Consider the following 55,262-nt stretch of genomic DNA (forward strand, 5'->3'; position numbering starts at 1 on the left):
CTATTATGTTTAACATTCTTTGAATTTCATCAAAATAAACATGGTATTTAATTTCAAGCATATTGATTTATTACTTTTCTAATTTTCTCCAATCTACATCAACTTCGCTTTCATGTGAACTTTTACAAGAGTAAAAAATTGCAAAAAGTATGTTCTTCAAATTGTAAGACACTGGATTATTTGCAGCTCTCTTGATATTCTGTGATGTGCGTGCTTATCATCAGATCTTTCAGAATATAAAATTCTGTGACTTCCGTTTGCATTCTTTCTTATTTGTAAAAGAACCCATGATCAAGGAAACTAGATGCATAGCTGGTATATGTGATTTGTTTGGATGTGCTTATCATGGCAAAGTTTATGGCCTATGGTAATTGCAATCGACGAATCTTTCACTGATGAACATTGGTTGCAGGATTAAATTTGAATAAAAAGTGAAGATTTTATTTGGTGATATGGATAAAATTATTCCATAAGGTTCATGGTTACACACTTGAATGCAGGAAAAACTCATACAAGTATGTTCAAGGGAGTAATTTTCCCTCCTTTAATAACCCTGTGAAGATTTTGTGGTTGTGATATTTAGAATTTATTAGAAAAGTCTACAAATATGCATTATCAGGAGTCATCAAGTGTTAATTATGCCCATGCATGCATGTTTGTAGAGTTCAATACTTGGATATATTTTCTTCTCAAAATTTATATTGATAAAAAATTGTTCTTTTTATTCCTGGAATACTACGCTGCCGTTTGATACTTCTTCATCGGAAATTGCAGTGATGTTCCTGGAATATTTCTGGTTATAAAGTTTTTTTTGTCATGGAAATACAATTGTTATTGGAAGTTGAATAAAGAAGACCATTAATTAATGTTGAAGAAGATCAGTAGTTCTGAAATAAGGATACATCTCATGAGAGTTGAAACGTCTACATTTTCTTGTGATAACTTTTAAAAAGTTAATGATTTTTTGAAAATTTATATTTTATTTAAATATAATATATGTAAATATTATTACCAATATATTTTATTTTTAATTACTTTTTTTTAAGATCCATTTTATATTTAATTACCTATATAAATGAATTCAAATAGTAAATATTTAACACAATATTCAAAATTTACTTAAACTTCATACGAATATTTTTTCTGGTGAAAATACGATTATTATTTTTTACTATATTATCTAAACTTTGCCTAATAAAATTTAATTAAATTAAATATTTAAAAAATATTCAATTTGTTGCCGTCCTATGCCCGTCCTTAAATGAAAAATGAACTTACCGCTAAAAGATGTTGAAAGTTAAAACCAAGAGCCTCTTAACCATTGAATGCATCAATTACTCCCTCGCTTAACGAAATGCTAATAAAATTGGAAATGATAAAACCGCTTCATTTTATTTATTTATTATTTTAAAAAAAAAAAAGTTCGGCTCAATCTCAAACGGACCTTATCGTCAAAACCAACCCATGCATCCTGTTGGGCCCAAACGGAGCCGAGCAAGAATTAATGCAAATCACAAGCACGAGCTCCCTAAAACGTAAACTCTTCCAACTTCCCCCACTGCCAATTTTCTCTTCTCTTCTCCAAATACCAAGCTCTCGTTTCCTCTGTTGCTCCTCCCTTCTCTTCTCTTCACTTCAATTTTCTCACGTCCGCGTTCTCTCTCCGGTTCTCCACAGGTTCTTTAACCATTAACGGTTCCTTTATTATCTTTGTTGTGGATACTATGGATTGCTGTTCTAAATCTTGGTCTTTAGTTTTGATTTGGTTGCTGGGATAATTTAGATCAATTAGCTTTCTTTATGTTTGTAGTGCCTGAGAATTCGAGAGAATTAGTTTTTTTTTTTTATGATTTTAATCATAATTGGCTTATTGGGAGACATTACTAGTGTGAATTTAGCTGTAGTTGTGTCCTGCATCTCATGTGTCTGTACTTGTTCATTTCTTTCATTCTTTATTGGGTGTGTATTTCTTGGGATGCCGATAAATAATAACTTGCTTCTTCGGAGAGGTTCTTGGAGATGTAATTGATGAAACTGCAATGCGTTTTGCCCATTTAGTGCTTTTTTAACAATTAAATGGAATAGTGAAAAAAATATAATCTTGCTTTGTAAAATGTTTAAAAGATTCTATTTCCAATTATTGTACTTTATTTTTTTCTGAATTACAAGGCAGTACGCAGAAATTGCATTGTGCAGGTAGTTATGTTTGCCGTGTTATTTTGAGTTTTGAAGTTTATTGTGAGTTTCTCTGGATAATTGCAGGCCGCAGCAAAAGTGTCAAAAGTGATAAAGGTATATACAACTTAAACTTGCTTGGAAGAGGACGCAAAGGTTAATATTAGTTTAGTGGATGACCTAGAGGTTATTTCTGATGAGAATTGAGGGATGAAAGGAAGTGTCCTGAGTGAGATGCTGAGGTATCTGGGATATGCAACCCTTGTTCAGTAATAAACATAAATTCCAACGAAAAGAATTATAGTTCTGACCGCTGGTTATTTCAGTGAGAGATGACATCATGTAATGCAGAAACAAGATCATGTAAGGATGAGAAGGAAAGAAAGAGCTCAAGTGAGACATGTTTTGCTTTGAGTAAGGTTGGTGTTTTAGATTGTGATTCTATATATAAATCCTGTTTGATGAGAAATTCACCCTTGGATGGAGATATGAGTGTAGATCCTCCTATCAACAATAGTATAGGGCCATATGTCAAAGAGTCGCAATGTAATTTGGAATCAAATTGTTCTCAGACAAAGAAAAAGAGAGGGCCACAAATTAAGCAGAATGGCCCAATAAGTCCAAGTACTAGTTTGGTAAAGAAACATGATGATAATAGTGATGCTGACCTTGTTTTGAGTGAAAAGGAAGATGTTAAAATTAATAAGAGAAAGGGAAATATGAAAACGTGTCACAGAAAAAGATGCAAGTCCTCTGACTCTGAAGAGAATGCAGAACCTATCATGGTGGCTAGACAAACTTCAAGAAATTCAAGTGTGCATTCATTTGAGCTTTCAGAGAATGAGATTGGAATAGTACAACCTGGGGAACATGCTACTTCTGTTAAGGTTGTGGAAAATGTTTTGACAGAGAAGACCTCTTCCAACTGTTCAAATGGTGATTTTGCATGTTTAGGAGTTAAGAATATAACTGAGATAGAGAAGGATGTGGATTTAGATCCTCCTCTGAAGGAGGGAAATCTTCCTCAAGTATCACTCTCTTCACTAGAAGGACCTCATGTTGGAGGTGCTGATAAAAAGCTTCTTATCCTTGATGTTAATGGACTTCTAGCTGATATTGTTCCATATTGTTCTGATGCATACAAGCCTGACATTATAATATCCAGGAAATCAGGTGAAAATTCATAAATAAAATAGTTGTTATGTCTAAATTATTAATGTTTCCGTTTCCTATTTTATTGCTTAGGTCTAAATCCTTCTGCTGTTGCTTTGTCTTTTTCAGTTTTCAAGAGGCCCTTCTGTGATGATTTTTTACTGTTCTGCTTTGACAAATTTAATGTAGGCGTTTGGTCATCTAGAACCAAGTATTGCTCTATCTACAAGTGATTGTTCTTTTAGTTTTTTTTTTTTTTTTTTTCAAGTATATTTCATTTTTACCAAATATTGTTCCCATATTCATTCAAATTAGGATTCCTTTGTGATCCTCATTGCACCCTGACCACTTCTAATGCCAAATGCAGGAAAAATGTGGACATGGTAATTGATTTTCTCATGAGAGATTCTCGACATAAGTTGCTTTTTTGTTGGGTAAGTATTTGTTAGAAGTGAACCATGCTATGATTTTTGGCTGCATCATTTTTTAAGATCTTCATTTTGTCAAGGGAAAGTTTATGATGCATCAACACACTATCAGTGTGGGTTATATGGTATTAAACTGTGTCCAACAAAAAAAAAGGAAAAATTTAAGACATGCTTGTTGGTCACACTTTTTATGTGTGTTGGAAACACATCTGACACTTCAAAGATCTTTTTTTGTTCTAAAAATTTTTTACATAGTAATAAAATCAACAAATATTGTTGAAATTAAAAAAAAAAAAAAAAGATTATATAGAAGAGAATGATATTAGGAGAGTACCACCTAAACCCTTAGAAGATTAAGAATAAGAAATTGCATTGGAGACTAGCTAGAGGTAGATGAGAATTATTGATGATGGATTTAATTTCTAGTATTCTTCTTGTTGAAATATGAGGATCTAGTTATGAATAGTGTTAATTGTCTTCATTAATTTTATTATGAATTAAATTGAAAGTTCTTAAAATTGACATTATTTGTAAATATTTGTGTGGCATGTCGTATTGTCTTGATTTTTTAAAAATTGTTGAATTGTTGTGCTGCGTGTCCGTGCAACATGGTGCACAGTTTGGTTTGGTTCTATTCATATGAAACCTTTTCTTTTTAATTTTTTGGGGAGTGGTGGATGAGTAAACCAAAACTAAAATATAATGGTTTGGTTTCTAATTTAGTTTGGGCCATATAATTGGATAAACGACATATGAGAACCTGAAACCAAATGTTAAATATATGTTCATTCTATAATGTTTATAAAGTATAAAAATTAAAAAATATATATAAATTTGTTATATATTAATTAAAAATGTATTTAGTGGCTTGGTTCCCTTTTTTTACAAATAATAATAATAATAATAATAATAATGATAATAATAATAATAATAATAATAATAATAATAATAATAAAGAAAGGAAGCTAAACTAATTGAATGCTAAACTGAATTGATTCTTATATATTTGGTTAATTTTTCTGTTTAAATTAAATAATAGACATTGCCACTGTTGATGTGTGAAAGATGACTGGAGTTTCTTAATCATTTTGGAGATAGAAGTTGGTTTAACGTTGTACAAAGTTTGTGAACGTTCTCCACAAGGAAATTTGACTCTTTCAAATCCTACCATGAAGGACACCTATAGCATTGGAACATAAATGCTTAATTTGTTTGTTGATTTCTGGTTTTGATCACTGCAACCTATTGTTCTGTTGCATTGTCAATGATGTTATGGTTGACAGGTGGCATCTTTTCTCTTCAATATGAACTTTTTGTCTCAGAATACCTGAACAAATATTTTTCTCTTTTTGGAGCTGGAGTTATATCTGACTTACAGCATCTGAACTCTGAGGACTTAAAATTTTCTGCTTTTGATCATTATAACCTGTGGCATTGTCAATGATGTTATGCTTGACAGGCGAAACTTTTTATCTTCAGTCTAGACTGTCTCAAAATACCCAAACAAATATTTTTCCCTTTTTTGAGCTGGAGTGATGACTTTGAGCATCTGAACTCTGAAGGAATTTAGAGTTAAAAATTGCAACAGCTTAGGTGTTAAAAACTGAAAGATGAGGTTGACCTACAGTGGCTTCAGAAGTGAACTTTGTATATTTGTGTTTTGGTGGAGGTTTATTGTACAGTTGAATCACTTTTAGGTGCTTCAAGATCATAGTATCTCTTAGTTGTTGAATTTCTGTTCTGTAGTCATCTTGTGTAATACCATTTTAATTTATGATGTTTGTTTTCATGCAGCATCAATCCCACTGTACAGATACAGGATTCACCACTGTCGAGAATAACAGCAAACCCCTGCTTCTGAAGGAATTAAAAAAACTATGGGACAAACTTGAGCCTGATCTTCCATGGAATAAGGGGGAATACAACGAATCTAATACATTATTGTTGGATGATTCACCATACAAGGCCTTGCGCAATCCAGTATGCTTGTTCTCTTTCATATGGGTTATATTGGCTTATTTCACTCTTTGGATGCTATTCTGATGCCATTCTTTGAATTATTTTATGTAATCTTTTTAATCTTTAGGCACATACTGCTATATTTCCCCGTTCATACTGTTACAAGGATGCTGGAGATACCTCATTAGGTGAGAAACTCTAAATGTAGATGCAGGTTTCTCTGCTTTGGCAATTTTAACATGCATAGTAAGTCACTTGGACGTGGAGCATTTAAGAAGGGCTGTGAGAGGTTTATTTCACCGATATATTCCATGTAAAATTAGGAATAGAGGATTTCTATTATTTAGGAATATTTATAGAGTTCTCTTTGGTTTAATTTTTATTATTTAGGAATTTTTAGTTGATGTTGGATTCCTAATAAGTATTTGATTAGGGTTTTCTTATTTAAGGAATCATAATAAGACTAGTTATTGCACTATAAATACATGTGTTATCTAGGGTTTTTACTAAAGATTGTTATTATGACTATCATTGAGAATTAGTAAAAAATCAAGAATCAATTTCTCTTTCGTGTCTTAAGAATTTGTTTCTCTTGATTTTAGTTTCTTCTTGTTCTACATCACTAGGTTAACTGTGATAAGTGTTGTTAGAGCCCTCCACTTTAGGTTTCATCTTCCAAGCCATAACTACTTGAACTAACCTGTTATATATATGTTGTTCACTTATTCGAAGGTAACTATTTTGTTATATAATTTTCTTGTAGAATTATTGTAGAATTATTTTACATCAATTAAATTATTATATATAAATATTTTAAAATTCATTTTATTTTTATGATAAATAAAATTAACTGACCATTTCTTACATTATACAACATTAATGATTTTAAATTCTAATAAAATTTTTAAATAATTTATGAAAATTAATTTATCTTATTCAATTTTTTTCTTGTATTATTAAATAAATTATAAAATTTAATAAAATGACTAATTTTGGTATAATTTAATACAATATTATTAATTTATAAAATATTATTAATTTCATGACATATATATATATATATATATATATATATATATATATATATATATTTAACCAATATACCAGTTGAACCCTAGGTTGACTCTGGTATGTTAAACACATGAACAGTCGTCTTCACTTGTTCAATGACAAAGCCGGGTTTAAAACCTCGATTGTGATTCATTTTGGGTCTCTAATCCATATATATATATATATATATATATATATATATATATATATATATATATAACCAATATACCAGTTGAACCCTAGGTTGACTCTGGTATGTTAAACACATGAACAGTCGTCTTCACTTGTTCAATGACAAAGCCGGGTTTAAAACCTCGATTGTGATTCATTTTGGGTCTCTAATCCCCAGCTTTTACCACCACAATCAACCAGATTAATGACATTTTTTCTCCAGAAATCTTAATTATTAAGTCAAAACATATTCACCAATCCACTCCTTGCGGAGAGAAATTATATTGAAAATTAGCATCTTCTAGCCAATGTGTTTTTATTTTGTTTTTGCTTTTAGTTCTGAGTTGGTAGTTTGGGTTTGTGATTAATTCTAATCTGTATGTCATTTATCTAGGAGCTGCCTTCTTTTCTAAATTAGCAATCTGCTGTTTGATTCTGAAGCGGGGGTCATTTTTATATGAGCTGCCTTGTTGTCCAAATTACCATTCTGCTGTTTGATTTCTGTCCAAGTGATCCCGCTTCTGTTTTTTAAAGATCTTCTTAAGTTTCTGATGGTACTACCATTCTGTTTTAAATTACCATTCTGCTCCTTTTGCATCTATGCTCTGAACAGGACCTGGAGGTGACCTTAGGGTATATCTGGAACAATTAGCTGTTGCTCAAAACGTTCAAGAATATGTTGCACAAAATCCATTTGGTCAGCGAGCTATTACAGAATCAAACCCTTCCTGGGGTTTCTACCGGAGGATTTTGACTGCTGACTCGTGCCAATCACAAGATTTTGCTAGTAGTTCATTCACTGGGCAATAATAATCAACTTTGAACGACCTGCAAATTACTTAGCTGTGTCTTTTAGCCCCAGTGACAACTCAAGCTGCTTTTAAGGGCTGCATTGATGCTGCAGAATGCTGGTGCATAGGTTCTCAAGTTGTTTCAGTTGCATGGAAAATCCAGAAACATTGCAGGCTGATTTATGTAAGATTGCTGTTGTAATTTCTTTTTTGATAACCGTGCAGAATAGTGATATAGTTTTCTTCAACGTCAAGGTGATCCACGTTTTTGTTCCTTGTTCCGTAGGCCATTATTTTTTATTTTTCTGCACAAGATTTTTGAATCTTCGCTGGCAATTATTAGGTCTCAGGATGTACTACAAAGCAAACAACTTTAAATTTGTTGACTAGTCACAAAACAAAGACAATAATAAGATAAAGAGTCTGGAAAAAAAAAATTGTTGTGCAAGTTATCTGTCATCTTTTTATTTGTTTTTGCTGGCACTCTGTAATGTGGTTATTAATGAGGTAAACGTCATTTAATCTTTGATTAATTGCTGAATGTACCATTAGATGCAGACTGCACAAAATGATTTATCTGGGATAGATCTGGCCACCAGGCCAGTTCCAGAACTGGGAACTCCCAAGGTTCCGATTCAGATTCTAGTCTTGGTTTCCATTCGATTTGGTCTAAATCTAGTGATCCATATTTTTTTAGATTTTTTTTTTAATTTTTAAATGTAATAAAGGTGGTTCAGCTAGGGACTATTCAGTTCTGTTCCAATTCAATTTCAATCTGGTTCATTTACAGTTTGAGTTAAAATCGGTCCTTAGGTCTAAGATTGCTAATACGTGCTTTATTGGGAGATATTGGATCACCATCCCTTTGACGTATTTACATTCAGAAAGCTACGTGATGTAATTCTATATAAAAGTGAAGTGCCAGTAATCGTGTCGACTCAAATTTGAAGTCATTTTTGAGCAAGTCTGGTTGCCAAGATGTGCTACACGGTTTACAGATGTTGATTCGGATTGTTGTGCTAGGTGGAGGGAAAGTGGATTTTATTATGATTCAGGGTGGATGTGTGCACCAGCTATTGGAGTTCTTACTACATCTCTGGCGCCTATTGCATCCAAGCACACAAGCACTAAATCCAACAGCTAGTTCAACCTGTGGGCTAGCTTTCACTAGCCATACGTACATAAATGTTCTTCCACATTTTATATTTCAACTTTCAATTTTTCTGCTCCAAAATTTGGGAGTGTGTTTACTTGTAGAAAATTGGGGCAGCAAGCCTAGTAGATTTTAGAATGAAGTTGAGACATGGCAGCAAAGAAGAGCAAAAGTGGGTGACAAATTGGCCCATGAAAATCCAAAAATCTTCACCATTTTCTTCTTAATGCAGGTAGGTGGTATTTGACTGCTCTTCATTTTTAGGAAGCCTTTTAGACTATTATGTGTGATGAGGAAGATAACTTTCATGTGCGTCTCCATTGTATTACACGAAATGTATATCACTTTGGCAGGGAGCAGGTATAAATAATTTAAGGTCCCATGTGCCTTCCCTATCTTAAGAGGGGCAATTACGATCATGCTTTGCTGTTTGAAGCACAAGTCTCTTGGGTCCCCACCCCCACCACTCTATTTGGGTCCACTCCATTCACCGCCGAAATGGGGACCCCGCCTTGGAGATGGGCCCAGTGGCCAGCTGGAAAAAGCCCATAAAATCCAAAAGAAACGTGATCGAAGACATGGGTGTTAAATGTTTTTGTGCTGATGTGTTGATTTAAGTCCCTCAACCTACTAATGAGCTTTGGTTGGATATTAAAATTATCTCTAACTATAAAATCTTAAAGTTGGAATTTTGATTAGAATTAAATAAATAAATGCTAACCCAACTCACTAATGAAATTTGGTTGGTGACTGTGTAATTAACTAGTAATTAATATTCCAATAATGTGGCTCTTAACTTGCCACGACTTTGCCTTGCCCTAAATCTTTGATTACCAACACATTTTACCAATTGGACCCTTTTAAAAGGACTACTCTGATTCATACAAGAAATTGGTCCATTTCTACGATTACTACTTTACCCTTTTAAAGAAATATTACAATGTTTATTTTAAATCATTCTAAAAAAGATTGGCTTGCATTTTGATTCTTTTTAAAATTAAATTAAAAATCTTATAATTTTAAAAATATTTCAGTATCATTAATTTAAAAATTAATTGATATTCAATAAGTTTTCTATTATAAAATAAAAGATGGATAATCTTCAATTTTTTTTATTTCTCTATATATCCCATTTTTTAAGATAATATATTTGAAAAAATTAAAAAAAAAAAGAAAGAAAGAAATTAAAATCTTGAACTGTCAGTCTGTCACTTTTCTTGCCCAAGTTCAAATCTGATGAAATATGGAATTCCTCTTATCTTGTGAGTCATATCTCATCCTTAACTGAGCAAAAAGGAGATAAAAAGCAATAAATAGTGAAGAGGGACCCTAATGTAAACCCTAAACCTCCAACATGAAAATCTCATTTGTTTCATGTTTACTCAGTATCTAACATGCCTTTTGGAAACAATGAACTTCTTCTTTCCCTATGTATTCATGACTTGTTTACATTATTGATTGATTGGATATATAAACTTATTGTATGCATTGATCCCACCACCTTGTTGCATATAATTAATTCTTCCCTTTTATGATTAATATTATTGGTGTGTCAATGCACATATCATGATTTTTTGGTGGGGATCATATGCTTTTTTTTTTTTTTATGTGGTAAGGCATAATGTGCTAATCAAGAGGAAGAATGAGTAATGTTGCTTGAAACATTAGCAATTGAAAAAAAGATAGGTTAGTTGATGTTGCCTAATGGAGTTGAGGCACATCCATGTGCATGATATTTCACTTTTATGCATGTGAGGTTGATGCATCTTTTTACTCCATTGACCAAGTCTCCCCTTGTCCCAAATATACATCATTAGCACTTTATTTTTTAAAAAGCTGAATACATAAAATGTATTCTTTAATTTTATTAAAAAAAAAAATTTGTAACATTCTAAATTTTTAAATTTAATTTTTATAAATTTTTTATTATAAATCTTAATTTTTATAAAGTAAAATTAAAGTACTTTTTAAATTCTAATCAACAAATCATTATATCAGTGCAATTAGAGTTTATTCTCTTTTGAGTTTTAAGAATATTTTAATTTTATTTGACGAGAATTAAAATATATATTAAGTTATTTTAAAAATTTAAGGTGTTATAAAATTTTTTTAATAAAGTTCAAGTGTGAAATAGTAAATTTCACCTTTAATAAAATTCATGAATTTCATATAGATTGAAAGATGCATATGAATGCCCTACATATGTATGGTTAAGTTACCTTTTGAAACACATGCATATGCAAGCATACATCTACATATTAAGAGCTTGATATTTATATATATAATTACCAAGAAAATATCATATAGAATATTGATTTGGTAAGACATTGTGCTATTATGCAACCTCACTTGCCAAATGGGATCTGATTAATTCTATGCAGTAAAAAGACTCAAGACTAATATCTTGATTATTAATTTATTGATTTTTTGTTTTATTTTTATACAAATGTAAATCATATTTGATTATAATAATATTAATTTCTTAAAACTTTTATTTTTATTATAATAAATTCACTTTATTGATCACAAATTTAATTTTAAAAGCCCACTAATAATAAAAATATATCTTTTACAAATATAAATCTCTTAATTTTGAAATAAATGATTTTTCTAATAATTAAAGATACGCTTAATTAAACTACTCAGCCACTAATTCATAATATCACCTGACCAAACAAATACCTACAATATAAAATCATCCACATCCTTATACCATCATTGAAATATTTCATTATATTGTTAAAAAAATAGAAATATTTGAAAATACAATAATTATGCCCTTTCTAAATTTAAAGGCCATGATGAGAGATAGGCTTAGAGCCTATTTGGTATTGCTATTGAAACTACTGTTGAAAAAATTACTTTTTTAAATAAACTAATTAGAGAGTGTTAAAAAATAATTAAAAATTAAATTTGATTAATTTTAATCATAAGAATACTAAAATAATAAAATAGTTTTTTTGCAAACTGTTTTTCTCAACAACATTTAAAATGGTGTTTTTATTCAGAAAAAACAGTTTCAGACTCTGAAACTCATTACCAAACAGGGCTTTATAGATACATGGTGCCTAATTTACACCAATTAGCCATCAATTACACAAGTGAAATTTAAGACAAATTTGTGTGGATAAAAAGTATATGGATTTTATAATCTATAATAAAATCTCTCTCCACATTCCACAAACTCTCTCTCTTGTGTCAATTTGAAAACAATAATATGTGATTAAGAGGGTATTTGTCTTAATTTATAAACTAGTCAAATTAATTTATAAATTTTAAAAATAAATTTATTTGTTTGTTTATATTTTTTGAATTTACAAACTAAACATATAAACCAAAAAAAAAAAGTTGAAAGAGATCAATTTTTTATTTTGGTGCTTATAAACTAATTTAATCAAATGTTTTATAATATTATTCTCATTTAATTTTTAAAATTTCACCATAAATTTCATTTAGCATCATTTTCAGCCATTTTAATAATAAATGTCTTTACAAGTTATTTTTTATTGAATACGTCATTTGTTTATTAATTACTTATAAATATTTTAACTAAATATCTAACTCTCTAAAATTTTAAATACTTATAAACTCAAATTAATTAAGTATTAAACTGATTTTTACAAATTAAATTAAACACCCTCTAACACCCAAAGAGGCATACTTATGCTCCAATTATTGTCATGGCTTTCAATGAAAAGCATAGCAAATCAACCTAACCTATTAAACTCTAAAAAAAAAAAAAATCCCCATTTCCCCATTAATAATGACATAATATCATTATAATTAATTATAAACCCATATTTCAATTTTCATTATAATTTAAAGTTGAGACATTATTTGCCGTGTTCATTAATTTATGTTGCCTTGCCAACTCAAAGTCAAGATAAAGGGATGCATACTTAGAGGCTTTGGGCAGTTTGGTTTTGCCTTTTTTCAATCAATAATAGTGGCTTAATTAACAATATATATATATATATATATACATTGGCTTTCTAGTCACTTCTAATAGAACAATACCATTCAGTATAGCCACATGTGCTCTGCAATATTAATATTATTTTATTTGGATGATGCTCTTCTCAATTGAAGAGGCATTATTTATTATCATTTAATGTCTTACAGAGAAGGGAAGAGAATTAACTAGGGATCATGACTTGAAATTTCCCAGTGATCCCTGTTTAAATGCCCCTCATCTATGTATATAAAAATACAATCATCATTCTCAAAAATGATAATTAATTAGTATATATATTTAGTACAGGCAAAATATGCAGTGGCCTCCACTTTTGTTAGTTCTGTTAAAACCTTAACATTAAATTCTATAAGAAAAGCATTATATATTATCATTATAAAATATAAATGCATATATATTATATTTTGAATAGCATAAGAGAACATTTAGGAAAAATTAATTAATTGTTTATGGCTAACTCCTTATATATCCGACTATTTATTCTTGCATAATGAATTTAGGCTTTCACTCATTACTTTATGAGCTACCACCACTCTAAGTATCAAATCTTTCAAGATAGGCCGACTCTGATATCAATTGATATGAACTATTGAACACTATAAATTGCTAAGTAATAAACTCATTTTATATAGGTATTTTATGATAGTTTTGCATCTATTTTGCTTTTTTCGAATTTAGTGATTTTATGATTTTAATTTTTTTTTAGTTAATTTATTAATTTTAGTTTCATTATATTTAATTTTTGGATTTTTGATGTTTTTAATAGATTTTAATATGGGTTAAAGGCAAAAAGGTACATATGGGAGAAATTTATGGTGATTTAAAAGCTTAAAGTGATGAGAAAAATGAAGAAAATTCACTTAAGGAAGCAAACCAGCCAAGATTTTTAAGGACTTTAACATGCCCCATGTTGAAGGGCACGTAAAGATAAGAGTCAGTAAGCAGGAACCAACATAAGGCATGTTAGATTCAACACTGGGTCGTGTAGCCAGAAGTTTGGATTCAAACTCGTCGAAAGTTTCAGGGACTTTAACATGCCCTGTGTAGCTGGTCAGTGCAGAACCTAAAGCTCATCTCTTGAACCAACATGAGGCATGTTGAAAATCATCGAATTCAACATAAGGCATGTTGGAAGACATTGGTAGATTTGCTAACATGGAAAAATTCGCTTATTTCACACATTTTATCTTTATATCTTTAGAGACTACTTATAGGGAAAAATTTTAGGAGGTATATAAGTATCATATTCTTATTTTTACTATAAGGAGAAAGAGAAAAAGAAAGAGAAAAATTTAGAAGAAAGAAGGCAAGGAGGAACGTCATCTGTGGAAAAACACCATCTATAGAGTGACATTTTTTAGCTTTTATTTTCAGAGATTTGGATTTTCTTCTTCTATATTCTTTTATTATTAGTCTTATTTCCATGTTTTCTTGCTTTAGTTCATATTTTATACTTATAAACACAAATATGAGTGAGTAGATACTTAATATTTCAGAGTTGCGTGTAATGATTTAAGTTTTATTTGTGAATTTGGACTGGTTTTAACCAGATTTTAATATATATAAGTTCTTATTCATATCTTGTGTGCTTTATTTACATATCCATTATTGACACCCTTTGGGTTTTATTCTTAATCTTACATTGAAGAATCAATAGGTGAAAATCTATAATAGATAATCAATATATTGAACTTAATCACCTGGTGTTAGAAATAAACTAGTGGGTTAAGAAAAATTTTAAGTTGAATAAAGTGCTTAAAGGGTTTTGGGTAGTTAAATATCGCATGAGAATGAGGTTTAGTTTCCTTTAAAATACTTTTTAGTTTGCTTGAAAAATAAATTAAAGAAAATCAGAATCAACTTCCTTTAAACTTGAAAAAATTATCTCATTTCACACATTTTATCTTTACACTTTCTATCTTTATATCTTTAGAGACTACTTATAGTACAAAATTTTAGGAGGTATATAAGTATCATATTCTCATTTTTACTACAAAGAGAAAGAGAGAGAAAAATTTCGAAGAAATAAGGCAAGGAGGAACGTTATCTGTGGACATCATCTGTAGAGTGACATTTTCTAGCCTCTATCCTCAGATATTTAGATTCTCTTCTTCTGGATTATTTTATTATTAGTCTTATTTCCATGTTTTCTTACTTTTATTTCATATTTTTTACTTATAAACACAAATATGAGTGAGTAGATACTTAAGATTTCAGAGTTGGATGTAATGATTTAAGTTTTATTTATAGATTTGGACTGGTTTTAACCGGATTTTAATATATATAAGTTTTTATTCATATTTTGTGTGCTTTATTTACATATCCATTGTTTGCACCCTTTAGATTTTGTTCTTAATCTTATATTAAAGGACTAAGAGGTGAAAATTTATAATAGATAATCAATATATTGAACTTAATCACCTGGTGTTAGAAATAAATTAGTGAGTTAAGAGAAATTTTAAGTTGATTAAAGTGCTTAAAGGGTTTTGGGTAGTTAAATATCGCATGAGAATAGGTTTAGTTTTATCTAAAATACTATTTAGTTTGCTCGAAAGAGAAATTAAAGAAAATTAGAATTATTTTCCTTTAAACTCGTATTTCTCTTAAACTTGATTTTGCCTATCCAAATTCTAATGAAATTTACTTTATGTACTTGAATTCTGGAATCAACTTAGCTATTAATTAATTTTGTCTTTATTTTCTTGCTGGTAATTTAGTTAATTAGCATTATGTTTAGGAATTAATTTGCTTATTTTATTATTATTTTCTCATATTTCAATTTGAATTGCTACATCTCATCCTTTAAATTTTGATGCACCTTATCGTTAGCTTAAATAATTGAAATTTTTATAGTGTGATACTCAAATATCAAATCTCTCTGAGTTGATATTTTTTTTTTTATTATTTGAATGATCCGTATATTTACAGAGTACGAACCACTAAGATTTCACCATGTAAAGATAAGCCACTTGGGTGTGATACCGTATTAGAAATAAAAAGCCAATATGACATTATTAAATAAAGAGGCAGTTGAACTTATATATTACAATGTGATTTTGTTAGATATTAAAGGTCAATCAAAATCATTGAATTAAAAAAAGAAAAAAGAAAAAAAAAAGCTAGCCCTAGTTCAATTCTACCCATAACTTATTATAATATATAATTTTCCAGTATGCCATACTGAAAAGTTCAAAAGAAGGACCAATTTTTCTTTATTTTTTCAGTTTTTAATCAATCCAAGTCTCCAAACTGGGCAAGTTGGCATTTAATAAAGATAAAAATCACAACTACTTGTCAAAAAACCCACTTTCTTATTTTTTTTTTTCTCTTTATAATAAATATTATAAATTGAACTGTCCACATCAATGGACTACTTAAAAACTGGTTAATGAACATTGGGAAGGTTTTACTACACAAAAATCAAGATTAAAAAATTTTATATTATAATTTAAAGGGTAGAGATTTCACGGTTATAAAGCCTAAAATTAAGGAACAACACTTAAAATTTACCCCAAATTTTTTCTCAAATGGAAATGGTCAAGCACCCAAGCATGTGAAGTGACAGAGGGCAAAGATGAGAATCTGATGGAATTCAGTAGCTGACAAATGTTTGAAAAAGGTTCTTGGACTTTTGTTGGTAATAAACAAGAATTAGCATTCCTTTGTATCGTTTTGCTTCTCAGTTTTTACTTCTAAATCCCATCTCTCTCTATCTGTTTCGTGACTAGACCACATGCTCATGCAGACAGATCCAGACCCACCCACATACTCATCCCACATGGATGTATGGGATATAGCCCAGAGGACATCTGCCCCACCATCTCGGTCTCCCTGTGGCGTCTTAAAAAAATTTTTGTGTGCCAACTCTTTGTGCCTTCATCAAATTTGTTTATACGTGTTCGTCATATGACAAACCTTCCAATCACTTCTGGCTGTCTTTACATTTGTTTTCTGAAGAAATTCCAGAACCATATTCCATAATTACATCTATTCTTGGATCTGGAGAGATTCTCTTACAGTTTATTTTTGGTATTAGTTTCCTAGAGGCAACTAGAGGTAATGTTGCTTATGACTCTGGATACATTCTCTATGTTTTTTTTATTGTATTGAGTGTGTTGGGTATTGGGTCCCCTGCCTTTTCTTTTGGTTCTATTGCAAACGAATGGTCTGTCCTGTGAGAACCACCCATTAAGGTATCTTTCAGCCTTCATGTACAAATTAAAACTGATTTTAGTTTCGTCAGTGTGTGTTCCTTTTCTTTTGTAGTTTTCCTTGATTGTTGCTAAAGTCTGAGACTCTGGAGGAATTCATGGAAATCCTAAAATGGGCATTCATTTTTTAGGAGGAGAACTTTTGAGATTTGGATTTTGATAGCTAAAGGACGGTTCTTGATATTATGGGTAATGGTGGATGCCAAATGCTTATGTTTTGAGCTGGAAATTAAACTGGAATTTGGGAGGATTTTCTTTTTCCCCTTCTGTTTTTGGAAATGCAGTATTGTCTTGGTTCATAGAATTGGTGAAAGTGGAATTTCTCCTTTAAATTTTAGCTGTTTTGTGAGGGGGGAAAAAAAAAGAAACAAACAGGAGATTTTGGAGTTTGACTCAGAGTGAAGCAACTCTGTAAAGAATCTGAAATCACTATTTCTTAATTGGGTTACCAGAGAATTGCTTAGACATCTTAAAGGTTGTGTCACATACACTGGGTCAAATTTGAAAAGCCTTGGATTCTGCTTAATGAGATAAAGCACGATATATTGTAACTAGTCAATTGGATTGGTTGAGGAGAGGAGCAGGAGATGGCAGCAAAACTTTTACATTCATTGGCGGATGATAATCCAGATTTGCAGAAGCAAATAGGATGCATGACTGGGATTTTTCAGCTTTTTGATCGCCACCATGTCATCTCTGGTAGGCGTCGCAACCACAGGCTTCTTCCAGGTGATTTTCATAACTGGGTCTTGCGTAGTTTCCAAGCTATTTAAGTCATTTCAAGAATTAATTGCCCTTTACCACTCTGTTATTATCTACTACTGAATGTCTTATCCTGATGGATTGAACATGCTCAAAACTGAAATTTTTATTCATTCACTAGTTTAAAAAAATATTATCAATGGCCTTTTACGCCATGAAAAATAAAAAGATGCAGCCATCTGCATGATTTATACTTCTGATCAAGAACACTTTTTTGGCATTGTCAGTCTCTCCAATTCTAAATTCTGATGTACAATCTCATATTAATGTGCATCAGATATATATTATGTGACTATATAAAGATGTATGCAAGTATGCGTGTAAAGATCCTCGAGACATGACCAATGCTCCTACAAGTTGTTTTTTTTTTTTTTCCTTTTTTTCTCAACTGTGCTTTGTTGATTTCAGGTAAATCGTTGCAGTTGTCCATTTCATGGTTCTTGCTAAAAGTTCATGAATTTAACATACCTGTATATGTAAACTAGTTCTAGCTTCTTGATGATTTTCTTGATTAGTTATTTCTATCTGATGTGTTGATGTAGGCACCTGTTCAATTTTGTGTAATCACTTCCATCATTTATCCTTCAATTGTTTTCCATTTTTGTAATGACAAGTTTTGAACATGAATCAACCTTGTTCATTGCTATTATTTGTGGCTAAAACATTTATAATTATCAAAATCCTAATGCTTTTGTGATAACGCAGGTGATTCCCACTTGAACAATGGCAGCACTGAAAGGGAATCTTTTAATGTTTATCATTGGGCTACAGCTGCTGTAAGCATTCTTAGTTCTGGGTTTCTCCCCTTTTTCTTTCATGGAAAAGTCTTGGAACTTCATTTAACTAAATTTGCTAAACAATTGGCACAAGGCTTATATGGGCTGACCTTGTCGCATTATAATTTTTTGTCAATCAACAATGCTGACCTGTGTATAATTGACAATCCATTATTAATTAGTCGAGTGTTATGAAATCTGCATATATTCTAAATAGTCTCTTGCTTTCAACTGAAAAGAGTCATTCATAGGTTAAATCCTGATTATGTCCTGCCAGGTTTTTGTATCTAGATTTGTTCGTATGTTGTCTTCTGATTTATTATGGAGTTGCAGTTTTGTGCATAGCTGATCTTGTAAACTTGTGATCTCAGGAAATGAATTTGAACAAGAATTTGAAAGAGAAACAAAGGATTTCCACAGAATCATCCAGACCATCTTTCTCATCCTCTTGTTCATCCTCATCTTCTCTGGACTGTAGCAAAACAGCCCAACCAGAAGCCTCTTCCTTTGACAGACTTATTTTCCCTGAAACTCCTTCAAGGGATTCTGTTCTAACTCAGCCAACTACCTCTTCACATTTAGGGCGGCAGCCCCTTGATCTTCGAGGTTTTGTCAAGGACTCGATGTATAGGGAAGCTAAAGGGCCATCGGTCAAAACTTCAACTAAAGAGGAAGTAGTGGCCCCTGCAGTGAAGCATAAAGACTCCCCAAGGCCAGTACAGCCCTCCAAATCTGTAGATGGATCTTATGGAATTGGGAAAAAAAATTATCCTGTTGATCTTAAGGAATCCCTCAGAGTTCTTGGTAAACTTCGAGAAGCACCTAGGTATTACAACGAAACTAGAGAAAGGCCAAGATCTTTACATGAACCGAAAGATGGGTCGTCATATACAATTTCAAAAGATGCTCCTCGGTTTTCTTACGATGGGAGGGAGATGAATCGTTTGTCTTTTGAGTCACGGGATACCATCAAGTCCAACCTAAAGCTAAAAGAGCTGCCTAGACTTTCCCTGGACAGCAGAGAAATTTCAATGCGAGGTCCCAACTTTGATTCAAAATCAAGTTTCATTTCAAAAGATTTACAAAGTGCTGTAAATTCAAATGAAAAGAACTATAATTTACAGCATTCATTGGGAACCCAGAAGCGACCTTCTAATGTGGTAGCTAAGTTGATGGGATTGGAAGCAATGCCAGACTCTGCATCCACTAGTTCTAGTCAGTCAGATTTAATCAAGAGCATTCCTGTTGACCATAGTGATTCCTTCTCAACATCATTGAAAGTGAATGATCTAAACAGACCAATTTGGATTCCAAAGTCCCCGAGAAACATATCAAAAGAGCCTATGTCACCAAGATGGAAAAATCCTGATTTGATAGTGAAGCCCATTTCAAGGTTGCCAATTGAACCAGCACCATGGAAGCAACTGGAAGGAAGTCGAGCCTCTCAGAAACCTGCAAAAATTTCAGCTAAGACACCAAATTCCTTTCCAACAGTTTACAGTGAGATTGAGAAGAGATTGAAAGATCTTGAATTCAATCAATCTGGAAAGGATCTCAGAGCTCTTAAGCAGATTCTGGAAGCAATGCAGGCCAAGTGGCTATTGGAGACCAGAAAAGAAGAACAAGGAACAAACTTTGGTACCCAAAGGGAATATGAGCCCAACTGTACTAGTCCTAGTCAAAAGCCGAGATCTTTAAGCCAACGCAACCAAAAGAGCAATCGTGTTAGTGATTCAACAAGTAGGGGTTCTGATTCTTTCAGGACTTGTGAATCGCCCATTGTGATCATGAAACCAGCTAAACTGGTTGAAAAATCTGGCATTCCTGCTTCCTCAGTAATTCCTATAGATAGTTTTCCTGGTCTTCATAAAATTCCAAGCAGTGGACATGCAGGTGGTCAAAATAGATCAGCTAATAACCGAACAGCTAAAAATCAATCTCCTGGAATCACTCACCGGGACCATACTTTCAACTCCAGTGATAAGAAAGCCAGTGTGAGGCATATATCAACTCAATCTTTAACAAGACCTCAACAATTGCCAAAAGAAAACACCACAAGTTCAGTAAAAAGCTCAGGTTCTGTAAGCCCAAGATTGCAACAGAAAAAGCTGGAGTTAGAGAAGCGTTCTCGTCCACCAACCCCTCCATCTGATTCAAACAGGCCTAGAAGGCTCTCCAACAGGATGTCAACTGAATCAGGTTCACCTGGTGGGAAAAACAGACTGAAAGCTCACAAATTACCACAGAGTGATGACCAAATGAGTCAGATAAGTAATGAATCGAGTCAACAAGGGGATGACATATCCCTGCAGTCTGACAGCACTGTTATCTTTTACTCAAAGACAGATGTGGAAGTCACGAGCTCTGAACAAGCTACTGAGATCAATGGCAGCCAGAGTCCATCCATGAAGACTGGCAATCACTTGCTTTCTGGCGCCAAGCAGAAAGTAAGTTGTTTTGAACTTTTCTGGTCATTCTAAGTCTGTTGTTCTGCTCATAAAGTTAAAATGTTTTTTTTTTGTGTTTCTTATTTCAGAAACCAACTTCAAGTTTGGAAGAAGGTGGAACATTGACAGAACTTGCTGTTGATACCCCAGAGCATCCTAGTCCCATCTCTGTTCTTGATGCATCATTGTATAGAGATGACACACTGTCTCCAGTAAAGCAGACAACAAATTTGTCTAAAGGTAATCTTCTGCTGTCCGGAAAACTTTCTGTTGTAGGTGGCATAATTGGACTACACAGAATCAAATACTGAAGGATTGCAATGACTGCATCCTAAATATGCTTTGATAACTAATTATTTAACCTACATGACAAGGGCTAAAGGTTATATAGCAATTAGGAAAACCAATTTAACAGGATATCAGCTCCAGAAGCTATAAAACCTGTTCTTGTTTGTCCTTTTGTCTTTTGCCATATCTAGATCACATTTGGATGCTGAATGTTACATTTTTTGCCAATAGCTCTTAAAGGACGTAAACTTTGTCTGCATTGCATGTATTTTTGTTTTCTTGGCATGACTTTTAGAAATGGAAGCAAGTTAACCATGGAATCCTGAATGAGTTGCTATTCAGCTGGTAGCCAAAAAAGGAAATTCCCGACATTGCTAAACAATGAATTTACTGTCACACTAGTTATTAATTAGCCTTATATTGGATATGTTATTTGTCAAGAGAACTACAATTAAAAGGAAAATGAAAGACTAGGGAAAACACTAGTATCATACTTGTCAATATCATGATTGTACTCATTGTATCATCTGCTCTTTTTAACTAAACTTTCATTATGACAATATATACCAGATCTTACTTGAATATTCTCTGATGTAGCAGGTGATGGCGCTGAAGATTCTAAGGACCAACATAGTGAGAATCAGTGGAACGTAGAAAATAACTTGTTATCTAACAGTGTGGGGCCTGGTCTTACGTCAGAGATTAGTCGAAAGAAATTACAAAACATAGAGAATTTGGTACAGAAACTTAGACGAGTAAACTCCACTCATGATGAAGCCAGCACAGATTACATTGCATCACTTTGTGAAAACACAAATCCAGACCACAGATATATCTCTGAGATCTTGTTAGCTTCAGGTCTTCTACTCAGAGATCTTGGCTCTGAAATGACCGCATTTCAGCTCCACTCAGCAGGTCACCCTATTAACCCTGAGTTATTCTTTGTATTGGAACAAACCAAGGCCAGCACTTTGCTTTCGAAAGAAGAATGCAGCCCTGGAAAGAGCTCCCATTCAAAGCCAAACCCTGAAAGGTTTCACCGGAAGCTCATATTTGATGCTGTTAATGAAATGATTGTTAAGAAGTTAGCATTAGTGGTGCCCTCTCCTGAGCCATGGTTGAAATCTGATAAACTGGCAAAGAAAACCCTCTGTGCTCAAAAGCTTCTAAAAGAGTTGTGTTCAGAGATTGAACAACTTCGAACCAAGAAATTAGAATGCTGCTTAGGGGAAGAGGAGGATGGTCTGAAAGGCATTTTGTGGGATGATGTGGTACATCGGTCTGATAGTTGGACAGATTTTCATGGTGAAGTTTCTGGTGTCGTGTTAGATATTGAGAGGTCAATCTTTAAGGATTTAGTTGATGAAATTGTGATCGGCGAGGCAGCTGGTTTTCGCACCAAACGAGGTAGGCGTAGGAAGCTGTTTGCAAAGTAGCTAGCTGTCTGCAAAATATCATCTTCTAGTTCTTCATTTTACCTTTTGTCTTTCTTTCTTATTATATTTTTTATATTAAAGCACAATAGTTCGTGAGTAAGAACTGGTTGGATTGTAAAAAATTAATTTTCTCAGATTTTGACATTATACATATTCATAAGAATGAATATATCATATATGCCAAACTTTTTCCTCAGCATATGCTGTGTGCATGTTTTGGAATTTGGATTTGAAGTTTCTTTGCTGAGAATACGTTCTAAAGAATTTACAAATTCCCCAATCACAGTGATCTAACATTGTTAGAGGAAGCAAATACATTGAATAAGCAATATTTATGTCTTAATATGGAGTCTCATTTTATGATGACTACTCCTAATCAAGTCGCTGAACCTAGATTTGCAAACCAACATAGAGAAGCCTTCCCAATGTATTAATATGCTAAATCAAGTGTCTTACCTTTTTATATGACAACTTTCTTGCTTCATTTTTAATCTAATTTGAATATAAAATCTCCTACTAGGAGTTTAATTCTTGAACATCTAGCATTAAGCAGTAGGCATTTAATTAGAAAATCCACAAGTTAAAGTCCAGTGATTATTAGTTAATTGAAACTGGAAATTGAAAAAGATGAGAAAAGGGTGTGAAGAAAACCTTTGGGCTATGAAATTATCCATATGCTTGTGATCCGAATCAGAAAAAAGAAGAGAGAATAGAACAGAGATTCAAGAAGAAGAGAGCAAAACTAGAACAAAGCACAGAGAAGAAAATCTTTGTTATCAATGGAATTCCAGAATGTAGTATCTACTTATTATAGCTCGTCTCTCAATGGTCTAAATGGACAACAGACTTGGTTTCTATTTATTTTAAAGAAGTTAATCAACCCCACCCAACAACCTTGCCTCCGTAGCATAGTGGTAGTGCGTTCGCTTCGTAAGCGAAAGGTCGCGAGTTCGATCCTCGCCGGGGGCTTATTTCATTCTTTTGGTCCTTTCTTTTAGCTGGGCTTCGTCGGCCGTGTTTTCGCTAACGAAAACGAGATAGAAAGAGGATTAACAATCCACCATTTATTTATTTTTGTCTCAGTATTAAAAGATGATTCTCATCTATCAACTCTCTATTATTGTTTATTATTATTCTTATTATTATGAGTAGGACAAAAATAATAAATGAATTATTAAAATGACAAAAAAAATATTAAATTAATACGAATTAGTAAGGCAAATTAAGAAAAAGTGAAACATATTATGAAATCTTAAAAAGTATCCGTAAGCATTGCAATTAGTAAGGCAAATTTTTTTCAATAATTAAGTTTTGCTTTTTCAAAAAGGGTTCAACCACAAAAAACAATAATCATTGGACCAATCTGAAAAAGAAAATTAAATCAAAAAATGGTCCAACTCCAATAAACTGTCACTTTCTAATTTCAATTGTCTTATTTCGAAGATAAATTAGGTGGGTATTGAATCGATGAGATCTAAGCAAGTTAAATTAGCACACAGACTCAAGGACCACAAATTCTATAAATCTGTCTACAAGCACGCCTATACAAGCATGCAGCCATGGAAGATGACAGCCGGCTTTAATTGCGGTTTCCAAGTGGCCAGGACTTATAATAATAGTTTCTTTTCTTTCTTTTTTTTTTTTCTCTATTTTTGAAAACTTTTGGAGGAGAAAGGAACTATAAGGTTTAAACTATTGATCTCCTGAATCAATTAGCTAATTAGCTCAAATTTTATCCTACAAATTTTACATACGTACGTGGTAGCTGTATATTTATTTCAACCTTTTGTTAGATGCCTGACACCTCTAAAACCCAACTAGCAATGTGTTCTTTAAAATTATCTTGGATCTAGCTACTACTTAGACATGCTGATGAGTGATGACAGGCTACTGCTTCTTCATTTCAGTCTTTTCTTGCTCAAACTTATAGAGAGAGAATTGCATATATTTCAACTGTGTGTAATTACCTATTGCCAGCTTCATTTTGCATGAAAGTGCACTCTGTGCATGAGAGAGAACTAGAGAGAGAGAGAGAGAGAGAGAGAGAGAGAGAGAGAGAGACTTATAAAGTTGAAGAAGAACTGCAAAAAGAACTAAAGAAATCTACAGTAGCCCTTGTTGCTCTGCCATGCACATGCATGGTAGAGCAGTCTATTATCTTATCTTACATCTGTATATACTATAATGGAGATAATCTTCAATAATTAATTTGTTCTCTCCGATTGAAAACACGTGAAATTACCGTCCAATTGAGTTAGGGTTTTGATGTTGTGATTGCTATTTTGACACATGAAAGTGAAAAAGACAAGATAGAGAGCTGACAAAAAGAAAATGAATTTATTATACTCTTGCATAAAAATAACTCAAGAAATATTCGAGAAAATTTTATAAATCAATCTCGAAAATAACATGCTATAGCTAAGTACTTCCTCACATTACTTTAGGCTCATTTCCTATGCAATATTAATAAGAATATACACTTAATTCTAAAAAAAAAAAGAAAATATATATACTTAACTAAAAATATAAATGAACACTTCCATGAGAATAGAAAAAAAAAATACAATAAAAAATTTACTTTTATTATTTATATATTTGTTTCTTTTTATTAAAAATGGTCATATGGTATATACTGAAATTGTTTTCATAATTTTTCATCGATCAATTTCTCTTCTCTATATGAACTTTTTTTTTTATTTTTATTTTTTTAAATTTTTTCATATCCTATCTACTAATGGCATGCATTGAATGAATTAGAAAAATTAGAGGATTTACCTCATTATATATTAGATCAAGCACCATTCTCTGTAAATATATATACAAACGCTCTAAAGCCTTAATTTGCAAATGTTAAATATCACTTAATTAATTTTATTTGTTTCATATACTGATCCAACTCACTCTTACTAAATTTTTCTAGCAATTTATAATTTCTAGCAATTTATAACTAAACTTTTTGTTTGCTCAAATAGGTATAGAAGTCTTATAACCTATTTTTAATTCTAAAACTAGCGAGAATAGAAAATTTTTACTCAGTTATAAATAAAAAAATTTAGCTGAAATTCAGTGATCATAGGTGCAAAATAGGCCTGCTTATCAACCATATTTTCTCAGTCATATACTCCAAATTATAACACTCGTCAATGTGCATTATCAAGCATTCCAAGAACTGAATTAAAACCCAAAAATGCAAATGTATATAAGATTGCCACATTACAAACTTCAGCTTTCACTATCTGCTAATCATATCTGTATGTATAAATAAAACTAGTTAACACGGGAGAAATAACTAGCTTCTTACTTGTATTAGAAGGAAACAACTGAACATGGCGACAGGCGATTAATTGACTCCAAGTTGATATTGCTTCCATGATGATGCATTGGGATGAAATGAGGCAGCATTTTCAATTTTAGAGCAGCAATATATATATATATATATATATATATATATATATATATATATATATATATAATCCAATACTTCTCCCTAGAGGCCCAGACCATGTGCTTGCTGAGTTCTGCTTGAACTTATTAAACTATAGCCATGTGGCGAGGCATTATGAACAGGCTGCCTTACATTGTTACTTTGATGAGAATGAGCAAATCCAGGATTTCCATTCAATGAGAAATTTCTCCATTGGTTAGCTTTTTGCACGAGAATTTGGCAGGATATGCTGTGAACCTGAGCTCAGCAACCGGAAATGGTTGATTTCCTTCGACTCATTCTCTAAGGGAGTGGCAGCATAAGGAGGATATTGCGGAAAGAATGAAGACATTGTTGCGAGCGGACATAGAAAGAATTGAGAAGCAGAGGAAAAAGGTTGTGATGATGATGATGGTGGCAATGAAACAGTGCTGTTGCTGTTGAGGGAAGTTTCTGATTTGGGTAGAAATCCATGGATCGGAAATTGATCCCAATGGAAGTAGGGATTGAAGGAAATGGGATTGTTTGGCAAACCAGGTAAGGAAGATTGAGTACTACTACTGGTTAGAGGAAAGAACTTTTGAGCTGAGACTTTTCCAGTAGTAGTGTAATTGCAAAACCAATTTTGATTTTCTTGTTCATTTGTTTTGATCCACTTTCCTTTGTCAGCAATACTAACTTCAACTTCATTACTTCTTCCTGATCTCAATGAAGCTTCACCTGCCTCCCAATTCTTATTAGAATTTGCCACTGTGTGTTGGTGATCCCTTCCATTAAGATTACTGCTATTACTAACTTCAACTTCATTACTTCTTCCTGATCTCAATGAAGCTTCAGCTGCCTCCCAATTCTTATTAGAATTTGCCACTGTGTGTTGGTGATCCCTTCCATCAAGACTACTGCTATTACCATTGATCTTTATTCCTAGGGAGTGAAATCCTCCATCCGAATTCGAATCAAAGAAACTAGGAACAAGAGATGAATTTGATAGCTGAGAAAGCAGCATCTGCTGATCATGGAATTGGCCAAATCCTTGAGGAATCTGGAGAGTTGGAAGCTTATCAATATCATTCTTAGTGGCATCAAGCAACCAATCTATTACCTTGCTAGGCTGGCTCAACCCCAGCCTATCTTGAAGATCATATAACTGAATGGCTGTGGGCACAGAAAGCCTGATTCGCCTGTCCCTCAATCCCTTCACAGTGCAAACCTTGCTATGCCTATCTTTTCTTCCAAAAGATCGCGACACTCGCACAATTCTTGGATTCCTAAATGCTGACCAATGTCTTGAAGGAGTAGATGGTGCTGCCTTGGATAACTTGTTGTCATTAGCAGCATCTCCCTCTCCCTTTGCTTGAAAAACCTTTTCTCTTGAACCTGTAATCATCTTATTTCTTCTCTCATCATTGAGTTGCAAAGTCTAGACTTAATTACCTGTAATTGCATATAAAACATTCCATCACCATACTCTTCTCTTCTCTATAGCTTGTTCGAATGGGATTTGAATAAATTAGAACATTTCATGCAGTTCTTGAGAGAAAAGATCATTATATAAAAGGATGAAATCGGATTTCTTTTGTTTTTGGTGGGATATATGCTGAATTCCAACTTGATAAAGAAGTACGCATCAAGTGATTGTTGGGGTTAAGGATAGGAATCTAGATTAATAAATCTGATTGAAGAAATCAAAATTCAAGAAGTTGCAATTATCAAACATAAATGGAACAGTTATAGCATATGTAAAATTGAACTTACATCAGGCAGAAAATTGTGGGGTTCTTGCAACTGAAAGACTATGCTTAATTAGCATGGCTGATCTGAAGGAGGAGGAGCAGCAGCAGCAGCAAGAAAAGGTAATAGTAACGTCATGAAAGTCCTACTCATGTCTTGTTTTTTCAATTTAAATGACCCTGAGAAGGTCTAAACTTCACAATATCAAATGTATCTGCAAATTAAGAATATGAATTTGAAGAAATGTTTCATAATTTTAGGAAAGAGAGGTAATTAAAGATGCCAGATTTTTTTAAAACCATAGGATATTGAAAAAGAATAAAGGTATGGAGACCAATACCATGTTGACACGGCAACTAGCAGGAATTAACAGCAAAAAAAAATTGATGAAAATTGTTCAAACCACCGACTGATCAACAATGACCTGCCTAATAATGAAGTATGCATGGTTGGTCTTTCTTCAATGGTACACTAGATGTGGATGCATGGTTAATTTTCCACAGGGATGGCTGGTCTTCCTTCAATGGTACACTAGGTGTGGATGCATGGTTAATTTTCCACAGGGGACCATCCAACACTTATTAGAAAAGGAGAGCTTATACTTTTTGACATCTACATCGTAGCTTTATAATGCATGCCTCCTTGAATGTATTTAAAGCTAATTAAGTTTGTAATTGTTGGTTGTCACCTTGTGTGATTGATTTTTTTTTCCTGAGTTTTTCCAGATTTTTCAACTTAGCATGTATTATTTTAAGTTAGATGAGATATATTAAGTTTTTCCTGAATTTAATTAAATTAATCTATTTGCTTATATATTAAAAAAAGTTCTTGTGTTGGATAATATGTGTCTTTCTACTGTATATATATTCTCATTAATTATATTATTTAAATTAATTATTTTAAATATTTAATAGTAAAAAATGACAATAATAGACAAATGACTTGATTATTGAAGTAAAACAAATTTTTATTGAAAGCATTATTTTATTATAAAATTTAAATTCTTTTAGTTCAGAGATATTAAAGTTATCTTAAAAATTAAGAAATTTAGAGTTTAAGCAGTTTAAATTAATTTTGTATTAAAAAAACTGAAATTAATGTATTAAATATTTAAATTTTCTTACAATAATAAAAATTAAGTGGAGTTTTAAAAAAAAGAAGAAAAATTGAGTGAAAGAGTGTTTTTGATATAATCGGCTCTAATTAAAACTCGGACTTGAGATCTCATATTCCTTGAGATGATTCTAATACTAGTGATTGGTAGGCAGAAAAATTTTTTTCTGAAAAAATGGGAATGGGAACAAATTGAAATTTTCCTGGTGAAGAGATGGAGATGGGAATGGAGAATGTCTCCCAGCGGCACATCTTCATATTATGCAGTTATTTTACTAGTAAGATGAATAAATATTAAACATAAAATATAAGGTAATTATAAGGTAAGCTGAAATATTATCTTGAAATAATTATAAAATTTTGTCTAATTAATTATTAGCTAATTACATGAAAATTAGCTTTTTCAGAAGCAAATTAAATAACTCAAGCATGCATTCATTTTAAATGCAGAGAATATTTAATTTTGATGAGCAAAAAATAACTAGAAAATAGTCCTAAATACAAAAAAATACATACAAAAATAAAATTTGAATTAGGTTATATAAGATTAAATTGGGTGAGGGACCAGTGTAGGTTCTTTAAGCGTCTACTAACAGTAGATTGAAAGGACCACACATATTGCAGCGAGATTTGCACAGCAGAAATTTAACTTAATTAAACTGCCCAGAACCCAGATTTCTTAATTACTTTCTACATATATTAACAAAATTATATGCTTAATTAATGAATGGTTCTTCATATGATCAAAATGATACTTAATTAGCAGTAGTTCATCTTTTTTTTAATTTTCTGATTTAATTTTTGTATGCCGTAACAGCAATTGGCCAATAGCTTGAACAAATTCCCTGATATAAGTAAACTACTCCCTGTAATGTTCATGGATAATGAAAAATAATGGAAAAAAAAAAAGCCCTAACTAATAAAGAAAACTATCAGAACTTGAGAAACCTGAGAAAACACTGTGGTTTTCTTTTTGGGTTACCTTAATTATCCTGAAAATGGAATCTTCCCTAAAATAATTGAGGTCTAATAGTACAGCAGTTGCATTTAATTTGCATCAGTCAAAAGCTGAGCTTTGCTTTATATCTCTGTCACTTTATATGTCTATGTCATCGAAACAAGTTAAAAACCCTAACAGTCTGAACCCTCGAAATTAAACCTATTTTTCTTCAGGGCAATTCAAAACCCTAAGACCTCTCTTTCTATCCCTCTTTTCACAGTTGTTGTCGGAAATTAATATATGTACCTGCACCAAACCAAGGGCAACAATACAACGATCTCCCGTTGAAGGGTTTTTTCTTTTTTTTTCTTTTCATTTTTTTTTTCTGGTTTTTAGGGTTTTTAAAGAAAATTTTTTAAAGATATATAAATTTTTAAGACAATGGAATCTTCCCTAAAATTTTTAGTGTTTTTGTAGAACTTGGCATGGCAACAATTGAAGCAAAAAGGGGGAAGAGGAGATTTAAAAGAAGGCTAAATCAAGAACCATCTAAAATATCCTTTCCTTTCTTTATTCTCTTTTTCTTTTTTCTTTTTTTTTTTGGTTATAATTTTCTTTTTCTCTTTCTCTGATCAGGCAGTTATTACTCTATTATGCCATGAAAGTGACAGCGACAAGCCCTAGAAATGTAGAGATATTGATCAAACCTAAGATAAACGCGAGTGCAGTCTCAATAATTCAAAGCAGAGAAAGTTAACTGCACGTCTTCTTGCGACCATAAAAAGCCAAAGTCCTCCTTTCTTTTCTCCCCTTCTCAACCTAACACCCACTCACGCGCACAACCAACATACACATGCATGCGTGCAGGTTCTATCTTAGCTTGTTTGAACTATAATCAGTCTTTGTATTGATCGATCACTATATTCAGCTGCTACCGCCAACCTTGACGTCTCCAAAATCAAGAATGATAAACTATTAATTATTTAATAAACTAGTATATTTTAATAAGGTCTTTATTTTTATATTATCATAATTTTAACAAATATCTATTTTCGACATTGAAGTGTGGGTGTATCTATCTCTCAACAAACAACAAAAAAATAATAAACTAGTATATGATTTTCTAATATATCAATCCAGTAGTTGAAACTCTGATAGAAATTAATGTGCTGAGCAGATTTGCTGATAGGATTACTTGCTTCTGGACCTTAAGAAACAAGTCATCATATAAAATCTTATTCATCGGCAACAATTTTTCATTGTCTGAATACAGGACTGGGTCCGATTTCGAAGTAAAGAGCTATTTATGGTCCTTATTGACTTTTAAGACATGACTTTATGAGAGAGAGAGAGAGAGAGAGAGAGTGAGAGAGAAGAATGTGAATTTTTGAAAAATAAGAAAATTAATGAGGCCTGGCCTGAACTTTGTTTGCATGGCTTCAACTGCTGTAGAGTGTTTATGTCCTAAAATTCTAATAATCCCATTCCCATTTAACTCTCAGTTTTAGGAATGCTACAATTGCTTTGGTTTAATTTTACCCATTGACCATGGTTGATGAATCGCTTTTCTAGGTCACTTGTTCCAGATTTCATGTTGTCTTGAATTTAGAATAAAGCAAAATAGGTTTAGACACTCACATCAGAAGAATTTTATTTCAAAATATTTTTTTAAAAGTGAAAAATAAATATAATTTTGTTATTCATAAATTCAAATATAAAAATAATTTAATTTCCATCTACACGCCCTATTGGTGGGTCATGATAGTGTCTTAAACACTGTAGTAGAACATGAACTGGCCCACTAAGCCCATTAAGAGTTGCAGAAAAAGCAGCGAGGAGCACCAACACGGATGCTTTCATTGCTACTTGTTAAATTAGCAAAAAATTGTTGGTCCCATATCTCCCAAATAAAAAATGCTGGTTCCCATTACAGTTTTTTCTTAATAATCGGTGGTTGAACACAGCACTTTACTTTTTGAGGAAACTTCAGTTCAAATGGATGCATATAAGCAATCCACCTCTGCATCAGTTCCCAGTACACAGGTAAGATGATCTGTAGTCTATACAGCATGTTATGTTACCTTAAGACCAAAGTGCCAGAAGAACACAACACTGTTAAGACCCCAGTGATTAGCAATGAGCTCCTCCCAGCACACTAAAGCTCTAATTTTCTTTAGTCGCATCTCTTGAATTGCACTAGACAAAGGTTGAAATGGCATCAAGGAGTCTCACTAGACAAATCATGCAAAGAAAATTAAGTGATGTTTCACATATGACATGCATCATTCATCCTCCAAACAGCTGTTGCATTTGGATTTTATACACATACATAAACAATACTAAACAAAAACGTACGAACAAATACTCTTATTGATGTCAATTTCCAGAGTCTTTAAACTGCAGGAGAACCAAGATTAAACCTCTTCAGTGGATAGAAAAGATATATTAACACTAAGGTGAAGCATGCAGCTTTTGCCACAATCCAAGAAAACCTGGTAAGAAGCCAACAAGTTTTTGGAATCAGTAATCATAGTTTGCACCTAAAATTCTCATATTATTCATAAATTCTAGTCATTAAAAAATTTTTTGAGTTCACTGTAATCCAAGAAATTTTCGGAGTGCACAAAATTCGTTCTGCAAATAAGAAAACAACAAACATAAACAAACCAAAAGCCCAAACAGGATGATTGCAGTACACAAACTAACCGATAGTTCATGCTAAATTAAAAAAATATACTTAAACCAATAAAAAATATACAAACGTAACTATACTCACATTTGTTTCACATAGATTACAGAGTAACAGCTACATGTAAACTCCAGTAACATCACTATAAACATAGAACTAATATGCTAAATGTTCAGCAGCAGGATTTTCCAACACAACAATCTACATTATACCATGATATAACCAATTATGATCTCTACAAAGTTGTCTTCAAAAAAAGATTAAAAGAAACAAAGAAAAATAAGCAAATATCCCAAATTACACAAAAATAGAATTATCAGTAGAATGCTTGCAATTATAATAGAAGGCCACAATAACCCCAGGGTTGAATGAATTTCCACTCAAAGGGGTATACACAATGGCAAGGTAGAAAGTTTTATGTTCTACAAGATTCCATGTGGGGATCAAGAACACCATTACAAGACCATTAGATTGAAGGAAAGTATATGCTCCTGTCACGTCCACCCAACCCATTGTACAAAAACTGTAATTTTCTTTGGTAAAGCATTTTGTAAGAATGCATCATATGCAAGAATCTGTTTCCAACTTTCACTGGAATCAAAAGAAATGAATGTCATGCGAACATTTATTCCTGGTAATTTGCAAAAGCTTAAGCTTGAAGCCGTTAAAACATATATGCAATTATTCATTCATTTAACCTTAGATAACGAGTAAAAGCACCAGCTTTAAGCTCCTCAATCTTCATCAAATAAAATTTTGAAATACCAATAATGCACAACACAAACATGTTTACTATACTGTTCCCCAAACAAAGGATGCTAGAACATTGAAATCCCTATAAAACCATTAAGAATACCCAGGACTAATCCAAACCTAGCAGGATTTCTGGAATCCAATATTAAAAAAATGCATCTGAAGGCTTTCCCACCTTCAATCAACAAAAATAATGGAAAAGGCAAAGATGCACAAATCTAATGACCCTACAAATCGAAACCACAAAAAGGCATAAACCCCATCCCATGAATTCAAATCATAATTCTAAAGCCCATCATATTCAGACACCATATATTCACCTCTTAAACAACAGCCGAACTCAGAAATTATAGGACTGAAAACATCAGATATTCACAAATTCGTTCTACAACATGTATAATTACTTCCAGATCGCCAATAAACAATACAGAACTTCAAAATTGATGCACAAATCAAATGCCATTATAATAAATCAAAATCCATTATTCAAAAGCTCGAAAAATACAATAACCAATCTATATTTTTTTATTTTTTTTAGAAAAAAAAGCTCACCAATTTTTATTTTTGGTAGCCACCTCCTCGAGCGTTGTAGTCCTCTTCAACTTTCGCAGTCAAATAAACGGGAGGGAAATCAGTCACAACGTCGAAGGTCTTCTCCTTCATCATCTTCTCCACATCAGCCTTCTTCAAGACGGTGCGTTTAATTGGAGGTCGATTACGGCGCTGATCGCGAGTGTAATACTTGATGTCGTATACCGTTTCTGGGTCCGATGTGGGCACGATGGGCAAGACCTTGGGGGTAGCAGGGCAGTGGATACGGTAATCAAGAGCATTGGGTACGGCGGATCGGTATTCCGGGTCGGCGCATGGCCCGGTTATCTCCCAGGGCTTCTTGATGAAGCGTTTTAGGGTTTGGAAGAGAGAGGAAGTGGCAGCGGTGGCGGGTTTCGCCATCTCGGAGAGAGAGAGAGAGGCCAAAGCGGCGGCGGAGCTGTTGATTAATGAAGGAGTGGCCCGATAGGGAATGGGGTGGGATTAATTTGAGAAGTGGAAGTGGATTTTGGATTTTGGAGGATGATTTGCGAATACAGAGAAAGTCAGAAGAAATTAGAAAAAAAAATTCAATAATTAATATTTTATAAATATTCATTTTTTCGATAAAAAATAATAAAAACAATAAATATAATCTTAATGCAATGCAATTTATTAAAATATTAATGTAATTTTTATTATTAATATATTTAAAAAATAATTTAATAATATTTTTTCACTTAATGGTGAAATAAATTTTAAATATATAAATAGTTTAAAAATATTTTATGTAAATAAAATATTAATTTATAAATAATATAATAATAATAATAATAATTAAAAATATAATTTTTTAAATTAATAACTAAATATTTTATAAATATATTTTAATTAATATATTAATTAAAAAAGAGTTTTTGAAAATAAACAAATGTGATATAATTACAATTTTATGAATTATATATATAAAAAAAATGAAAATACATAAATTTTAAATCATTTCAACCCTTAAACACATTAGTTACAATTCAAAATCATCAAATTTTGCCTGCCTTAGTAATGGGTTATTATTCAATGCATACACTCTGATCGGCGATTATGATGGATTCACTATAATTAATAGTTGTATTTTAATAATTTTTTATGAAGTGTTATATTAAAATATTAAAATTAATATAATTTAAAGGTAGTATAAATAATTTAATAATTAATTTATTTTAGATTTTAAAATTAAATAGTACATATGTTTATATTTTTTATTAAACTATAAAATTATATTAATTGTTATTAAAAATTTATAATCACTTAGAAGTATAAATTATATTATTAAAATACAATTATATTAAGAAAAATATTTTTTCCCTTAATTTTTTTAATATATACAAGTGAATAATATATTTTTAATAAGTAAATTAAATAAGTCAAATTAGACATCTCTAGAATAAATTGATACATAAATTTTGATAATTTTAATCATATTTATTGGTAAATTTTTTATATATAAAATTTCGCTACTCCAAAATGCAATTAGATGCTATTTTTCTACAAGATTATTATTTTTTTTAAGAATTATGATTTTGTTTTAAATTTTTATTCTTAAAATTATATTAATTGTGTTCTATTTTCAAATAATTTTGTAATTTAAAATTTTTATTATTTGTTTTATCTAATACCCAAATTTAATTATTAAACTTTACTCAAAATTTTAATATTTTCAATATAAATATTTTTTTTATTATTCATACTTATTTGTATATTAAAGATTAGTTAATGCTTGCTTAGATTTACAATTCTTTATTAAATATATTTAGGTCAAAAAATTTTTTAAATTATTTTTTAAAAGAAAAAGAAAATCAACATGGGTGACAGGCAACCTAGCTCGTCAACTAACCATGAAAATGGATTTTGTGTTATGTTCGTGGAGCTACCAAAATATGCGAACATTACATTGCATCACATAGCTCTCTCTCTCTCTCTCTCTCTCTCTCTCTCTCTCTCAGAGCATCTTTGCTCCGTCCTTTCCTTACCTTGATTCGTACGCTTACTTTCTCTCCTCCTCCTTTTTCTTCATCTTCCTCCTCTCAGGTCTTAACAGATCTCTCTGTTGTCTCCTTTACTGTCTATCTGCGAAACCCAAATCAAACACCAACCAATCAGGTACCTTTAATATGTTTTCTTTTCTCATTACTTTGCTTTCTTTCCTTTTTTGATCTGATTGATCCATGTTTGCTATCTTGTTTTTTTAGGACAATTGCTTTCTATAATTTTGCATTCTACTGTTTATTTTTTGTTTTATTATTAATATTTTATTGTTCTTTGGATTTGGGACTTTGGTCTTGCTGTGTTTAATCTTCATGTCTCTCGTTTATAGCTCTCTTTAATGCATGTGCCTTACTGTTTCTGAAATTTGTTCTAATATTGTACATGCTTCCATATGAACTCGGTTTCACGAGTTTTTTTATTATTTTTTTATAGTTTTTCTTTTTGGTAGTTTCCCACTTTTCTCAAAAATCTTGTCTTTTGGATTCTAACCGCGTGTTGGGTTTTGCTTGATTTCTCTTGGTTATTTTCATTTCAGGATCTTGAGGCAGCAAATTGAGCATATATGAGCACATTGCTCTGTCAACCTTACTCTACTAATTCGCTTTGACCTCTGCCTACTCCTTTTGCTACTATTATTGTTTTCAGGGAGTCTTGAGCCTTCTTCATAAGCTGTAGGATAAGCAAGCTATTGTTACCAAAGTATTTGGCATTTTGAGTAGTCTAAAATCTGTGAATTTTCATGGTAGCTTGTCCACGGTGATAGAAACTTATTTATTCAAACTTAATTTGGATATCTGAGATATTTTGCCCACTAGTTAATCATTGTCTTTCTTTTTTTAAACTCCGGATGTACCTTTCCGTGCTAATTGAGTTATTTTGTTTGGTCAATTTCCTCAGAATTCTTTATTGCTTTTGTTTTTTTCCCTTTTGGGTTAAATCCTTTTGATTTATCTGATTATTTCATTGGTACACTTCACTTGCTGAATGTTTGCATTGGATTTTATTTATAGATGGCAATGCAGGAAACTTCTTCTGTTCCTGCTCCTAGTGCTGAAGTTGTTGGCAATGCCTTTGTGGAGCAGTATTACCATATTTTACACCAATCCCCTGGATTGGTTCATAAATTTTATCAGGATTCAAGTTTGCTAAGCCGGCCAGATGCTGATGGCACTATGACAACAGTGACTACCATGCAAGTAAGAAATTTTTTAATATCTCAAGAACAAAATCACTTTCTTTTTTCTTTTCTTCTTTTTGGGCCTAAAATGAAGTTCTAGTGAGTTTGGTATGCTATACGGGATAGCCGTTCCACCTTTTCCTAATCCCATTTATCAGATGGGAGACTCAAACCTAAGACCCCTTAGTTTCCATAGATTGGGGAGAGCTGAGAGCAACTATACTTGGAGCCTAGGACACAAATTCACATTGACATCATGAAATTGGGGCAACTTTTCTTGTACACCAAATCTTATGTTGTACTATTGTATGAATGTCATATCTTTCACTAGATTGAACATATTTTGGATTCTTGTGACCTTTTGGTGATGTCTTTGGACATTTTGATGAATGATTTGTAAAATGGAGAGGAAAAGTTTATTTGGCTAGATTTATGGAACATTTTTAAGAATGTGAATGATTGCTTTCTTTTTATCATTGTCCCTTATGAAACAACTTTTTTTTAAGCTGAAATTGTTCTGACTTGTGATGCTTCAGGAGCATCTGTGATGAAGTTTAGATTTGCTCAAAAGTATCAATGGGAAAGTTGAGTCACATATGATGTCATCCAACTATCAATTGCAAGGAAATATTTCCTTAGTGGCAATTGGCATGGCTAGAATCTACTTCATGCAACTCTATTTGTAAAAATAAAAACACCAGTTAGACATGTGCAAAGGCATTTGTTTTTCTTTTATTTCAAAAGGTGTGAAGGAGAACAAATGTGTTGATTAAAGGGTTTCATTCCTCTCATCAGTCATAATTAGTGCTTTTGTCCTCAAATATAATTCATTAGTGACTTTGGTTTTGTCTTGTTGCTTATCTGTATTAACAATTATGTCTATGCACTTTCACATGCAAGAATGTAGCTGTTTGTATCATTTCATGTGTATTTCACTCTTATCATTTGTCTATTCATCCATTCAAAAAAATAATTGTGAAAGGGTAAGTGAAAGACTGTTATTTGGTGAATTGCTCCCAGCATTGTGAACTCACTTTCACCTCATGTAAAATTTTAAAATCTCATCAATTTTTTGCTTCAACATTTCTGTTTTGTTTAAAATCTGAAATTTTCATGATAATATGCTTAGCATTATGAAATTTGAGCAAGAGTTATGATGTTTATGAGGATTTCGATGGCTGGTGGTGTTGTGCTTAGCATTATGGAGATTGTATGATCTGCACAAGGAACTTGCATCATAAACTTGTTAATGATAGACTATTCCATCAGTGATTAGGTTGTGCTGGGATGTTTCCAGCATTTATTTTATATGGCGCTTGTTTATGTTGTGGTATTTCATGCTGTTTGTCTTGGAGCAGGCAATCAATGACAAGATTCTCTCATTGAATTATGAAGACTACACAGCTGAGATAAAAAATGCAGATGCACAGGAGTCTTATGAGAAAGGGGTGATGGTTCTTGTTACTGGTTACTTAACTGGAAAGGACAATTTGAAGAAGAAATTCTCTCAAACATTTTTCCTTGCTCCACAAGACAAAGGCTACTTCGTGTTGAATGATGTATTTAGGTTTGTTGGGGAGAATGAATCATTTCCAAAGGATTCTTTCTTGATTAATGATGTCAATGAAAATGCTGTGCCTATAACCTTAACAACACAACCAGGTTGGGGTGATATTTTAGAAGAAGGTTGGCATGATTTTCCTTATTGTTTCCTCCATTTTACTTCTTATTGTAATTTTATTGAGACCAACAAATGTTGAAATTGCTTTATTATCTGTTCCAGATTCCACTCAGGATGCTGATCATCTTACAGCGGATCTTGCTATTTCCTTTGAGGAGGAAAATCTTAATCATGGTGCAGAAGTTTGTGATCCTTCTGATAAGGAGGAAGGATCAGTGATTGAAGAAGAGGTTGTTGAACACCAAGCTGGTTCTACCCGCAATGAAACTCTCACAAGTGTTGATGCAGCTCCTGTAGCCCTGGAAGATGCTCCAATTCCAAAGAAATCATATGCTTCAATTGTGAGATGATTCTTGTAGTTCTTTCTATTGCAAATCTTAGTAGTTCTTTCTATTGCAAGTCTTAGTGCCTTATTTTTCTCCCTAATTTTGAGATTATTTAGCCTGAATATTGTACAGGTGAAAGTAATGAAAGGTATAATGCCTGGTTCAGTGTCTGCTGCCACTAGATCAAAGGTGGCTCCTGCCAACTCTGAAAAACATTCGCTTAATTCTGTAAAACCTGCTTATGCCCCAGAGGCTGCTGCTCCTACTAGTGGTGGTGTTCCTGAAAGTAGTGATATTCATGAAGAAGGTATTTATAACTCTGCCTGATATATTTCTAATTTTGAGAACATATGGTTGTGTTAATGATGCACATGTGCAACTTAAGTTGATCTGTTTCATTTTGATTGCAAATATTAAGATTCTACTTTATGGTGTGAATGCAAGGCATTTCACCTGCTGATGGGAATACCCCTTCCTTTACAAGGGAGAAGACCTAGGTCAACCCCTATCGGTGGGTGGGGTGGGGTGGGAGCCGCCTATTATGGGGCAGGCTCGGCTAAGGATATTTTTTTTTCTATCTTGTATTTTGTGTGGAAGATGCTTTTTTTGCCTTTTGAGTTATACTTCCATAATCTCTGTTTTTTTATGTTGTGCTTGTTACAGCTGAAGGTCATTCCATATATGTACGAAATTTACCTTTTAATGCCACAGCTGCACAACTTGATGGAGTGTTTAAAAAATTTGGGCCAATTAAGCATGAAGGCATCCAAGTCAGAAGTAATAAGGTCTGTTTTGCACGTGAAATTTATGCATTTTTCCTTAAATAAGAAATTACTGATATTATTATGTTTATTTCTGATGGCATGCAGCAAGGATTCTGTTTCGGCTTTGTTGAATTCGAAACATGGGGTTCCGTGCAAAGTGCACTTGAGGTACTGTTAATCTTATTCACTTATTGTAGGTTGGTTTGTCCTTTATCTTGCTTTACAACATTTTTTTTTTTTTTTTAAATTTTTGCTTCGCTGAATAAGCATGCTTCTTTTATGTTGTGTGGCATTTTGGTTTATTAGATGGCTTACCAAGATTTTGTGCTCAGATTCAACATTTTCCTTCTTAAATTAGGAGTTTATAGCATAAGCATGAGACTTGAGTGCAGGATAGTAGATTTTTTTTCCCCCATTTATAAGAAAGTATAATTATACTTTAAATGGTTCAGAATTTCAATTGTAACTACTTTTTGGAAAACCTGTGTTGATTCAGATGTGTATATATATATATACAAAATTGACCCTTTTTTTTTTCATTTCCTTTAAAGTGAAGAATAAACGATCAAGCTTTAGAGGCAGTTTTAGGGTTGAAATTCTACTTGATGAATTTGCATGGTTCTCTGTCCAGCCTAGGAAAAGTTTTGTAATGCAGGATAGGCAAATAGTTGTAAAAGCATGCCTCGGTCCCAAGCTGCAAGGTGCAAGAGGCACAGCCACTAGCACCTCAATCCTCGAAAGGCAGGCAATGTTCAAGAGGTGCATCTTTTTGTCAAGGTGCACACCTACGGACATCTCTGCAACATTTCACAAAAATTTCAACGAACTCACTCGATTCTCTCTTAGAGATTGACTTGTGTGTGTGTGTGTGTGTGTGTAAGTTTGTTCCTTTGATTTTGTAATGAAATTGATTAATTACTAAAATCTTGTTTTCTGAGTTGACTTTTCTATTTTAGATTTCCTATGATCTATTTTTTATGACTTGACATTTCTAGATGTAAATTTCCTATGGTTTAGTTGTCATGAGTTGACTTTCCTTTTTCTAATTTTTTTTTGTTTCTTCCCTTTTTTTTTTTAAATTTAATTCAACTTTATCACCACTGTCCACTATTTTTTTTTTCTTTTCTTTTCACACCCATTTATTCTTTCTTCTTTTTCTATGTGCCTCTTTATTCCTATCTATCGTCTAGGTGCTTTTTCCCCCTTGTTTTGGATGTTTTCGTTGCTTTTTCTTAATTTTTGAAGAAGAAAATGCTGCCCATTATTCTGGCTTGTAGAATTGATGTTAAATTGTTTATTTGAGTGTAAGCAATGTGAAGTTAAGGAAAGAAAAGAGGTTAGATTGACAGCATGCAACATATTTATTTTGTCACAAAGAAAAACACTAAGTTATTTACTTTTGATGATGAGTATTTTTCTTATGGTTTTACTTGGAATTATTACAACTTAGGAATTTAGGATATGATTTAAGAGTTTTAACATCTTTTAGTTTTATTTTTTATTTAGATACTGAAATCATTTGCACTGAAATCCTAAAAGATTTATGTTATTAATGTGAGTTGGCTTCCATGGGATTAGTTATTCTTTTGCACCTCATTTCACTTAGTCGTTCTGCACCTTGTGCCTAATTCCAAGATCCCTTTGTGGTTGTGATAACTATCTGAGAAGTTCTTTTTATATGTGCTGGCTGCTTTAGCAATGTCAAGTGGTAAATGGGCAATTTTAGGGCCTGGGATATAGTAGTAAAAGGAAACCTTAGGGTGTGTTTATTTGTTTAAAAAAAAATCTTTTTTTCTGGATTTTTTTTTTTTTAAGAAAACTGAAAAAAAGAGTATTGTTCAAATATTAACATTTTTGTAAAAAGAAAATTGAAAACTAATTTTTCAGTTCTCTAAAGGTCCAACTACTTTCAGAAAACAAGTATAAGATGTCTCTATAGAAAACACAGGGTTCCACTATGTTTTTTTTATGTTAAGGCATCTTTCGCTGGGGTTTGAATCCCAACCTCAGCACTTGTACTTTTTTTATTATTTTTTATTTTTATCATCTTCCTATTCGGCTATTCCTGAGTTCGGCTCCTTCTTTCCTTTCGTTCTCAAATTGTTAATCTGGTTTTATGATTTTTTTACCTTTTTTATTTTTGTCTTTTTACTTTCATTCTATATATATATATATATATATATATATATATATATATATATATATAAATGAATTGATAAAATTTGAGAGATATTTTATTCATCTTTTCTTTTCTAGGGCCACAATAGTCAACCAAGCAATTCTGAAAAAGAATCCCTCTCATAAGCCACATGAAGCCAAAAAGTGGTTTAATTTCACTCCTCACATGATCACAACTTCAATTTGTATCAGTTAAATCACTTGCATTGTTTTTTTCTCCGTAAGGTAATTGTTGCTAGAACTTGGTGGAATTTGAGTTGAATTGTATAGATGATAACCAAGCAAGTTTTTTTGAATCTAGTTCTACAATAAAAAATAGGATATAAGACTTCCTTATTCAGTCAACACGTTCCTCAGCCTTACTGTTGTTTAGCTTTTCTTTTCCCTCCAAAAGGGGATATTGATTTAAGTGGAGTTTGAGTCATACTTTTATTGTGGGTGCCATTATGCCTATTTTGTGTGGCTATGTGGCTTTTACTTTAGTTTCTTGTGCAATAAATTTTATTGCGAAAACAAATTTCAGGCGTCACCTATCAATATTGGGGATCATGAAGCTATTGTTGAGGAAAAGAAAACCAACACCCGAGGTAATTTAGATATATTTTTTACTTGTTTAATTAATTGATCATTTTTCTGCTTTTACTTACCTGAGTATCTTGAAGCATACTTATATATGCTTGTAATCATATGACGACAAGTGCAAATGCTACTTGTTTTTGCAGTTGGTAGCAGTGGGAGAGGGAGGTATTCCTCCGGAAGAGGTGGGTATAGGAGTGACAGTTTCAAGAATCGTGGGAACTTTGGTAGTGGCCGGGGTTATATCAGGAATGAATTCAGAAACCAGGGCGAGTTTTCAGGGCGAGCCAAGGGTTCAGCTGGGCACAATGGTGAGGATTACCAGCGGGCTAATCAGAATGGAAGCAGAAGAGGAGGGCGTCAGGGTGGGGTGAAAGGTAGTTCTGTTTCTACTTGAACATAGGGCAATGAAAGTGGATAGATGATTTTTGACAGTACAAATGAGGGGTGTCAAGGCACTAGAAGTTCAGGTTTTCTATTTTTATATTTGGGACTCTCCAGAAGAATATTATTGTGAATCCTTGTTCTTTTGTTTTCCCCCCTTGGGGCATTTCATAAAAGCTTACATAGCATGGAAGTGTATTTTGGTGCACTCATGTAATCCTTCATGGAAAGCTTATATAAGTTTGTAAATGTGATCTCTCCCTCCCTTTCTTCTATAAGTCCTTAACCCCACACGCCGGCAGACTCCTGTGGAATATATAGTAGCAACAACAACGAATGATCTCTGTTGACTTGGCTTCAATTTATTTAAATTTTTAGTTAAATGGAGATCCTCCACTGTTGTTAACTGATCCATAAACATGGGTTGAATCCATCCTTTGCATTTCGCAATCGTCATCATTGCTTCAGCTGTTGGTTTCAATGAAATAAGAAGATTATATAGCGTGAATAGTACACGTCCAGACTCCAGTGTCATTGAATTCTCGGTACAATTTTATAAAGGGGGCAAAACCTTGCAAAGGTTGATATTAGACAATGTAGAACAAAAGGATCAAAAAGCAGCAAACTCACATTAAACATTAAACACAAAGAAATAAGGCTTGTCCAATTTAGTTTGATTTCTGCAAGTTGGATACAAAATTTGAGGCAGCAAAGGAAGCAGAACCCCCAACCACAGAAAGCAAAGTAACCACAACCTGCAATGCAACTTCCCAGGGGTAATCCTCAGGCACAAGATAAACACAAGAGGGACCTAAAAGCAGCAATCCCAAGCTAAGGCTTAACAAAGCCCCTGGAGTCCCAGGGTCAGTTGCTGCAGAGAGGACACCCAATTCCTCTGCTTTAGAGAGGAGACCCAGTTTCTCTATTGTTGATAAAGAAAGACCAAACTTCTCTGCTGCAGATAGCAACCCAGCTTTCTCAGCTTTGCTCAGTAGCTTTAGTTGCTCCACCCTAGTGAGTAGCTTAACTGGAGGAGAGGCTACCACGGGGCTATTCCTTGGGCCTTGCTCATCAAGGGGAAACACAGTTGAGTTCTGCATTGTTACAAAGGGAGAGAGGTATCAGCCATTATTAGGAATCTCAAAATTGATAAGATAAAGGATGAAGAACTGACCTTTCTGGAGCTAACAGTTTTGGCAGCTGATGGTAATGGTTTCTGGGTAGCCATTGACTTTATGAGAAGAGGTGAAAAAGTGGAACAATTTTCCGTTATTGCAGCAGATTTCATTCTATTAGGAGAAAATTTGGGAAATGGAATCCTCCTGTTGCTGCTGCCAGAAATTGCTGCGGCATCCATCTTCTTCTTCTTCTTCTTCTTCTTCTTCCTGAATGAACGATGGACAGGAAGCCTAGCTATCACATGATATGGTGGGTTGGGTTATCCACGTGTCAGTATATGTTTGGCCACTCTTTTTGCATTTATGCTATTGATTGGTTCCCTAATCTTTTTGCAATAATTGTGATAACAAATTTCACTATCATGTATTATATTAAAATTATTTTTAAATTTGTGAATTTTCTTTTTTAAAAAGGCGTTTCAGGAGTTTTCATACTAAAATAATATATTAAAAAAATATAAATTTTACTAAATTATTTTTGATAATGTAACCCTTATTAAGTTAAAAAATATTTTTAAATATTTTAATTATTTTTTTTGCCCATAATTCTGATGATTTAATTTATATAAATTAACTATTCAACCATTTAGGCATTTAGAATCTATTTAATTGAAATTATCAATTTATAAAAATATTATTTTTTTAATTTTGTAAATAATTCGTCAATATAAATAATTTAAAAATTAACTATTAAAAATCACAAAAATTTTATATTGCTTAAAATAAAAATTAAAAATTGTAACAACCCAATTTTTTAAATAAATATATTTTTATTATTTTTATTTTATTAAGCTAATAATTTATTGATATTTTATTCATGAATTTAAATTAATATTTATAATAGTAATTTTTATTAAATGGGTATTATTTTTACATGTATTATTATTTTTATCATTATTATTATTTATTTATATGACTAGTTTTAAACATCCATATTAAATGTTTAATAAAATATTATTTTATATTATTAATAATTGATTTAGTGGTCATTAAATTAATTATTATTATTATTATTATTGACATTATTATTATTATTATCAATTTAAATATATTAAAAAAAGATTAGGGACCTATGTGAACAAATAAGAAAAGTTAAGGAATTTCGATAAAATTAAAAGTAAAAAAAAAAACCCAGAAAATTGAAAACCTCCCAAAAACCACCCCTCCCCCTCACCTTCTCCCTCTCATTTTTCGGCTAGCCGGCCAGCACCAATGCCGGTGGGACTCCCCCACTGTAGGACGACGTCAGGCAGTGGCAGTCACAGCAGTAGGCAGCAGGGAGGAAGAGAGAGAAGAAAGGGAAGGAAAATAAGAGAGAGAGAGAGAGAAATTCTGGCTGTTTTTCGATCGATTCCGACCACCAACGCTGGCGATCCAAGCTGCCATCAACTCCTCATGAACCCAGCTCCATTTTCCGACTAGCCATGCCCGGCATAATGAAGTTTTAAGTGAGAAACGAAGAGAGAAAAAGATGAGAGAGAAAGTCACAGTAGTGGGCTTTCCGACCATTTTCCTGGGGATCCGACCGTTATATCAAAAATCCGAGACCACCAATGGACTCACGATGGCGAAATCTTCGAGATAAGATTGGTCCTGCTCCGATCGGACACCATTTGAAAAAGGCGATAATCAAACAATCTAGAACGCTTGGTGAAATTTTTGAACTTTTTCGATTTCTCAAATTCAAAAATAATTTTATGATAATTAATAACGAAATTTGGAATTAATTTGGGTGCAATTGGATCTAGGATAGCTCACCGGTGTCAGGACTGCATTTTTAGCCAGATCCGGCTGCCTAGCAGTCCGTCTCAGAATGTAACCAATATTATAGTCAATCCTAGCATTTTTAGATGTTCTAGACGCGTTCTAGGTGTTAGATTTGGCATAGGTAAACCCAAACTCTATATTGCTTAATTTTTGTTTTGTACTGTGTTAGAATAAAATTCATAAAATATTCGTGGATGATCAGAAAATTTTGATTCCTTTTGCAATAGCCTTATAATATTGCTAAGGACCATGGGGCAAAATTTTAGAATTTTTAGAGCTTATTTGAGTGGATTTTTATAAAATGTCAATTATAGGGATTAAAACGTAATTTTTAAGATTATGAGTATTGCCTGGTTTGGAGGGCCCAGGAGGGGCCATATAATGATGATGAGATATAGGTTGAGTTTAGAAGTGTTATTTGAACCATTTTTATAGGTTAGGTCGGTCCTAGGTATAGGGGAAACTCTGCCGGATTTTCGGCATGAATTAGGCTGTCTGTTGCCTCTTTAGAGTTTTATTTTAACTTAATACTAATAAATTTATAATATAATTATGTAGGTGATCAGGGTCAACCATCTTCCTTTATCTAACCTCTAAAGTCGTCTCTGGTGTACTGTTAGTAAAATATTAATTTTAATTATAATTTCAATATTATTATATGTTCAAGCATGCTCATGCATCATTTATAAATATGTATTTATGTAGTTAAACACTAGGCACGTTTTATAAGGCATTCTTAATTGATAAAGTGTCATGTTTGTTGTTTATGGTAATTTGGAGCAATGTGCATGTGTTGGCGTGCGTGTGGTGTGTAGTATTGGATATAGATAGGACGGGTAGACACGGCTTGAGAGACACTCGCTGGGACCCGGTCCTTTATGAATAAGTCGGGGTAGGCACGGCTTTAGAGACACTCGCTGGCCCCCGCATTTGGTTCATTAAGCGAAATTCCGGCTTGAGAGACACTCGCTGACATAGGTTAGATTAAGAGAGCTGTATAGGGGATCAGCTCCCGTATATGTACTGTTTGAATATTATTGGGTGTATGTGTGCTCCAAATTACCTTTTTGCTGTTATGATATGACTTGTATGGATATGTATGATGGTGTTGCATTTCACTATTATGACGCATTAGTTTTAGATAACTATATAAATTATATTTAAAATTTATATTTTACTCTCTAAGTCGAATGCTCATGTCACAACCCAACCTATGGGCTGGACCGGCACTAGGACCTGAGCCAGCCTAAAGTCCTAGAGGCCCGTAGTAAGCCTAACTATTCCTCAACCCAACTCTAAGGCCCATTTGGGCCCAATTTCAAGAATTTAACCGGACAGAGTTCGGCCATAAAATGGACCTTTCAACGGGGAGTTTTTGACTCACTCGACTTATAAACACAATATATAATCAATTGGGGAGCTCAGCTCACCCTCCATATTCTCAAATGTCATAAAAATAAATGGGAGCTTAGTTCCCTCATCCAGTCCAACATACATACATATAATAAGTTTACAGGTCCAACATGGTAATTATATTACAGACCCTAATTAAATAAATATTTATAACACATGCAAAAATTTTATGAGTTAACAGAATTACACAAACATAAATAAATGACCTGCGAAGAAGAAAAATAGGTTAACCACAACAATAATCCTCCTGTAGCCTGGAAAAATAATGAACAGGAGTGAGCGTTTAACTCAGAGAGTAAAATATCAATTTTAACCATAATCTCTATAGCTATCTAAAGCTAATGCACCCTGTAGAGTGAAATGCAACATCGTCATAATTTCATACAAATCACATCAAAAAGGCAATTTGGAGCACTTACACACCCTATAATATCAAATAATACATATATGGGAGCTGATCCCCTATACAGCCTTCTTAATCCAACATGTGCCAGCGAAGAACTCAAGCCAGACTTTCGCTTAATAAACTAAATTGGGGTCCCACTGAAGAACTCAAGCCGTGTCTACCCCGAAGGACCGGGTCCCAGCGAAGATCTCAAACCGTGTCTACCCGTCCTGTCCATAGCCAACACCACACCACACGCACGCCAACTCACGCACACTGCTCTAAATTACCACAACAATATTTATGGTGCTTTAATAATTATGAATGTAACATAAAACGTGCCTAGTGTTTAACTACATAGATACATATTTACAAGTGATGCATGAGCATGCTTAAACATATAATAATATTAAAAAAATTAATATTTTACTCACAGACTCAACCAAAGTCACTGTGGCGGCTGGGCGGAGGAAGAAGGCTGTCCCGGCTCATATGACAATTTTATTATAATTATTTAATACAATTGACTCAATACAAACTAAGAAAAGACCAAATACGTCCTAAGTCATGTCGAAAATCCAGCAGAGTCTCCCCTATACCTAAGACTTACCCAACCTGCAAAAAGGCTTAAAATACACTTCTATATCCACAAACCATATATTCACAACTCAATCACATCACACAGCCCCTCCTGGCCCATCCAAACAGTCATCAATTTTAATATGTAAAATTACAGTTTAGTCCTTATGATTGACTCTTTTTGCAAAAACTATCCAAATAAGCTCTAAAAATTCTAAAACTTTGTCCCGCGGTTCTTAGCAATATTACTAAGCTAATGCAAAAAAGAATCATAATTTTCTGAGCTATCACAAATATTTTATGGATTTTTAATCCAATTCAAGCACTAAAAAATTACGAAAAAGTAAGGTTCGGGTTTACCTATGTCTATTCCGACTCCGGGGAAGCACTCGGGACGTCTGACAACGGTGGGGTAGCCAAAATCTCAATCCAATTGTAAGACTTTTTCGGTAGCCGATCTGTCTGGCCAGAATTTCACAGACCCAGGCAACCGTCTAATTTCCGTGAATTGAAGGTACCTACACGAAGGCCACAATACGGGGGTTAGTATATAATTTTTACGAATTTTTCTAAGCTCATGTAATTCTCGAAAAAACACTACGAAATTTCGTAGGACCCATCGAAAAATAGTATCGAAAAATTTTGAAATTTATATTGCCACGAAGCTTTCGACGAGTGGAGTGCTCTGGTACTCTCGGTTTTCTCGTGGGATTCACTGTTTGCGAGAAATCTAGCCCAAAAGTCGAAATAGGCTAAAATTTTCCAGATAAAAATTAGGCAAACCGCTCGATGGATTTGGTGTTCTTGGTGTCTATGGAAAGCTCTCGAGGTGTAGATGGTGTTTGACATAAGACCTGACCCAATCGGTGGCCGGATCGGCCGGATTTCGGCTGAGAAGCTGAAGCGGCGCGCTGCGCGTCGGGTGGTCTTCGCGCCCACTTTCCCGGCGTTCCAGGAGGCGGCTGGCTAGGAGGGAAGGGCGAGGAGGCGCGCCGGCGAGGTGGGGAGGCTGTGGTGGCGACTCGCCGGCGAGGTGGGGAGGCTGTGGTGGCGAGGGGAGATGAGAGGAGAGAGAAAACGGGAGGGGAAGGAGGGACGTCGGGCTCGCGAGGGAGAAAGAAGAAGAAAAAGAAAAGGGCCGGTCCGATTCGATCGGTTCAATCCGATCCAGTTCGATTCGGCCGGTCTGATTCAAGATACAAAATTTTAAATTTTTACTCTGCCTTGGGACCGAAAACGAGGTCCAAATATTTCAAAAAAATTTCTAGAAAAATCAGAAAATTTCGTAGAGTCCAAATATATTTTTAGTTTTATCACTTGGTCTTTAAATTAATTTTTAAAAATCATCAAAGTTTTATATTTTGGGGAAATTAAACCCGACTTCGAAAATCTGAAAAATTTCAAATAATTTCCTAAAATTTAAAGAAAATAAAATATTAATATTACTCACAAAATAATAAATTTAAAAATTTGGAGTGTTACAGCTCACTCCTGTTCACCTATTTTTTCAGGCTTCAGGAGAAGTTCTTTTACAGAGCAACCTACTTTCTTCCTTGTAGGTTTAACGTTGGTTATTTAATTGTTTTATTATTTTTCTAAATTTAAAATCTAGTACTCCGTATGTATTAGTAGTAGTATGGACCTTATTAGAAATCGTGTTAATTTAGGTTTTTGTATTAATAAATGAAAATTTTTGATGGTTTTTAAATAGTTTGTAAATGATGTAATAAGATTGAGTTAGGCTCCCTAAATTTTAGTTTTTGATAATTATTAGGTTAAGTTGGCTAAAAATAAAATTATAATAGTTAATTTAAATTATTTTATATGCATGTTGGGCCTCAATTGTGGGTCTGGTCATGGGTTTAGAAATAATAAGGCTTACTAGGATTTCAAGAGTTTTATGCTGGCCTAGGTTCTAGTGTCGGTCGGGTCCATAGATTGAGTCGTAACAAAAATTTTATATTATAAATTAAATTTTTAAAATTTTATTATTACATACTAATAAATTCAAGTATTATATATATAATTTACCCAATATAAAATAGAATAAATATATCAATTGTGCTTAAACTTTTCAAAATTTGTAATTTAGCGTATTTTATTCGATATATTTTATTTTCAATTAGGGGTATCCAACTGAATTTAATCACAAAAACCGAAATAAATTATTGTACTTTTACAAACAATATCACTTCTCCTTTCATCTCATTTATCTCTTTCAATTTTTTTTATGCATTAAATTGCTAAAACAAAATTTCTCCTCTCCTTTTTCTCTTCTTTCCCTCTCTCTTAATTTTTTTTCCCTTTCAGATCTCTATTTCTTATGTCGATTTTTTATTTTTTTTATTAATTTTTAGTAAAATCTCAAATCTATGTACGCTTTGAAATAAATCTGAATTTTCTTCCTTAAATTTATGTCCATTAAAAATAAATTTATGTTTTTTCCTAATATTAGTCATGTTCTCCATAATATTAGAGTTTTATTTTCTCTTCTTAGCATAATTTTATTATTTTTTTACAATATTATTGAAATCATTTCTTTTAATTGGAAACTTTGAATCTTATGATCTTCTATCAATGGAATGAAATGTAGTGTAACATGTTCTTTATTGACATTTAGTGGTTTAATCTCTTCTGGAGCCATAAAGGTAACAAGATTATTGCATAATGTTTCTTTAGTCATTCAAAATATTTTAATTGTGCTTTTTTTTTTATGAAAAAATTATATTCTATTCATTTTATGGTTTTTATTAATGAATTATCAAATTTTATAAAAAAAATTATGTATTATCCTTTTTTTAATAAGCCTTTGTTTGGAAGTAATTTTTTTAATTTATAGGAGATTTTTTAAGATTTAAAAATCTCAAATTTATTCTTAAAATAATGGAATTTTCTTTAAAGTATATTTATTTGGAGGTTTTTAATATTAAAAAATTATAAAAACTTAAAAACTGTAAAAAATCTTACTTAAAAAAACTTTACAAAACTTTATTTTACTTTAATAATTTTTTTTTTCATCATCAATATAAAAATTATAAGTTTTACACTCAAATTAATTTAAATTTAAAACAAAATCCCCAAATATAAATAAATATTTATTGAACTTATTTTATTTTTAAACAAATGTGAAGAGATAATATAATCTTTAAAAATCAGATAATGATTAAATTTCATTATTAATTTATAATTTTTTAATCATTAGAGATAAAAAGAAAAGTAATCTTTTATTTTTAAAACCTGTTTGAAAAAAAAAACTTTTTTGAGTATTAAAAAATAATTAAAAATTAAATTTATTAATTTTAATTATTAAAATTTTAAAATAATAAAATATTTTTTTTAAATTACTTTTAAATAGTGTTTAAAATTATATATATATTTTTAATAAAATAATTATGAAACAGACCGTTAAACTTTGAAAATTATTAAAATATTTATGATTTATGCAAATAAAATTATTCAGATGAGGGGTATCTTGTAATTGTACATGTCCCGCATTTTAAAACCCTACTCGCTCGCCTCCTTCTTTTCCCGTGTAAACCCTAATCTGTCATCTTCTCTACTAGTGCATCAATGGCTGATTCTGCGATTTCTCTTGAGAAGCTGAAAGCTTTTTGGCACTCTCAAATTCACGATGAAGAGAAGTGGGCCCTCAACATGGTATGATCTCGCTCTCTACAATTTTCTTCAATCTCCTAAATTCGCAATTTATTTTCGTAAAATTAGGCATTTTTTTTTACTCCATTATATATTCTTTTGATTTCAACATGCATAAATACGAATGGTGAGTGAGAGCTGAAATGGGCTGTTTTTGGCTTGTGGTGTTTGGTTTGTCTTGATTTCAATGCGTGTCTTTGGATGTGGCAATTTTCCATTGATTCTTCGAATGATTATTATATTTCTGTTTGATTGAATTTTCAGTGTTGATGTGGTTTCATCAGAGGAAGTGTGAATTAAATCCTATGGAGAATTGATATGGATAGGTCATTGTATGTGTGAAAGGGTGCTTGGAAATAGGATGGATTTTAAGTTTGCCTTGGTGGCTGCAAACAGATGCTGTAATCGAAGTACTTCTTGGGTTCTTTCCTTTTAAGTTACTACTTTATTTCCTTACTACTTTTGCTGTAGCTATTTGGTGTATTTTGTTTCCAAGCCAATAATTTGAATGAAGAAACAGTGGGAAAAGATAGTAGTTTTTCTTCCTCAATGAGAATTAAAGAGAAGAAACAACATGCACGTCTCATGACAAATAAACAGGAAAAGAGAGAGTGGGAGGTCTAGGAGGAATGACTGAGTTAACAGGAACCCACATTAGAAGTGGTAGTAAGCAAGCAAAAGAATAGTAGGCCAGAATGATGTCAAAGACAATTTAAGAGGAAATTGTGTTTTAGATAACACATTTGAAGTGGTAGTAAACACTGCATACAACTTGCTATTTAGAAAAAGCTAGATAAAATGCTAAATCCATGTCGGTGTATTATCATTTCATTCTCAGCTTAGTGTTCTTGAGGAAGAAAATTTTTGGATCTGATTTGGTTTTGCAAATCCCTTTATCTAGATGCTTGAAATTAAAGGATTTATTTTAAACTAAAAGATTTGAGAGAGTTTTATGTCTAGCAGTATATTCCATGTTTGAAGAGCAGCTGAGCAGGATCTCTTCCAAGACATGAAAATACAGTGAAAATATTATATTTTTCCTTTCTGAAGGTAATAAACAAGATGTTTAAGCTTTTCACTGAGCTTGGTCTTAAAACATACTATAAAATGTAAGAGGCATTAATGTAACAGAGTTTTTCCTTCAAAAAATCCAGGAACTATTTCATGTCTGGCATCAAGAGAAATGTTTTCTAGGCTAGGGAAAGTTGTCATAGAGTACAGAATTTTGTGATAGAAGGCTATAAGGGCAGCTTAAAAAAGTCCATTACAAACAAAAGTGTGAGATAAATACTTCCAAAAATCAAGAGTTCAGATTTAGTTTAATGCATACTTGTGACGTGTATTATTGAACCTTTGGCAGGTTCTTTCACTTATGATTTCACTCAAAAATCATCAGTTAAGATGACCGCATTGTTATTTTCAGCATATGTATCGCTGTGAAAGAGAAATCTTTAATAAAAGATTTAGGTTCCTTCTGTATAAAATGAATCTTATGCCGGATTGAGTTTCAGGGTAATTTCTTCCTGCAGATTCTGTTTTGTAGGATGATTTTAGACGAGTGATGGATGCCTCATGGCATATTTGTTCAAATTTTGTTTTTCAAAACCAGAACATGCTCTTTTGGGGGTTAAGACTGTATGAGAAATAGTGTAAATAATCTCCCCACTTACTGTTGTTCTAGATGCAAGCTTTGTAATTGGTGCACAATTGAGCAAATCATTTACAGATTATCATATTTATCAATCTACTCCTACGCCATCTGCTCATGGGCCTACATTGGACAATCTTAGTGTTGTTCATATCTCTTTGGGAAATAAGAATTTCTTGGAATAGGTGGTTAGATAAAATGCTGCTCAAACCTTGAAATGAGTTTTCATAAGCAAATTTTCATTATATGTCATTTGTTCTTATATAAATTGCAAGTGGAGTTTTGCTTTCCTTCTATATTGGCTATTGAGGAATTCACTCTTTCTTGTTGCAGAAATTGCTTCGAGCTGGTGGACTGTTTGCAGGATCCATTTTTCTGATGCGGAATTATGGTGATCTCATGGCAATATAAGAGTGGATGGCCACTCGCAGCTTTCTAATCTGTAGGATTTTCAGCTATTTTTTCAGAAAGAGTGTATGTTATCAGTTTTAGTCGCATCTCTTCTTAATGTGGACATGTTTCCAAATACCTTTGGGATTGAATAAGAATCACATTAATTAATTGTTTGCCTGCATATGTTGTATGATATTGTGAAACTTAGGCTAATTTTAATCGATAGTTCCTCAACTTTAGGTGTTTGTTTAATAGTCACTCTATTTTAATTTTTTTTTTCTTTAAAATTTCTGAACTTTAATTTGAGTTGTATGCTGAAGTCTCCATTATTTGCTATAATGCGTTACAAGTTGTAACAAATAAAAAATTCTCTTTACTCCCATTTCTCTCCCAATTTCATTTTCTCTCCCTCTCTCTCTCTCTCTCTCTCTCTCTCTCTCTCTCTCGCTTCTCTCTTCCTCATTTCTCTCTACGGTGACCCTTAAATTTTCCTCTCAATTTCTCCTTGATCTAAATATAAAGGCCAAATCGACAAATCTCTCTTATTTTACATCCTCTCAACGCTCATGACTTTCATATTTGTTTACATCCTCACAACGCCCATGACTTTCTTATTTACTTCCAATTTCCACCCGATTCTCATGGCACAAGGAGAGTGCAAACCCAACTCCAGTGTCGCCATCTCAAGATGAAATACCCGAAGCCACGTCGCATAAAAGGATGGAGCCTGACACTGCGATGAACAATCCAAAGGAAATCTGACGCCGGCCGGTGGTGATCACAGTATGGGTTTAGATTGGATCCTAGTATGATTATGGTTTATTTTTGCGTTAGCAGAGAGAGGTGAGTAATTTAAGTAACTGCAGCCTTCTTACACTGAGATAATGGCTAAGCCACAAGAAGCAGAAACCAAGGAAAAATCATTTTGATGATGTGAGTTGACTTGAACAAGATCATTGGATTTTCACTTTATATGGTGGAAGAAAGATGAAATAGAAATAACTGTTTTCAGGTCTACAGATTTAGGTGGATGGGACTGTAACTAAAGTTGAATCATCTTGTAGAAATAAAACAGTACTCATTGTCAAAAAGCAGGTTAAAAATCAAGCACATTGTTAATGAGTTGAAAGAAGATTCATAAATATCCAGGGTACAGAGATCAT

The 55,262-nt window shown here is 32.7% G+C and overlaps 7 protein-coding genes and 1 non-coding gene across 13 annotated transcripts; 5 read left to right on the forward strand and 3 right to left on the reverse strand.

Annotated features, from left to right (window-relative positions):
• Positions 1-1,475: 1,475 nt before the first annotated feature.
• On the forward strand, positions 1,476-8,005 carry LOC110660775 (uncharacterized). Of its 2 annotated transcripts, XM_021819206.2 has the most exons (7): positions 1,478-1,677; positions 2,263-3,348; positions 3,457-3,538; positions 3,695-3,761; positions 5,550-5,735; positions 5,842-5,902; positions 7,549-8,005. In XM_021819206.2, the coding sequence occupies exons 2-7, from the start codon at positions 2,508-2,510 to the stop codon at positions 7,743-7,745; spliced, it is 1,434 nt and encodes a 477-aa protein (XP_021674898.2). In that variant the 5' UTR covers positions 1,478-1,677; positions 2,263-2,507; the 3' UTR covers positions 7,746-8,005. The 2 variants fall into 2 exon arrangements, with proteins under 2 accessions (XP_021674899.2, XP_021674898.2); XM_021819207.2 differs by lacking the exon at positions 5,842-5,902 and having other exon boundaries at positions 1,476-1,677; positions 7,549-7,738.
• An 8,461-nt stretch (positions 8,006-16,466) lies between these two features.
• LOC110660776 (protein LONGIFOLIA 2) lies at positions 16,467-22,971 on the forward strand. Of its 5 annotated transcripts, none has more exons than XM_058132382.1 (6): positions 16,467-16,908; positions 17,119-17,792; positions 18,531-18,601; positions 18,973-21,048; positions 21,138-21,288; positions 21,934-22,971. In XM_058132382.1, the coding sequence occupies exons 2-6, from the start codon at positions 17,651-17,653 to the stop codon at positions 22,770-22,772; spliced, it is 3,279 nt and encodes a 1,092-aa protein (XP_057988365.1). In that variant the 5' UTR covers positions 16,467-16,908; positions 17,119-17,650; the 3' UTR covers positions 22,773-22,971. The 5 variants fall into 5 exon arrangements, with proteins under 5 accessions (XP_057988365.1, XP_057988366.1, XP_057988364.1 ...); XM_058132383.1 differs by having other exon boundaries at positions 17,195-17,792; XM_058132385.1 differs by having other exon boundaries at positions 16,476-16,908; positions 17,195-17,792; positions 21,937-22,971.
• Positions 22,972-23,669: 698 nt separating this feature from the next.
• TRNAT-CGU (transfer RNA threonine (anticodon CGU)) lies at positions 23,670-23,741 on the forward strand. Its single transcript has one exon. It is a non-coding gene; the product is annotated as a tRNA-Thr (tRNA).
• A 2,159-nt stretch (positions 23,742-25,900) lies between these two features.
• On the reverse strand, positions 25,901-28,440 carry LOC110660777 (transcription factor TCP5). The gene is made up of 3 exons (XM_058132386.1): positions 27,952-28,440; positions 27,100-27,630; positions 25,901-26,916 (listed from the first exon to the last, which is right to left on the reverse strand). The coding sequence occupies exons 2-3, from the start codon at positions 27,581-27,583 to the stop codon at positions 26,414-26,416; spliced, it is 987 nt and encodes a 328-aa protein (XP_057988369.1). The 5' UTR covers positions 27,584-27,630; positions 27,952-28,440; the 3' UTR covers positions 25,901-26,413.
• A 3,783-nt stretch (positions 28,441-32,223) lies between these two features.
• LOC110660811 (uncharacterized) lies at positions 32,224-34,513 on the reverse strand. The gene is made up of 2 exons (XM_021819249.2): positions 33,975-34,513; positions 32,224-32,472 (listed from the first exon to the last, which is right to left on the reverse strand). The coding sequence occupies exon 1, from the start codon at positions 34,374-34,376 to the stop codon at positions 33,981-33,983; it is 396 nt and encodes a 131-aa protein (XP_021674941.2). The 5' UTR covers positions 34,377-34,513; the 3' UTR covers positions 32,224-32,472; positions 33,975-33,980.
• A 1,277-nt stretch (positions 34,514-35,790) lies between these two features.
• LOC110660780 (nuclear transport factor 2) lies at positions 35,791-43,331 on the forward strand. The gene is given in 11 exon segments (XM_058132387.1): positions 35,791-35,916; positions 35,918-36,027; positions 36,029-36,110; positions 37,007-37,192; positions 38,532-38,859; positions 38,957-39,195; positions 39,313-39,487; positions 39,844-39,965; positions 40,050-40,112; positions 42,646-42,709; positions 42,845-43,331. Coding segments are annotated over 11 exon segments (1,725 nt in total). The 5' UTR covers positions 35,791-35,811; the 3' UTR covers positions 43,096-43,331.
• A 280-nt stretch (positions 43,332-43,611) lies between these two features.
• Positions 43,612-44,472, reverse strand: LOC110660778 (uncharacterized). The gene is made up of 2 exons (XM_021819212.2): positions 44,257-44,472; positions 43,612-44,176 (listed from the first exon to the last, which is right to left on the reverse strand). The coding sequence occupies exons 1-2, from the start codon at positions 44,437-44,439 to the stop codon at positions 43,751-43,753; spliced, it is 609 nt and encodes a 202-aa protein (XP_021674904.1). The 5' UTR covers positions 44,440-44,472; the 3' UTR covers positions 43,612-43,750.
• Positions 44,473-51,885: 7,413 nt separating this feature from the next.
• Positions 51,886-54,280, forward strand: LOC110660782 (mitochondrial import receptor subunit TOM5 homolog). Its single transcript, XM_021819217.2, has 2 exons — positions 51,886-52,061; positions 54,040-54,280. The coding sequence occupies exons 1-2, from the start codon at positions 51,975-51,977 to the stop codon at positions 54,115-54,117; spliced, it is 165 nt and encodes a 54-aa protein (XP_021674909.1). The 5' UTR covers positions 51,886-51,974; the 3' UTR covers positions 54,118-54,280.
• The last annotated feature ends 982 nt before the right edge of the window (positions 54,281-55,262 follow it).

The sequence above is a fragment of the Hevea brasiliensis genome, chromosome 13 (assembly GCF_030052815.1).
Source record: "Hevea brasiliensis isolate MT/VB/25A 57/8 chromosome 13, ASM3005281v1, whole genome shotgun sequence".
Lineage (NCBI taxonomy): Eukaryota > Viridiplantae > Streptophyta > Magnoliopsida > Malpighiales > Euphorbiaceae > Hevea > Hevea brasiliensis.

Coding starts and splice junctions, on each gene's coding strand:
- LOC110660778 (XM_021819212.2), bottom strand. CDS start 44,439: ATGGATGCCGCAGCAATTTCTGGCAGCAGCAACAGGAGGATTCCATTT. Junction 44,177..44,256: donor AAACTGTTAGCTCCAGAAAG/GTCAGTTCTTCA, acceptor GTAACAATGCAG/AACTCAACTGTGTTTCCCCT.
- LOC110660776 (XM_058132381.1), top strand. CDS start 17,651: ATGGCAGCAAAACTTTTACATTCATTGGCGGATGATAATCCAGATTTG. Junction 18,602..18,972: donor ATCATTGGGCTACAGCTGCT/GTAAGCATTCTT, acceptor TTGTGATCTCAG/GAAATGAATTTGAACAAGAA. Junction 21,289..21,933: donor GACAACAAATTTGTCTAAAG/GTAATCTTCTGC, acceptor TCTCTGATGTAG/CAGGTGATGGCGCTGAAGAT.
- LOC110660782 (XM_021819217.2), top strand. CDS start 51,975: ATGGCTGATTCTGCGATTTCTCTTGAGAAGCTGAAAGCTTTTTGGCAC. Junction 52,062..54,039: donor AGAAGTGGGCCCTCAACATG/GTATGATCTCGC, acceptor TTCTTGTTGCAG/AAATTGCTTCGAGCTGGTGG.
- LOC110660811 (XM_021819249.2), bottom strand. CDS start 34,376: ATGGCGAAACCCGCCACCGCTGCCACTTCCTCTCTCTTCCAAACCCTA.
- LOC110660777 (XM_058132386.1), bottom strand. CDS start 27,583: ATGATTACAGGTTCAAGAGAAAAGGTTTTTCAAGCAAAGGGAGAGGGA. Junction 26,917..27,099: donor AATAAAGATCAATGGTAATA/GCAGTAGTCTTG, acceptor ATTGGGAGGCAG/GTGAAGCTTCATTGAGATCA.
- LOC110660775 (XM_021819206.2), top strand. CDS start 2,508: ATGACATCATGTAATGCAGAAACAAGATCATGTAAGGATGAGAAGGAA. Junction 3,762..5,549: donor ATAAGTTGCTTTTTTGTTGG/GTAAGTATTTGT, acceptor GTTTTCATGCAG/CATCAATCCCACTGTACAGA. Junction 5,736..5,841: donor ACAAGGCCTTGCGCAATCCA/GTATGCTTGTTC, acceptor TTTAATCTTTAG/GCACATACTGCTATATTTCC.